The 72089-nt window shown below is 39.5% G+C and overlaps 3 protein-coding genes and 1 long non-coding RNA gene across 6 annotated transcripts in view; 3 read left to right on the forward strand and 1 right to left on the reverse strand.

Moving 5' to 3' along the window:
• Window positions 1-2473: 2473 nt before the first annotated feature.
• LOC121941684 lies at window positions 2474-16143 on the forward strand. Of its 2 annotated transcripts, none has more exons than XR_006105769.1 (3): window positions 2474-2539; window positions 9650-9816; window positions 15959-16143. It is a non-coding gene; the product is annotated as an uncharacterized LOC121941684 (long non-coding RNA). The 2 variants fall into 2 exon arrangements; XR_006105770.1 differs by having other exon boundaries at window positions 9650-9752.
• Window positions 16144-18475: 2332 nt separating this feature from the next.
• Window positions 18476-39942, forward strand: smad1 (SMAD family member 1). Its single transcript, XM_042485454.1, has 7 exons — window positions 18476-18648; window positions 28989-29555; window positions 33575-33847; window positions 33945-34061; window positions 36553-36774; window positions 37017-37273; window positions 38351-39942. Exons 2-7 carry the CDS (start codon window positions 29156-29158, stop codon window positions 38492-38494), a joined length of 1413 nt encoding a protein of 470 aa, XP_042341388.1. The 5' UTR covers window positions 18476-18648; window positions 28989-29155; the 3' UTR covers window positions 38495-39942.
• Window positions 39943-41925: 1983 nt separating this feature from the next.
• On the forward strand, window positions 41926-54461 carry mmaa (metabolism of cobalamin associated A). 2 transcript variants are annotated; one of them, XM_042485471.1, is made up of 7 exons: window positions 41926-42004; window positions 42942-43359; window positions 44927-45049; window positions 46269-46439; window positions 47460-47545; window positions 48579-48728; window positions 53341-54461. In XM_042485471.1, exons 1-7 carry the CDS (start codon window positions 41990-41992, stop codon window positions 53638-53640), a joined length of 1263 nt encoding a protein of 420 aa, XP_042341405.1. In that variant the 5' UTR covers window positions 41926-41989; the 3' UTR covers window positions 53641-54461. The 2 variants fall into 2 exon arrangements, with proteins under 2 accessions (XP_042341405.1, XP_042341406.1); XM_042485472.1 differs by having other exon boundaries at window positions 41949-42011.
• Window positions 54462-70153: 15692 nt separating this feature from the next.
• LOC121941658 (zinc finger protein 827-like) overlaps window positions 70154-72089 on the reverse strand; it is a 25505-nt gene continuing 23569 nt past the window's right edge. The window contains exon 8 of the mRNA XM_042484486.1: window positions 70154-72089. This exon is cut by the window's right edge and continues 2237 nt beyond it. The gene's annotated coding sequence lies outside the window, so the exon portion shown is untranslated.

Consider the following 72089-nt stretch of genomic DNA (forward strand, 5'->3'; position numbering starts at 1 on the left):
GGGGGCGAGAGAGAAAAAGGACGACGCCGGGGTGGAAATTTTCCCTTTTCTTGTGCTTGTTATTTTCTGGTTCTCTGTTTACACGACACACAAGATTTCGCATGGAGGAGTAGCTACAGGAACAGTGGCGCTAGAGCCGTGCAGATTGGCCTCCACAAAATAAAAGAAAACAATAAACATGTCAGAGGAATTTGGACATCTGCAGTGACACAAGCTCTCACACCGAGGCCATGGCAATTTCACGAATCAAAGCGCTGCTGCCTCGGCTTTCCTTATATAAAGCAAAATCAACATTTATCCTGAGAAAGTGAGCAATGATGCTGACAAGTGCATAGAGCCAATGACAATACAATAGCGGAGATGCTAGAAACAACCGTGCCACCCACGTTGCTGAAAGACCGTGCTTTCAAACACCACCACTGAACTGTAAAACCACTAAAACCCCTGTCCTGCCCATACTGTCCTTTTCACTTTAGCTTGAAATAAGCCAGTCTTTTCTCCCCGTGCTCCATCAGAGGAGGCTTTTCCACGGCTAATTCTTGTATTATGTTCCTATTGGAGCCACATCTCCTGTGACACAGAGTCACTATAAGGAGGAACACAGTGCAGTGTTTCCATGAATGAATTAAAATTATAAATGCTGACCAATCCCACTCAGGGGGAATGAGCCAAAGCTTGAATCCTTGGCGTAAAATTATAAATCTTGTTAGGGAACCATTTTCTCTTGCTTGCCTTTGCCTACAAAATCTGCGTTAGAGTAGAGGGAGTGTGACAGCTCACTGCCTGCAGCAATCCTCCAAGATTTCTTTTATACACTATTGAATTTGACTAAAATGAGCTGAACTAAATAAAGCTGAGCTTACTGGTTCTGTTGCCAAATCGTTCCCCGTGTTCATGAATCTGTGCCAAAAAGAAATGAAGTAGGTTCATTTGTTTCAGTGTAGAAATGAAAATAGAATCACATCAGAGCAGCTTAACTAACCCACTATACCCAATTTTGCCACGGGGATAATTAAAGCTTCCTGTTATCTTAAAGGCAGCACTGTCCTCTCAGTCACTTTTAAATCACATTATGCGGAGTAAATACATGTGAGTCACTCTCTTCTGTGTGACCCCGGGAGGGAAAAAAGAGCCCATGTGCGCCCGCGCTTTCTTGTAATTCTCATTCATACTAATACACTCCCGATGAATGTTCTGCCATGCGGTGGGTAGTGAAGGAAAACCTGATGTGGAAATCACCGAAAGACCTCAAACATCTTAAAAAGTTAACTCCCAGACACCCTTGTTCGAGCCACACACACACACTTTCTTTCAAATGGACTGAGCTCTCCTGTATCAGTGACCTTAATTCATGTTTCAAATCCACATGATGACTTTGAACTTTGTTTGAACAGTTATAAAAGAAAAAAAAATCGCTCTCTTTTCCTCTCCTTTCTTCTGTCTGCTCCTATTCTCTCCACAAGGTATAACAACTGGAACAGCCACATCATAACATGAAAGTGGAGCCTTGACCTGACCGGATTTCACTGTGCCTAAATCATTCTTAATATGAGAGCCGGGCAGCCTTGTTCGGGGGATTATCCTTGATAGAACAGGAAAGATTTCCAGCTAATCTATATAGGAATGCCCACTCTGAAGAAGGTGAAGGGAAGTGGCTGGGACCAAAGGTTTCTCTTGGAAGCCAACGCACTTCATTATTCTTTTGTGCGGCAATTATGGCCCAACCACTGAGAAAAGCAATATATTTCTTTTTTTTTTTTCACAATATGTGTGTCCTATAGGGCACAGAGAGTTCTGTTAGTGTGGAAATAAGTAAATGTGATCAGTCTATTTGTCAGCAATATTTATTCATTGTTTGTTATTTATTTATTTAACAAAAATGCAAAAATATATATATGATAAATAAATAAATCAGGTTCCAGCTTATTAAATGTGAGACTTTGTTGCTGTAAACAGAATATTTTTGGCAATTTTTGGCCCAAAAGATGATTTTAAAAATGTCCAGAAAACTGTAAACTGTAATATTTTCAGTTATAGGGGGGGTTGTTTGTTTTTGTTTGTCTGTTGTTGTTTTTTTTTTGTTGATGTTTATTTTTTCTCATATTTGTTTTTTTTACTACTTGTTAAGTTGATCATTGCCCTCCCATGTTTTTAAAAGAAATCAAGCCAATTTGCTTAGCTTTCAAAGGGTTATTAATAAACAAACATATATCTTATAACAATTAGGGCAATTATCCCTTGGCTCAGAGCACAAAACCTGATGCACGCTGTTTCACACATCCTTCAAGCTGGAAACCATAGCAAAACAGTGCACACCATTTTGAGATTGAACGTGCCCCTGATCTGTTTTCCTCTTGTTTGCCCCCCCCCCCCCCGTTTCCAGCCACACCCTCGTTGTTAGCCAATCGCAGTGTTTCCCTCCTTTCACCGGGTCCACCTACCCCGGCTGTGTCTTTTGTGTCTGTTTACCTGTGTGTTCCTCTTTGTTTGCTCCCAGAGGTCTTCCCTGTGTTCCTCCTGTTTTCCTGGTTGGTTTCAGGTAAGTTTTGATCTACATTTCCATGAGAAACGGGTCTAAGGAAGTGACTCTACTCCTCACCATTTTTATAACCACAGGAAACATTTGTTTAATAGATTTATGCTCTCAAACATTAATACATGAAATTCACCTAAAAAATCCATGCAAGGCTTACCCAAAGTAAACTAGCTGCAGTTCTTGTTCCCTTTTCAGTAAATGTTCATGCATGGATTTATTTGAAGGATAAAACTCTTGAGTTTTTTGGTTTTTTTTTTTTGTTGTTTTTTTTTACAAACAGTCCAAATTTGCTTCAAACTCAGTCCATAGTGCCTTTGTCATTGAGTTATATCAACGTATATAACTTAAACACACTAAAACAAATGTTTTTTCATGTTCACTTAAATATTTTCTTGATGCTGCAGATAAACTGGGAGGTATTAGCTGAAAACAAAAACAATGAAGTAGATAATATCATAAAAAACTTTTTTAACATGTTTTCTAAGGTTAAAAAAAAGCTAAAAAGAAGTACTGAATATGTGAATATTAGGGAAAATTAAATCAACACAGACATAACTGCCAATTTAGGAGCAAATTGTATATATAAACACTTTTGCAAAACCTCAGTAGATAAGGAAGGTACGTTTTTTCCCATTTTTGTTTCCCCTTGAAACAACCTATCATCATTTCAAAACGTTTTACAGTCGGTACAAATAAAGGGTTACAATCTTAAATGACAATGAATACTGCAGACGTTTTACACATTGTAATCATCAAAAGTCATTTAACAGGACCCGCGGATTGACTGTTGGATCAAGTATTTATCTCTCCCAATAAAACATGATATTCATTTTGTAAATCACACGGTCCCATTTAGAGCAAAGCAGACCATAAAGCAGGGTATGCTTTAGGGCGTGGCTCCGTTGTGATTGACAAGTCGCTCCCATGGTGGTAACCGTAGGATTTCTGTCAAATCCACCCCTCACTCCTACACATTTCCACTCTCTTGTCCAAATATGGTCACATCTAGCTCCAAAAAACCAAGATGGTGACAGCTAAAATTCTGAGCTCAGTGCCTCTAACAGCAGTTTTTTTCTACACCTTAATGTGCCTCCTTCCCCTAAACCTAACCATCCGTGCCAACATATATGCTTCTGGACATCTCTGCATGAGTTTCCATGTGCTGTTGCCTAAAAATAAGCATGTGCAGCATCATCCTGCCATGTGCATTTGTTGATATCACAGTAGGAGCACCCTGGAACATCTATATCAGATGCAGAAGGATACCTAGCTCATAATATGTAGATACCAAAGTCCACTGTCAAAGTGGCAACATGTGACAAGTTGGAATAAGAACGTGTTGGGCTACTGTATCTGCTGAAAGTGTAAATAACAAATGTTGCTAACCTGCTTACCATAACAACTTAATGGGGAGATAATATTTCAGTTTTTATAGCTCATTCTGCTGCCACCATGTGGCCAAAAATCTATTATTGCAGCTTTAAATCAGTAAAAGGAAAGGACAAATGTGGTAACTGGTAATTATGTTCACAATGAAGGGTGGTCAGTAAATTAACTCAGATGTGACAACTTTTGAGTTATAGGCAGGGGTTGGAGGGCAGTATATATTTGAGAGAGAGCATGTGAGCATTTATGTAGGTGTGTGGGGAAAGTTCTGGCAAGAAGAGGGATGGGCACAGTTTTAATTAGTGCTGAAGTGGAAGCTGGAACAGTGGAATCGTTGTGGAAAAGGCCACAACAGCTGCAGGGCTGTTTGCCGGCTATTTAACATAGCTCTCACTCCCACTGTGCAACCTGCCAGCTATCCCTGTTTCCCTCTCTGTCTCCTCCACTCCTGTGCTAGTTCAGGTGTCTGGGGCAGCTAAGGAAGCACTGGGTGGCACCCACCCAGACTCGCCGAGCTGGCAGCGGCCACTCTGTTGAGGAATGTATGAGAGGGTTTCTGGCAAGCTCGCCGCTTGGCAGGTTGTCCCGCTGGGGAATCACTCAGTGAGAGCAGACTGCAGCCAATTCCCTGTCAGTGGCCGGTGAGCTCACAAGGGCAGTAGTCGGGGAACATAGACATAGACACAGAGACGGACTGTAGTCATGCTGTGTAATACCTTCCCATTCACTCTGCCGAGCGGCCACCCCACCCTGCCTGTAGGGAAACACTCTAAATTTTCAGAGTGGAGCTGAGAAATAAAAACAGTGTATTCCGTGAAAAAACTTCAATGAGTGGAAACCTTTTTATTATTGTAGTGGTATAATTACATGTCCATGTGCTCGATCTGATGTCTGAACTCCTCTGACAGTGGAGAACAGGAAGTACAAGATGTATATGTGTTTACAATATTGAGACTCAAACACATTTCATGTTCTGTTGTCTCATCGATGTAAAGGAACAGTGTGTTGCTCAAGAAGCTTCCCCCATTTCCCGCTCTATTTCTAAGCCCACACGAGCCAGGCCAAACCGAGCCTCAGTTTCCACTTAAGCTAAACTTGAGGAGGAACCGACAACCCCAAAACCTCACCTCAACCTGACCGCACTGCAACCGCTGCTGGCAGCCTGTCCCGTCGCTGAGATGTTATGAACCATTGGTTGAGATATTGTTTTACTTTAGGCTTTACTCTGTCTATTTTGGCACCATGGAAATCAACACTGGCCTCCTCCATGTTCGCTCCGTGAATTACTGGCAAAGCGTTTCAGTTTAAAAAGGTTCTCGAAAAAATTTGGTCTATTTTGACGGAAAAGTTTAAATAATTTGACATGGAATGTTTCATGAAGCCGGACCGAGAGTCTGATTTTCCATCCAAATGTACCACTGTTTAGCTGTGAGTCAGGTGCTGCCAAGAGACTTTCAAAGGCTCCTTTCACACAGCGTCTTTGGGGGATGATAACAGTCTGCAGTGCAACACTGACATCTTATGGAAAACTATAAGATGTGCAAACAAAACACAGTAGTCAGAAATGACAAAAATGTACTGATTGAGATATCAGTACTATGGATTGGAATGTGAATAGGCTGCAAATGTGCTTGATTGAATTCTAAAACATAGGAAAAATGCAATTAGCAACTTATGAATAAATTACCCCAAAAAAAGTGGTTTTAAAAGTGGTTACCAATGCTTCTGCAAAAACCAGCCTAAATTCAGAAACACACAAAGGTAAAGGCGAGCGGGTATGTAACATTAGCAGCAGGCTATAAATGAAAAAAAAAAGAGGTTTTATAAATAACACATTATTTTTGCTGTAGAACAGACTGCCAGTCTAACAAAAATGTGTTGTTGCTGGCTGAAATCAACAGAATTTTGAGGGAAAACACTCCAACTGTTGGAATTACAAACATTACTAAAACCAAAATGTGCACTCAACTGAAATTTCATTAGGCAATATCATAGTAAGGATAAACAACATGGGGATATTTTATCATCTGAAAGGCACAGAGTTAAAGATATTTTAAAAAAAAAAAAGATTTGGAGGAGATAGAGGAATTTAATTTTAGTAAGAAGACCATTTTAAATATTCTAAAGATTTTTTTGTTCTTTCATAGTGTCTGCTACAGAAGCACAATTTGAAATCAGCATATAATTCTTGTCAATTTGCTTTAGTTTTTGGTGCAAACAATAAACATACAATAAATACTGCTACATGTGCTACTACTACTGCTGCTACTAATGATAAGTTAATAACAACAACAATAACAATAATAATAATAATAATAACATTAATAAGGCAATGCAATGCAACACTCAAAAACCTAAATGTAGAACAGAAAAATTTACAATAGAAATATGGTAAATATACTTTAAACAATAACATACCATGACAAATATGAACAGTGTAGCTGAAAACAAAAGTTGTCTCATTTTGCGTGTTATAATTATTTTACATTTCATGTAATAAATACAATAAATAAATAAAATCCATGAATAATTGCATTAATAACTGAGGACATTTTTATCTCTTAAGATTATGTCACAAAGTTAATGAAAATCATAAAAAACATAAGATTTCCTGCATCATGGTGAATTTTTATACACTAATTTGGACAATTTCTGCATAACTTTTTAATTAAATTGTCTTTAATTTTGTCAAAATAAAGGTCTACTTCTGCTTTCATGCATTAATTAGGAACAACAAATGCACATATTCTAAATATTGACGGAGACATGTCCCCTTCTGTCCCTCCTGAAGTCTACTCCTATGCACTGACCACATTGTACCACTAGATGGCACTCAGTATGTACTTAAAGATGAACTGCTCTTGTGTACCAGTGAGAAGGTCTGTCTGTACACATAATATTTGCTTCATGTATACTAAATGGTTAAACAGCCATGCAAATTAAAGCTTTATTATTATACTTTTTATTCTCTATTTATTTTTTATTATGACACTGCCATTTATGACAAGATGATAAGTTTCTTCTACACAAAAAGACATTCCCTTTAATTTTCTAGAATATCATAAAATAACAATAATAATGGGGCTCTAGATAGGTGGTGTCGGACATAATGGATTTAAACGTGGCTTTTTTTCTTAATTTTTTCATAATTGTATATTTAAAGTTTAAAGTTACCATTTCCTTTTTTTTTTTTAAACTTGCCCTCTTTTTTGGGGGTGAGGGGATGTTTTTTTTTTTTGTTTGTTTTTTTGTGTGTGTGTGTTGCTAATTTTCAGGTAATTTTCTTGTATTTGGTCATTTCTTCCCAAACTGTTCATCGCCTTCTTCCCATTTTTTTGAAAGTAATCAAGCCTATTTGCCCAGTTTTCAAAGGATTAACTTGATGAGCTTACTTTTGGTACGCCTTTTTAGCATTTGGGGTCCTGCACACCTGACAAAAGAAGGAAAAATCGAATCGTCAGAACTCATAAAGTTCGGGTCAAAGGAGGGTGGACCAGCTAACTGGGCTGAGCACGAGTGTCCGGAAGGACTGTTGTAAATGGTCACGATCGATGGGCTCCACCTCAAGGGCCAGGTCTTTAAACTGAGGGTGTCGGGGGGGGGGTTGGGAGAGGAGACGGGTGGTGCACTTATCTGGAGAGCAACACATGACACCACGCTCACATGAGTGAAGCATTGGTCATTTTAGGAATAAGGTGAATGGGAGTTTAGCTGGAGGATTATCTAATAAGGGCGGGCAGTTAACTGAGCTTTTTCTGTAAATGTCTGATCCTGTTCAAGTCCCTATAAAACATATTAACCCCCTCATGTCCCTGGTACACACACACACACACACACACACACACACACACACACACACACACACACACATCTGTTCTGGTCACATGACAGCTGTAACCACAGAGATCAATTAAAGATTGGTGACATCATTGCAGTGTCTGGGTACTGTTTCTGTCCCCGAGTGCATGCGAGGAGGGAATTCCCAGGTTGGCTTTACTTCATTTGCAGCTCTGTGACCTGCTGTTGTTATGGGTTTGCTCAGAAAATGGTTTGAAACCATATTAAATTGTAAGTGATTTGCAGACACATCTATAAGCCATGGAGAGAAAGAATAATAATAAATCGAGGCCACATTTTATTATATCATGCACATAAGATTGTGTGGCCTCGAGATATATTTCATGTGGATGGATAGTGGTTAAAGACGTTATATGGTTTGCATTGCATTTGGTGACATTCTATGTGAAATAATCATATTCATGCATTAACCTTGGATCTTTACCTTTTTTTACTTGCCCCACTTGCTTTTTTTTTTTTTTAAAACAAAAACATAACACATTCAAAGTCTAGTCAAACATAATTCCAGGAAGCAGAAAAAATAGGAAATATATGTAATGGTAAACAAAACATAACACATCAATGCATTTTGGAGCTACGTTATGTCATCAGCTACGGAAAATAAATTTGCCTTTATGTTACATTACATGAAAGGTTATCCCTGGAAGATAACTATAACAATTTCATTTCACATAACAGAATTCCATGACTTTTTAAAACTTTCAATGATTTTTACCAACTCAATAACTTTTCCTGACTTGGAAAATGTGAAATTGCATGCCTTTTCTAGGTTTTCTATGAATGTGAGGACCCTGAATAATGTGTAGCTTATACAGAAAATAAAAACATGTTTGAACATTTTGTCAAACTACAATGTGCTTCACATGTCCATGGCCATGGTGTCTTCCTTTAAATCTTGCCAAACCGCAATGGCATTGGTTAATCTTGAGTCTGCCTAGATATGCTACTGATGGATTCAAAATCTTATTTTAGAAAATGTAATGGTGTGTGAACAGATTTGTTTGCTTTTACCTGCATGTGCTCACAGTCTTTCTCCCACTAAACACAGATGGTTGCATACAAAAAAGACAGCATTTTAAGGAGATTTCATAGGTTTCATATATAAAACAGACTCCTGTACATTTTACTAAAGCAACAATAAATATGTTTATTTTTAATGAGCACAACAAAATTTAGTAATAATTGCTTAGGCTGACCATTATTACCCCCCCCCCCCCCCCCCCCCCTAGCTTTCACCTTTTTCATTTTCATTTTAATTTATTTCAAGACTTGGAAAGCACATTGAAGTTGAACCCTCATTTCAATAATACTAACATACATACAACATTCAATTTAAAACAAGTAGCAATACAGAGGAAGTTTTTCACAATATAAAAAACAAATAACTTTTTTTGCTTCCTTTGGAGACACAAATTTCTGTACAATATTTCATGGCAATCCATCTAACAGTTGTTGAGATACTTCAGTCTGGACCAAACTGGTAGACAGGCTGCAATCCCAAGAGCAATGCGGCTGTCTTAAGTTACGATCTACTGGAAAGAATCAAAGGACACGTCATCTAGGGTGTGCAGGTAACCTTAAACATGTAACACGATATAAAATATCAAAACCTCTTTCCAGAAACAACAATTCATCAGTCCAACATAGACAATTAAATAATGTGTCCCACATTTGATAAATATCTGGAAAATTGGCAAATAATATTAGTTTAACTGAAACAGAATCTCACTATCCATTCACAGCTCTTCTCTTTGCTCCATGACATTTGACCTCCGATGTCCTTGTGGTTTATTCACCAGCGTAATCATTTTCACTGCAAACAATCAGTCATCAGCTTTGTTTGAGGAGCGGTCTATTTTTGCCCTGCAGATCTGTCTTTTGGAGGCCAAACCAGGAAGAGGTGATGTCATGATGGCTATCGCTTACAATGTTTCGGCCAGCTGCAGATGCACAGACCCCCTTCTCTCCTGAGGTATGACCTCAGCCTGGGTGTACGGAGGGAACATCTGCTTGATGATCTGGTTAGCAGGATGCAGGTTTGATCTGACGCAAGACATTACACCGTAGAGAGGTTTTTGTATGATGTCGGGAAAATATTTATGATCAGTCCTCATCTACTGTTACTGTGACTGGTGTCTTTAAATAGGTCACATCAAGAAGAGTAGTTAAATGCTTTGGTGTCTCCTTGTATAATATAGTGTACTAATTTATGTACCTTGATTGATTAGGAAATGTTGGAAACTATTTACATAAGAAAGGTTACATTATTGTTCAAGACGACTTGAAAATACCTTTGGCAAGAAGATGTAGGTGTCCAGTCCACTGTAAAACCTGTTATCCAATTTTATATATATATATATATATATATATATATATATATATATATATATATATATATATATATATATATATATATATATATATATATATATATATATATATACACTATGCAGGTATATATATATATATATCTCACCTCGTTTTTTGCGTGGAATACACATAAAATATGACGTGGTAGTGGAAGTTCTCCAGGCCTCTAGGGGGAGCACTAAGCAGAACAGCTCGATTTTTGACCTGAGTGAGAGAGACACTTGTGTTAAAGAGATGTCATATGGTGCATGCCCCACTACATATGACTACACATGACCAGATATTTGCTTTCATCCGCTGTGTATTCTAAGCGACTGATCATTCCTGTGAGAGCTGCTAATTGGCGCATCAAGAGAAAAAAGCTTTTTTTCAAGGTATAAAATACCCGAATCTACAGGCTCATGAGGCATGTGCACTAGAGACTTACAGCAGCCAAGAGTGCCCGAGCGGGTAACTTCCACTGGCAGAGCAACTGACCTCTAGCATGTTCCTTCTAATGGAAATATTATGGCTAAACTGACATAAGGTCTTGTAAAAAATGTGACAACTTGCTTAGCAGGTATCAGCAAGTCTTTGCTCAGCAGCTGAGGTCAGAAAGATCTTCAAAGGTATAACATGACAAGCACAAATTCATTAATCAAAGGTACACACCCAGGCCTGAAAGCTAATACTTTGCAGGTTTAAAGCAGTGAATGTACCTCTGAGCAATTTAGAGTCCTAACATTTGCTTGACTTATATTTCTTTGCAAAATGAAAGGAAGTTCATACAGGTAACACCATCAAGTGCAATGTGTCTTATTAGGATAAAAAGACATTTCCTTTGTGAAGCAAAACTTGTGAGATTGCACCTGTATAGTGAGGGACAGCTGGCCAACATACAGGTGCACCGCCATGTGTTCACAAGTGGCGGCAGTTGGTTGAAGTTCATCATGTCACCACCCTCTTGTAGAAAACGTGCCACGACTGCTTTGACTGACAGCTGTGCTATCTAGAGTTAACTGTCCCATCTAACAAGTGACTGTGACAGCTGCTGTCAGACGCTTCCCCTCCCCAAGACTCCAACACTTCTAACCCGGGGCAGACCACCCTCCACACTGAGCCCGGGGGATCTCTCTGCTGGGGGTGAAATGGGTATGTATGTGAGGGTGGGGGTTTGCAGACAAAGTCTTCCGTGGATGGCTCATCTTACGCAGTGGGTTTAGATAGGATATTAAGCATTGTCTAGTGAGAGTCTCAATGATCAAACCTAGAAAAGAGAGCAGAGAGAACAATCAATTGTGTGTCTTTTTGTTAGAGACTGTGAAAAGGTGTCAGATAAGGTCTGCCCATCATGCATGGGACTTATCAGTGATCCTCACTGCATGTAAGCGGTCATATTGTGACCAGAAAATAACCTGGTAGGACTTTGATGGATGTTTTGCCGATTTTTAACCAGCTTTGTCTCAGGACTATGTGTGTAGTATGTGTAGATGGACTGTGGTAAACCTCCCTCAATTAACCAGTGCCTAGTTATCCTTTCAGAGTTGCATATTTTTCACCTTTAAATGTTTTCAGAAACATGTTGTAGCTTAATGTTTAACTGTAATACGAGATTGCTAGCTGCCATTGTTTCACACGAATCGGTCCACATTATGTCACCTACTAGTGGGAGCGTCTTATAGGGCGCAATGCATTCTGGTACTTGTATTTTCTACCTCTTTCTCAGTTTTCTATGGTCATATAGCACCAGTTTCAAAAGTATTTTTAACTTTCTACTACAGAGACAGCCTAGTTTTATGTGAGGACTCTCCTTATATTGGGGAAGCGCTTCTTTAAGGTAGTGCCCCCCTCTGATTGGTGCATCGTCTGTCTCTGTGCGATGAAGGTAGAAGAGGTAAACCGAGAGCCCCTGGAGACAGCATTCAAATATTACCACCCCAGACATTATTTCTAGAAGGACTTGCAAAAAGCCGCGCCAAATGAGCCACCCTTTTGAAATGCGAGCTGGCCTGATGCACTGCTGCCATGCCATGCATTGCTGCAAAAAATCTGATGGGCCTGCCAAGAGCCCCCCTCGGATGGCAAAATGAATTGCATGTGTGAAGGGGTGTCATCTAAACACTTGTGTCAGTCATCGTTAAGCATTTCAACCCCTGTGCTAATTCATGGAAGTCTATGGAGTTAATGTTGTAATCAATCCTAACCCGTGAGTCCGCTCTTCCTCCGTCTGGTTAGAGACAGGCAGCGCTCCAGAGTTTCTAAATGGCTCCCGCTCTTCATGAACCCTGACCTAATAGAGCCTACTACTAAGTGCTTTAAATGTTAATGTCCTCTCTACAAGTTTTATGGGCAACATGTCAGCCTCGTAGTTTTTGTGCTGTTTTGGGTCGAGGGAGCAGGGAGGTATTTGACTATTTCAAGAGCCGAAGCTTTTCTTTTCTTTCTCTTCTTTCCTTTTTCTCACTTCAAACATGATTGTGATTTCTGCATTGAGCACTAGAACAGGATTTACTGCCAAAAAAATAAGGGGGCAGGTTGAGAAATGAAATTTGAGCATGAAATTATATCACAGAACTTTGGGAAAAGTATGTGCAACAACTAAATCAAACTACAGGTGTGAAAATAAGCTTAAGTCCTCTACGGTTGCCACATTTTCTTCACAATTTAATGACTGACAATCACCAGTTTAGTCAAATTGTGCTGCAGTTTCAGTCGTCACTGTCATGTAGTGAATATTTAGGATCTTTTTGCAGGTTTTAACCCCCCCAAAATTACCTAATGTGGCGGTGTGAAGGTCCAGCTTAGTCAATGGTAGCACTTGGGTTGCTGCAGCAGGACCATACTGCCCTTTGAGAGTTAGGTTCATTTAAAGACACGCTTATCTCTGCCACATTCAAAACCGCTAACATCTGGCTTTTTAATACGGTGGGAATGCATAAAATTGGCATTCACACCTGCGTCATGTGACCCTGCAGTAGACATGGGTATTTATCGCTTCTGGCTCCGATCGGCATTGATGGGAACTAATTACCCACTTATTATTCTCCTGAGCAGCGCTGAAACATTGATCCAAGTCTGCACCAAGTTTGAAAGAAAGACCGAACAAGTAAGAGATATATAAACAGAAGTAACCTAGCCACTGTAAAATTTCCATAGACCTCTGTCCCTGCTGTTGTCTATTGTTTACCTGCCTGTCTGTCACATCAAGTGGACACACCAAACTGCCCGCACACACACACAGAAAGGCAGACTCATCTGCTGCTGCGCCCTGTACACAGGTCTGCTACTGGCAATGGGAAAGCAGTCTGTAGCCTATTTTTTAGCTGGTTTACCTGTGTTTGAAAAACCTACATGCACACACTAATTTAGATGAAAAGGGGGTATAAGTCATTAGTGCTACAACCTGGAGAGGTGGCAATGATGCGACCCCTATGTTGGCCTTTTCTCTTCTCCATCAGTGGTTGGTGTGCTGCTGTTTGAGGACGGCTCAGCAATAGGGACAGTCGTCTCATTGCCTCCACATTCAGCTCTTACCACTACAGTGCAGGGCAGGTCTAAGGATAGGAAATAACAAGACCTTCTCTTTAATAATAACAATAATAAAGTTTATTTATACAGCACTTATCAAAACCAGCGTTACAAAGTGCTGCACACTCTATGTCTGTTCAGATGTATGAAACGCATTGTTTTCCTGATTTCCTGATAGCAATATCCAGTCATCAGTGTAAATAATAAGTGATATATTAAGCCATTGCTATGTCATCTGTCATTGCCATTATTGCAGAAAGGGTGAAGATCTCTCTGTAAGATTGTTTGAATAGCATATTCCCCCTCATACAACAATAATAAGTACATAAGTAAAGTACATAAGCAATGGTAATTGATTTTTGGTTTTAGTGCTCACTGCATTAGTGGATTTGTGTGATGTGAAATATAATTTACTTCACGTTAGCCACTTTTAAAATGCAAATATTTGCATTGTGGCTGCTTTATGCAATATAAAGACAGAAAGGCTGACACTTTTGAGCCAAGTAATTAAATTTCCCAACCAATCTTTTGAGAGTCTTTAAGATTTTATTGGTGCCTCTTGCAGTAATTCCCAAACTATGTAAAAAAGCTATATCTGGTGGATTCTTTATAGACTGGTTCCAGCAGTTATAGGCCAACAAGTACATAAAGTAAGTGTTAATTATTTCCCAACAACATTTTACTCCTGATTGTGGGGAGATGGCTTTAAAACTGTATCTAGACCTAGATTTAGATAAAATGTACAGACAATATAATTCAATGGATAAATCATTAAATAAACTGTTTAAATAAATAAATAAAAAGTGAAAAGTGTTGTTGTCCTGGCATTTCAGCCTTGGGGTTGGACACAAATGAAGTAGGGGTTGGGGGTCCACTCAATTTCCATCAATTTGGTGATTTTCTTTCTTTTTTTTTGCAACAATTTGTGCCTTTTTTTGCATCACCTTAAGGTAGAAAAATCTTTAATTTTGTCAAAATAAAATTCATCTATGTTCATGTTTCTATTGGAGGGGACAAATGCACGTTCTAAATATTGAGGGGTTGTGCCCCCTGCATACCCCCTGAAATCTACACCTATGCTGGCAAGGACTGGGTATTGCAGTTTTTTCTATACATTAGTATAAGTAGCACCCTAGACTTCAATGTAAAAATACTGCATTAGGCCTGCCAGATTAACTTATAATTGTAAGTATTTTTACAGTTGTATTTTTTCTTTTACTTGATGTTGTAGCTGGTGGAAATGGAGATAATTTCAATATTCTTTGTATATAAATGGGTAGCTTAAGATATAGCAAAGCATTTTGCCCAGTATTTTATGAATACAAAATAATCTGCTACATAACGATGATAATTGTAGCTGTACTGTCAGAAAAATGTAGTGGTGTTTAATGCAGTAAAGTATAGCATAAAGTGGAGGTATCCCAAGGATACCTCCAAAAAATAATCTTCACACACACGCACATCCATAAAGAAAACTTGAAATATGGGAAAATAGAAAAAAAGTCAAATTATAAAAATTAAATATACAGAAAAAAAACACACCCCAAAACTTAAAGTTATTTAAAAATAACTAAATAATAATACAAAAGTCTTTTATTTACTGTTTATCAAAATGGCTGGCAATTAATTTTCTGTGAGTTGGCTGTTTTATTAATCAACTACTTGTTGCCACTGTATATGTATAAACTGTTTGGTAATTTGATTTATAAAAAAACACAATATTTTATAAACTTTTCTCGTGTTGTTTTTAATGCAAAATCTTTATATATGACATATCTTAAACTGTCAGAAAAATGTAGTAAAGTAAAAAGTAGATTTCCCTTTGAAATGTTGTAGAGTAAAAGTATAAAAAGAAAATACTCAAGTAAAGTAAAAGTACCTCAAATTTATACTTAAGTGCAGTGGGCCTACTTTGGTAAATGTAGGCTATATTTCAAAACTGCTTTATCACTTAGCCTATAGAAAATGTCGGGCTATAATCCAGTGTTAGGATCAGACTGGGTGCTGTACTGTATTCCACTGTAATATCAGTAAAATATCTTCATGGGAATAATGCCAGTTAATTGCACTGTTATAATGAGATTAAATGTCATAAAGCCTGATAGAGTCTGTATAAACTCAGTAGCCTCTTCCTTATCAGCATCAGGCCTGTAAATGTCTGTAAATGTGCACTGGTCTTCTGTGTGTGTTGTGGGTGAGGGAATCCTTCCTCTTGAAAAGTTTAGGGAGCCTTCTTTCTATTCCTACTAATACTCATCATCATCATCCCCATCTCCACCCCTCCTCGCTCTGTTTTCCCAGATTTATTCACGTGCAGCTCGCTCCCGCCTCACTCAGACATTCTGTCGCCAGCGCCGTGACGTCACCTACGCCAGGAGCCTCCTCCGCTCTGAACGTTTCCCTCCGCCTGTCTTCAAGATAATCTAGTCCCTCCTCTCCACCGCGGCCCTGAACTTGAGCAATGAAACTGGCAGAGAAACAGAAAACTCTTTGTAAGTGTTTTGTATCACATTACTGGAGGTTTCAACTGTCTGTCCATTATTTGAGCCGGTGTTTTATATCATAAAAGCATGCCTGGGTTAATTAAAATTGTAACATTTTTTGTAATATTCACTAAAATGCGTATTAATATGTTTTGTTTTTTTTTTTAGAAGACACTGTCAAGAGTTACAACTTTCAGTGTTTTTAGTTAAAAAAATTTCCCTATGAAATAATTTTTGTGAGTGCTTCACTGAGCAAATCTGCTTCATTTCGTTCAAAAACATGGGATAAAGGCAATAATAAACTTAACAAGAAATGACCCAAAAGTAAGTAACAAATGGGAAAAAAATACTTGAAAATTAGCACAAAAAGGGAAAGTAATATATAAAAACAGAAAAGTAAAATAACCTGGGAAAGAAATAATAAAAATAAAAAATATAGATTACATAGGGCTATTCTGTAACATATTTTGAATATATAATTCTCATACTCCCTTTTTTGTAATTTTCTATTATTTCTCACGGTCTCTCTTTCCATCCTTGTATTTAAACATTCATTTTCATGCCACCTTTTACCAATTTCTTGCAGCTTGTTCATTGCCTTTTCCCATATTTTTGAAGAGAATGAAACCTTTATGCACAGGATTTAAGACGTGTGAAGGGCGTCTGAATGCAGCAAAAGACAAAATGATGTCCAACCAGGTTTCAAAGGATTAACCTTTGTTTTGATCAGATAAATATAATCTGATCACAAGTTATTCTATTTTTTTTATAAATATGACACATTGTTTCTGATGCATGTTTACGCATGGACTGATTTAGCTCACTTCTGAGGAAATGACACTTAATGTCCTCTGCTGCTGCTGGCCTAGCTGAAGGCTATTTTCATGCATTATCATGCAATATTAATGAGATGGTTTGAAGAACTGTTGGAAGTTTCACTCTTGACATTGCAAAATTATCCCTCTACATATCCACCAGTGGAAAAGCACGCACCAGGGCTGGTCTGGTTGGATGTGTGTATGTGCATTATTATCTTGAGGCGAGAAGTTGAGATGATGGCATGTGTAAGCTTGCTCTTGTGCTTACCCCACTCTTGGACACTTTTGCTCTCCTGACAACATAAATAGTGCTTATCATATCACAATCAAGCAAGGGGGGAACTGAAAAGCAGTCTTAACATGGTGCAGTTCAAGAGTTCACCACTGATAAACAACAGAGTTGCCTGTCTATCAGATGAAACTGCTGCGGGAGATTACTGGCTGACTTTTGAGAAGAAGAGCTGATTCACTTAGAAAAAAACTGATAGAAAAAAGAATGAATCAGTGTGCAGGGATAGTCACAGCCAGGAGTTACAGAGCAGCTTGTGCTTGGAACTGATAGTCCATTTTCATCCTTTAACACTTGAACTGACATCAGTTTTCTTGTTCTGCATTTAGATCCCTTTCACGAGCATTTAAACCTCTGAAGCCTGAGAAAATTGGTTTGATTTCTTTCAAAGACATGGGGAAAACATAACGACAAACTTGGAAAGAAATGTCCCGCAAACTGTCAAAAATAAGTAAAAATTAAAAAGAAAATGACCTGACTGTTAGCGTAGATGAAATGTTAGATATCATCAAAATGTGAGAAAAATGCCCTGAAAACTATATTTTCTTTTAGTTATATATTTTTATAATTATTTTACAGAATATATATATATATATATATATATATATATATATATATATATACACATATACATATATATATATATATATTATATATATATACACACACATACATATATAATTTGTTAGTATTTGTTTTTAGGTCATTTTCTTTACTTTTTTGTTTTATTTTTGCTTATATTTAGGTAATTTTCAACTTTTTACTAATTTCTTACTAATTTTGGGCCATTTCTTGTGAATTTGATCATTTGCCTCACATGTTTTTAAAAGCAATGAAGCCAATTTGCTCACATTTCAAAGGCTTAAGTCCTCATTTAAGGACATTTTGGTAGGCAGTGTGGGAGGAGTGAAAAATCAAAACCCCAAAAAGTCCTTACAGTAAACTCCCCCACTGTGCAATTATTGGGAATGCATGCAGAAAAAAGTAAAAACAAACAGCTCTCCCACATTTTGCAGGGATGTTCTTGGAGCCTCTATCTGCTTCCTTTCTCTCTATACTGCATCAAACATGCAACATTTCAACACCTTTGCAGCAACAAATTCAGACGTTTTAAAAGTAACTCCTCTGAAGTGAAAATCTCTTCGTATTTAGGCGAGAAATCGGCATTGTTTCAATGTTACATAATCCATTTCCACACAGTGAATGAAGATGTTAGATGTGTGAAAAGTAGGTCTTGTTATTGTCGGGGCTGCATCCCCGCGGCGTGATACTGGCGCTCAGCGGAGGGTGAGGCGGCTCCGCGACTCACTGACGCCAGGCCGAGCAGACCCAAGACAGGCAGGGAGAGCACCCAGGAGGAGACCCACTGAGGGAGAGAGAGAGCTGCAGAGAAAGAAAAAGGTACTGTAAACTTTTTGTTTCTCTTTTTCAACGTGCTAAATGAAAAGTTTCTTTATCTGTAGTTTCCACTGTTATCGCGTGCATGGCTCTATTTGTGAGGAAGTAGATCCCAGCGGTTATCAACTCAGTAGTGTGTCAGTTGGCAGCTTCAAACTTTTTTTTTCCTTTCTTCCTTTTACTCACAGTTTCAGATTGGTGCTGCAAATTTAGCCACATTTTCATGTAGATGTAAGCTAACTGTTAGTGAAAAACATACTTGTTTCGATTAAAAACACCAGTAATCCTGTAATAATGTAGAATAGCTTGCTGTGTATTACACAAAAAGTAAGTTAAGAGGGAATTTTGCTTCATAAATGCTGCTTTTGGACACTACAAACACTACAAGTTGTGATTAAATCACTCCCAAAATGGTTTCAGTAGAAGCACAAGTAAATGTAAAGGCATGCTGCTGTAGTCAGTCATCATTTACTACTGACTCAAGATGAAACTGCAATTATGAAACACAGTTATGGGGCTCTGTGGGATATGAAGCTACAATATATGTCATACACAAGAAATTGCATGCATGAAATGTGAAGAATTTGTGAGAAGTCTTCAGAATGCCCAAACCCAAAGATATCCAGTTTGCAATGATATGAAACAGAGTTAAGCAGCAAATCTAGGCCTGGGTGATGTGAAAATTAAACATCACAGTATTTTTCACCAAAAACTTACAGTATAGCGACAACATTTTAGGAATGACTAGTGGTCCTTTCACAACATATTTACACAATGAGATTTCTGATTTCTGATTGTATATGATGTTTGTAAAAACATCTTCTTTTTTAAGTTAAAAACTGCAGTAATTTTGTAATAGTATGGGAGACTTTGCTGTATGTTACAGAAAATTTAAGTCCCGTGGGAATATTGCTAATTAAGTGCTGCTTTTGGACATGAAAACAACATGAATTGATGTTAAATCGCTCTGAAGATGGTATCAATAGAAGAACTACTAAATGTTTAGGCTTTCAGCCATCATTCAGTACTGAATCAAGATGAAACTGCAGTTACTGAACACACGGTTTGAATGGGGCTTTTGGTTTATCAAGCTACAGGATGTGTCATACACTGGAAACTGCATGCTTTAAATGTCATTGAATGTCATAAAATTATGAAAAATGCCAATCACAATTTCTTAAAACCTAAGGAAACCTAAAGATATTCAGTACAATTATATGAAGTAGAGATAAGCAACAAATCCAATGCTGGTTGATATGAAGGAAATCACGTCACAATACCTTTGACCAAATACTTAACTGTCAATATTGTGACTGTGAGCCTGACCATTGTCGCTTTTACAAAATATGTACACAATGAGATTTCTGATAAATAATCTTGAGTAATGTGGATTTAATGAATAAGTGGGTAAAGGCAAATAATAGAACAGGTTAGTAATGAAAATCACATCACTTTACTGCAATGCAGCCCTTAAAGCCAGGAAAACACAACAGGTAATACCTAGTCAAAGTGAATATACTGTAAAATTAAATAATAATTTGATATATTTTCAGCATATGCAGGATGATGATACATAAACCAAGACACTTGGGAGAAATGAATTTATAGACTAGCTAAGTTTGTTGTTATAGCACAAAAATAAAACTCTTGTAAAGGAGCATCCTCCACTATCAGGGCAAGATGCCAAATAAAACAAACTAAAATCCCATCCATGACCCATTGATGGATTACCTAGAAGCCTTGTAGGGTGGTTAATTTTTTTTATTTCAGGATATCTTCCTCCGGCAAGCTTGCTAAAAATGTTTGTTAATTTTACCTAGCAAGTATTGTTAATGATTGCTAGCTAGTTAGCTAATAACAGCAAGCTGTTATGTATAACAAAACCTTTAATATAGAACTTAACATAAAAACATAAATTACTATTTTCTGGTGACAAAAAAGGTTTACTCTAAACCAGTTCTTGTAGAGTAAAACTCAAGAATGGAGCAATTTAGAATAAATGTCACAATTTACCAAAGTATAGCTGTTTAATACATGTATGTGTTGAGTATGAATGAGTATGAGTAGATTTAGTGCCATATATTGGTTAGGAGGGGAATTAAGGGGTGGGGTCTTTATACTCCCAGGGGCACCTTGCCTTATATTGCCCAGCCCTAAGCAAATCCACACATTTTCAGAGGCAAAAAACTTTTATTTAAACTTTTTCCTTGACAAATGGCTTAAATGATTAAAAATATCACTTAGAGTGGTATGGTGGTGAGATAATGGTAAAGGGCTTTTAGGTTTATTATCCTACAGGATGTGGACTGATTTGCGGTCATTTTGCTTCCTAAGCTTGTTGACTGTTTATACCTTGATGTCACAAAACCAATGTGTAGTGAAGGAGGAAGTGAAGTTCGCACATCACCCTTTTTCATCTTGCCATTGTTAAAAATAAGTTTTCATCATTTGACTGTGTTTTGGCTGATGCAGACTTGCAACTGGTGCACTAGTGTTCAGCACAGGACATGTGTGTGGCTTTTAGTCATGCCAGTGTGTTTATGAATATGTGCAAGTGTGTATGTGAGAAAGAGGGAGGGAGGGAGGGAGGGAGAGAGAGAGAGAGAGAGAGACCTACAGCAGCTAAGGCTAGATCTCCTGACATTATTGAAGATGACATATCAGATTACCCAAAGGACAGGAATTTGTCCTTGTCCGTGATTTACTTCCAGTTGTTTTATCGGTCCTGCATTCTCAGGGTATGCAGCTTGAAATTTGGTTTGAAAATTAAACAAATGGTGTTTTTATAGGATTGAAATAACAGTGTTAGTTTCACAGCAGCAGGGTGAAGCCTATTTCATAAATCGCAATGCAGATATCTATCTATCTATCTATCTATCTATCTATCTATCTATCTATCATAGCAAAGTAAAAAAAAAAAAAACTACTCAACAACAAGGTGTAAATATAGGTTAGCAGCATTCCTGTATCCAATGAGTCAGTCACAACAGTAGTGAACAAAAGTCAAAACCCTCCCGTGTGTCTGTACGGTCCAGAACAACATAGCCTGCCATGTGTCGGGGTGAGGTGTCCACCCTAACACAACACTAACCCAACACTGAGTGCCAGGCATGGTTGAGATAGCTGCTTGAAACCCCATGTGTTTGCTAGTTATGTCTGCAGTCGTGTGTGGGACTGGTGGTGTGTCTGGGACATAAAGAATCTGATCCCAGTTCAGCCGTTTAAAGTCAGGACAATACTGACCTCAATTTGGGTGTCAGTAGGTTTTCTAGTGTTTTCTGTGTCATGCTGGAAGAAGTGTGACCAGCTGGATTTCTTTTACTTGCACGCCAGTGTGATCTTTACTAGGTCAGAGCTGTGTAATAGTGCTGCTGGTGTTTGTGAAGAAAAGTGACCCCAGCGAGTTTAAGGAGCTTCCCAGGTCAATGCCATGTCTAGTCACTAAGGGCAGCACCTCATGTGTGACTGTGGTTATTTCAAGCTTTGCTCTTCAACTGTTTTAGAAGACATGAGTGGTTGTGGTAAATATCAGCATTTTCTGGCTACGAGGGCTGGCTATTGAGTCTCAATACATCTGTGGAGCCGATTGAAATAGTAGTTTAGAGCGTGACAGACGGGGTGCTACATCAGTGAATATTAGGTTATTGCAGTTATATTACTATTGGGGGTGTAACGGTAAGTTTTAACAACGATATGATGCATGTCATAATACATGGTTGGCGTAACAATACAGGAATGATATCAGCTCATTTAGAGTGATACGATATGATATTCAATGATTAGAAATGGATATAGTAACTGCCATAAAAAGGAAAAGAAAATGGATACTCGATGGTAGAGGTCGGGATTCGGCAGGTTTTTGTTTTGTTTTTGCAAGGATTTCAGAGATAAATCAGCATATTAAGTTAACACAACAGTTAAACGGTGCTATTGTATTTGATCTAATATCTGCATGTTTTGCAAACAGCAAGCGTTTTATCAAGAATGTCTTCGTTTTTACAAAAGCCAAAATGTCTTCAAACTTTGGGCCACAAACATGGACTAAAAATATCTTGCTCTCTGTTGACCTGGTCCATGACCTGCTGAAAATAGTAAAATTATATTGGCTGTTTTAATATGTTTACCTGATTGCGGGGACTGTGTGATGATGTTGTAAAAAAAAAATAAAAAGCAGGGTGGCAAACGACTAATTTTTAACCCCATTATAGCAATCCATAGACAGAAGGAAACTGACAGGGATGTGGGCTGAATTTAAAACTAAACATTTTAGTAAGGCTATAACTAAAAATTCATTCATTCTTCATCAGATCTTTGGGCGTGCCATTTGTCTCTTTGGGTGGCACAGGCATGCCCCCTGTAGTTACGCAAATTATTCGCACAAGTGCTCCTAAATACATTTTAATATTCGGACACATCTATTTTTAGTCACAAATGAAGTGAAACACTTGAACTTGTCAAGCCCCGACATAACAGCGTTTGACTTGCCAAATAAAAGGTGTAAATTCTTAGAATTGAAACAATCAATTTCTCTGGTCCAAAGGCTGATATCACTGTAAATATTAGCCAATAATTTACAAAAAAAATGCAGTACAGAAATCCCAAACATATAATGCCATTACAAGTTTGTCCACTAGGGAGCGGGTTTATTTTAACTCTAGCACATCCCACTTAGTAAAAACTAATTCTTTAATAACAAAATGGGCTTTAAACTGGCAGCAAAGGTCAGGTTAGATGAATTATTTAGTGTGCATGTTTGCTGAGGAGATCCTGGATAAAATCTAAATTTAGATCATCTCACTTCGACATAGTACTTGTACAGCAGCTGCTTTTGTTTAGACCTTTTAACATTAGAGAAGTTTGATTTTGTAAATGGATAAAATAGTTTTGTTTACCTGGAATACAACAAACAATTATTTTCATTGGCGATCACTTTGCTGATAATTTGTTGGATTGAATGATTTTTAAATTGAGAAAGTATCAGAAAATATAGAGAAATGTGCTCATCACAGTACCTTAAAAATTGTACATTTTGTCTGACAGTCCCCCAAGATTTTAAATTTGCAAAAAATTAAGTCAGAGATATAGCTCACAGATCTGGATGCAAGTGATATTGAAGTTTGCGACAGCTGCTACTGTGGGGCTGCTTCCATACATCTTTGCTCCACTGCAATGATTCATATTTGTGAAAAAGCATTGCATCCCTGTAGTGTTACGCTTTACTCCGTAATGACCCTTGAAGGCACTTTATCGAGAAGTGTCCTTGAAGAGACCAGATATACGAGTGTTTCCATCTCTCTCTCTCTCCAAAACAATCACTCTGTCTTAAGTCTCCGGCTTTGCCGTCACTCTCACTTTCTTCCTCTCTTTCTCTTTCTGCATCATTCCCCTCCTCCTCCTCCTCTCTCTCTCTTTATCTACCACCCTCTCTTCTTCCTGCACTCCTCTGTTTATAGCCAGTGACTCCATTGAGCGGGGGCTAATGGAGGCCCCATCCAGGACCCTGCTGATAAATAATGTAGCTTCTTTATAATGCCCCGTCCCAGGGGAGGGTCCAGAGAGCATCATTACTGCCTCCTCATCCTACACAGCCCAGGCCTAAATTGATTAACAGACACTGGAGCGGTGCAAAATGATCCATGGGGCAAGTGTAGTGGCTAACAGCTCGCACCAGGTGGGTCAAAGCCTCCGCCTGTCAGTGTCGCATGATCCCATTCTGTGCTCCCATTAGCCTCAGTCTCTGTCCAGTGGGCTAACTGATGGCCATAACAAGCTACCGCTAACACAATAGCGAGAGAGCATTGCCTGGACTCGGCTGTAGGGAATGTCAGAGTGGTTTTTATGGGGCTGTTGTGTAAATGATGGTGTGTGTTTCTGCTTTTATGGGGAGGAGAGTGGCGGCCAAGGCCACTGCAGGCATCTGTGTGACTCTCCATTGACTGTGTGAGAGACGGGTGTGTTGAGGCTCAAAGGCTGATGACCACATACGGATATTTTATTCAAAGAGTATATTTTAATGGGTCAATATACGGAAAATGTATCTACAGTGAATAAGCAGTTAACCATTTTAGTAATCACCCCCCCCAACTTCTCTTTGCTTTGTATTTTTGTAATTTTGTGTTTTGTGCTGTTTATCAGATAAAACAAACAATACGCCACATTGGCTCTGGGTGTCACCTTGGGCAATCGATAATTTAGAAAAAAATATTTAATAAGCTGATGATGAAAAATAATCCACAGTTGCAGAATTGCAAATCTCAGAAGGTTATCCACCACACTGGCAGTTAAATCTTTGGGCCAAAATAGTCACGTATTAAACTGTACTGCGAGTCCCTGACGCATATCCCACACACACACACACACACCTGTGTGTTGAGGTGACAATATGAAGGCCTTTTATTTTACATTAAGATTAGATTCAAGCTTATTTAATGTAATTTAGAATTGGTTTTGACTGGCTGGCTTCAAAACTGTCTGCATGTAAACACCAAGTCTATTTAAAGTGAATTTTTCAGAGTCTTTTGGAAAGTTTGTGTACAAAAAGCCTGTTTATGTCATGTGAATGTCCTAGTCTATACATAGGTATAGGAACAGGGAGGCACAATGGCGCCTTTATATTTTGACTGTCTCATAGACAACTCTAAACATGCATTGTCCAAAGAACCAGCACAAAGCCATATCAGACCCTTTAAATAAGTATGCGGTCAGGCCAGCAGTTAGATATTTCTAACTGTCAGCGTTAAAAAATATCCAAGAGATATGGTCTCCAGCTGCAGCTGAATGGCAGCAGGGGATTGTGAATCCTTCTACAGATGTTACAATACAGAACTTAGTGAAATCCTCCATCTGAAATGGATTAAAGGTCGTCTTTCTGCAGCTCGTCCTGAACTTGTGCTGATAGTGCTGGCTGTTACTGAGAGGCCATCAAAGCAGCTTTGTGGCTGGAAGTGGATCAAAAAGACTCCCTGAATGTCTGGCTGGTGATACAAAGATGATATTGCAGTCGTTACCTTTTGAACGTTATGCTGTATTGTTGTGCTTTAAGTAAAGATGTGCTGAGTCAGTTTTTCATTTGACTCAGATAAGGTCAAGATGTAGCACAATACATCAGCTTTTAGTGATTTCCAAACTTCACTCCATTGTCATTTTAAGTTGTTAGAAGTGAATGTATTGTTTAGTTTGAGACAACATGACAGAAAAATTGAGATATCAAATCCCCATACCGTATATTTTTTAGCACCAACTGAACTGTGGCTGTCAGATATCAAAAGCAGGCATTAAATGTTTGATTAGATGTGTAATTCTGTTTTAAAAATTAATAATAGATTAGTCAGAAAACAGAAAATCTATATTTCTTTGATAATCTATAAAGTCCCTATAAAAAAACAAAAAGTCAAAAATTTGAAGGATTCAACTCTTTGAATGGACGTCAAACTATTCAAATATTTTAAATTGGCAATTGGAAGTTGTGATGGATATTTTTCATTCTTCTGAGATGTTTTATAGACAATTTGTAAAATAATCCCTAATCCTAATCACTCATTATTTGATAAGATATATCCTCACTTAAAATTGAATGTTCCCAGTTATTTTGTTCAGGCAAATTTCTTGTACAGCTGCCTATGGTTTGACATTTAACATTTGTAGAAAAACATGTTTGTATTCAGAAGAAGGTATAAAATAGTTGATAATGGTACTGAAGTTAGGTATTGTATCAGTCTGAATAACTAAATAATTTAAAAGATATCCAGCCCTGATAGCAAGAATAATTTGAGGTTTTTGTAGTTCTAGGCAACATTACTGCAATTTAGCCACCTCAATGACCAAACAGGCGGGAACAGAGGCCACACCCATGACATTTCTGACCCATCCTCCTCCGCTCTGAACGGTTCCACTGCAAAGGAAACTGGTGAGAGAGAGATAGAAAGGATGATAAAAGTCAGGGGTGGCCAGATTTTTCTCTCCCACTCTGCACCTGTGAAAAAACCTGCAGCTCTCAGCAAGAGGAAGTGATGTCGCTGCTGAGCGAGCGATGACAGATATGAAGACATAACTACACAGGCTGTTTCCTGTCTCTGTATTGATGGAGAGTTTTTCTCTCAAGATGCCAGTAGCAGTGGTGGAATGCAACTATAGTACATTTTCTCAAGTACTGTACTTAAGTACAGATTTTAGGTAGTTGTAGAGTATTTTCTTTTCATGCCACTTTATACTTTTACTCCACTACATTTCAGAGGGAAATATTTTACCTATTACTTCACTACATTTATTTATAATTTTGAGAGTTTGGAGGATGTTTTTTTTTTTTTTTTTTAAATTTTATACATTTTAATGGGTTTTTTTTGGGGGTGTTTTTTTTGTTTTTTAAATAATTTTCTGCATCAGGTACTTGTACTTTTGATACTTCTAGTACATTTTTCCTGATAATACTTATGTGACATTTACAAAGCAGGACTTTAACTTGAAACAAAATATTTACATAAGGTGGTATTAGTACTTATACTCAAGTAGAGGATCTGAATAATTCACCTCCGCTGGCCAGTAGTTTGTGATATAATAGTGAGGTGTTGAGGCACAAGTGATATCAGTTTTGAGAAGTATTTCTCTTTGATTTCTCTCACAAAAACACATTCTTACAGGCGGTTAAGCTAAGTATAGGTACAACTTGCTGCTTTCCTGTCAGTGTGGTTAGCAGTAGTATGAGTCCAGGACCCCCACAACACCCTACACGCAAACACACACATGTTGTAAACAGCACCTGTTCTCATCAAACTCCCCTCCCCATTTGTCAGTATGATGTAGTCTACACATGCAGTAGCTGACAAAGATAGAAATTGCTATTCATCCTATAATCTGAAGGGCCAAGAATAACTACAGAGCAGTCTTAATGATGTATTTGTTCCTGCTCGTAGGAAATCCAATATACTGCAGGCTTTACTGTCAGAGAGTGATGCATCCTCACCCATGAGTCAGTGCGGATAAAAGGTGGTGGATTTCTAACAAGCCGTTTATTTGATTCCAGGATTGCATCTGAACATTTGTGCAAAGCCAAACCTCAACCATAACTATGTTTTTCTCTTCCCTAATTGCATTTAGAAAAAACTTAAAAGAAAGTGGAACTGGGAGAGCTCAATGCGCTCTTGTTTGCCTTTTAAAAGCTAGAATGCGTGTACGTCCTGGCTACTGAATTGCTCCTGTGGGACCTTAGTGAATGGGCACATTTATCCTGGGGTCCACATGCACTTCCTTTTTATTGTCCTGCACATTGCCAGATTCCTGCCCCAAACTAGTGTTTGTTGGTTGGTGGTGTTGAAACTTTATAGAGCATTTGCCTCAGCAAGCGGCTCATTGAAAGTCTCCTTCCTCTGAATTCTGAAAGACCTTTTCAAATTTCACACATATGCAGAGTTGTCAGGAAAACACTTTTTTTGCTCTTGCTGCCACTGAGATTTGTTTGTGCCAGAGAGTAATGGAGAGGATTTTCAAAATTGTTGACTTTCTGTCATATTATATACATATACATTTGCCCATCCTTACCATGTGATAGGAGAAAGGAGAGTTGAGCGACAAGTAGGATTGCAGCGGTATGAGATTTTCACGTTATGATAACCATCCTTGAAATGTTGCGGCATTTCAGAATTATTATAATTATTATTAGTAGTATTAGTATTAGTATTATTATTATTATCAGTCAGAATGACCCTTTAACGAATGAAAACGGAACAGTTAGTTTTGGAGGTACCTGGTAGCTCAATGGAAAGATAACTATAATTAAGACTTAACTAAAGTAATTTAATACAGCACTCTACAGATTGGTGAGTGCCAATCACAAATATATTTTTGTGTTAAAAAAAACAAAAACAAGTGCTGTCAAAAATTTATTGTAAATTTCTTCACTGTGTCATCCCTAACCTGCAAGCTAAATTCCTGTAGGTTGTGTAGACTGCATACTGTAAGTGAATTAATTTACTGTAAATGACATTAGTCAGTGGTGGTAATGTGACAAGCCATACAGACAGGAAGTTATCTGGAGAATGCCTGCTTGGGGCGGACATTAACAGGAGGGTGTCCGTTTGACTCCTCTGCCAGTTTCCCAGCAGCCATGACTGACATGGCCAAAACAGCTATAATGGTGACATCATCGCCTCATCAAGGGCTTTTGTAGCAAACTCCTGATGAGACGTCAGTGCTGCCAGTGGAGCAAAAGGGGAGAGCTTGATGTGTACCACAGTTGCTACAACTTTGTGAGAGAAAGGATACAGCGAGCAGGACTGATCTGCAAAAAAGTGTTTTAAAAGGAAGACGTTTTTAACATAGATGCTGACCTACCTCCCATTTTCTTTTAGTGACTGCCAGGAGGACCAGATCTTACATCTCAGAAGCTGAGGATTATCTAAAACTCCAAAAAGGCCAACACGTTTCACCCTTTCTCCTCTGAGACTGGACTGCCTCCCACTTCTGCTCACACTTCTTTTGGACAGAAAGGAGAAGGGAGGAGGGCGGCTTGTCCAACATGAACGTCACCTCGCTCTTCTCCTTCACCAGCCCAGCGGTCAAACGGCTGCTGGGTTGGAAGCAGGGAGACGAGGAAGAGAAATGGGCGGAAAAGGCAGTGGATGCACTGGTTAAGAAACTGAAAAAGAAGAAGGGGGCCATGGAGGAGCTGGAGAGGGCTCTTAGCTGCCCAGGTCAACCCAGTAACTGTGTGACAATCCCCCGCTCCCTGGATGGACGGCTGCAGGTGTCCCATAGAAAGGGCCTGCCGCATGTCATTTATTGTCGGGTGTGGCGTTGGCCCGACCTGCAGTCCCACCATGAGCTGAAGGCCTTGGAGTGCTGCGAGTACCCCTTCGGCTCCAAACAGAAGGATGTGTGTATCAACCCCTACCACTACAAGCGAGTGGACAGTCCAGGTGAGTACTGGGATGCACTGATCCTTTCAGGCCAATATTGACCGTATAAAGGGATATTTTGGTTATTTGAAACCAGTTTTGTATCAAAACAATGTTGGTACATTAAATGTGATTTCAAAATCCCCGTTTTGATGTTTTTCCTAATAGAAGGAAAACCATGCCAAAAAAAAAGAAGACTAGACTGTTTTAATTTAATTCCAGGAACTGTTCTGAGAAGTTTCTGAGTATGTAAGGTATTAGTCCCACCCTGAAGTTCCTGTCTTTTCCCTTCCAGTTATTACTTCTGCAGATGTTTACTTATTATACTCTCTTTTTCCTCTTATCTGATTTCTGAGAAGTTTATTTATCTGTTCAAAACTACAAGAATAACCACCACACACTTTTTTATAAGACTGATGTGCACATTATTGGGAGAAGATGATATATCTAGGTCTCAGAGATTTTGTTTGAACCCACATTACTTCACACAAGGCATCAAATTAAGATGATCAAATTAAAATTGAATAAAAATGTAATCCAATTGATTTCATAACGGAACAGAATAAAAAACATTGCTATTTGCAATCAAATAGCGATCATTCAAGTAAAATCACATTTTTAAAAACTGAGTAAAATCAGGGTAAGCTTTCTGGTAAAACCACATTTAACTAAGTTAAAAGAGATTTTAAAAAGTTACCAGAGCCTCGGAGCCTTCACTGTAAAGATTGTGTAAAAAACAAGACAAATTAAACATTACATGGCCTCTTACTAAACAGAAAATGAAGGTCAGCTGACAAGATAGAAACAGCTGTGTGCAGGGTGTAAGTGTGTAAAGGGCCAAGAGTTTGTGTCCGTGCGTGCGTGCGTGTGTGTGCGTGCGTGTGTGTGTGTGTGTGCGTGCGTGTGTGTGTGTGTGTTCGTGTTCGTGTTCGTTCGTGTGTGTGAAGCAGGAAATTCCATCTGGGAGAGAATGAGGGCTTTGTTTTGGGCATGCTCTGTGCTGCTGGCCTTTATTTAACATTTATGCACACATGTACACACACACAGGCACACAATCTCGCGCTTGCGCGCGTGTTACAAAGACTCGGATACTCACACACACACACACGCACATGACTGCACGCACAGTTTCTCTGAGGATGGCTGGAACAGGAAGCCAGTCACCCACACACAATGGGAGGAAAGAGTTGTTGCCTGCCTTGCACACTTTTTGTTTTAGCAGCGGGTGGAAGACGGAGGGCTAAGGTGATTAAACCCCGCAGCACCTGTCTGTCCACACCACGCTCTCCCCTTCTCCCCTAACACCACCCGCCTACACATACATCCTGTCAATCTCCCGTCACTATTCAACCAAACACCTGCTCCACATATAACCTTTGAAATAAACTGCTACTTTGATGCATTGGCCTGCTGCAGCACACAGGGGCTACCTGCAGGAACACGGACAGCAGCGTGGGCCTCGTCTAAAATTTAAGCACTAGCTTTATTTATCTGTGCAGGTATTTATAGACACAAGTGGACCTTATCTCTGTGGTTTGTATGTACTGCACCTGAATAGCCTTCACATCAGCCAGGATATTTACCCCAAGTGATGAATTCCTCAAGAATGGATCGCCTAAAAATGTCTTTTTAGAGCAGAAACCTGAGACTGGGCCAAATTCTGCTGGCTAAGACCAACAGGCTGGAAGCTGACATTTAAAAAAATGCAGGGACATCTGCGCTCAGAACGTAAAAACATGGAGAGTGCCAGAACAATATTTCTTTATTATGTTGGAATCAAATCACTCAGTTCTTGTTGAATTTGTATGGATAGGTTTTCACATGTGTGACTGTGCACGATGTCTACAATGCTGAAACAATTAAACAACCATCAATAATGAGACCAAATTAATCCCAGTGGTCAGTTATCACCCAGCTCTCATAAATGACGGAAAAATAAGATTCTTTTACACAGGGATCGTGCTATAGGGCTACTACATGATCCCTTTTTTATGCCAGGGTTAGGGAACCAATAACATTGGCATTATGCCCCTTCAGTGTGGGATTTTAGATAGCATGCCAACATCATGGACCCAAAAGAGGTGTTATGGGCGCGACATGCTCCAAAACAGCGTCAAGCATGACATATAACATACACTTTGTCAGCGTTCTCTAAACAATAACAATAGTGTAACATGCCAGTAACAATTATTTACTGTCTCTGTTACACGACAGCTGATCTCATCCTCGACGCTGAGGGTAAGAAGCTCCCAAATCGCTCTGTTTTCCCAGTTTGAAGACATTTACGGCCACAGTCGCTTTAAGTTAGCTGCCAACTGCCTTAAATCTCCTGTGTTGGCTCCAACGCGTAGCATGCCGTCACAATAGTTGGTCAAGCCAATGGTAGCCTGTTTTTCCATAGGATTTTAGATTACTGCAGAAAATAAGCTCTCTGGTGAACATGATATTTACATGTTTTATTTAGAAAGATAATCTTCACAAAATAATGCTACCTTTGTGATTTTTGAAGCATAAATGCAATCACCAGAAGACAAAAAACAAATGTTGGGCTATAAAGGAATTACACACTTAACATTGCCACTACAATAAGGATGTAAATCCATATCTGCCATTATGACGTTCTGTAGTCTCATTTAGCCACTTGTTAGCAACTGTATTTTTTAAAACATGTAAAGGCTTTCAGATTTATGAGTGGGATATTTTCTGACGTATTTGAAGTCATAGAACAAAACATGAAAATATCTTAAGGTCGTGGTAACCACAGATCTTATTTCAGCCCTTTAACCAAAACTTAATCTAAAAACCCATTGACTTTGAGTTGAGGGAACAGGGAGTGCTTAAATGCTAAGTCATATCATGGTTTTAGGACCCATTCCTACACTTCTCTGCCTTTTTTTTTACAGCATTGCCTACAATGACCTCATACCCCAAAGATGTTAAAAGGGAGAGTGACCATGTTGTAAACAGTATGGCAGTTGACAAATTTAGATCATCTCAAATCTCAAAAGATTGTCACTTATCTATCCAAACAGAAAAAAAGATGGCTATGAGTTTGTTGAAGTCATGATAATACTACTTCCTGGATGCAAATTTTTGTTGCCTTGTATAGTAATGGAGTGACTCTCCCCACTCTGACTTACTCTTCCGCTGTTTGGCTTACTCTGATATTCTCCCGCTAACCCTAAAATCAGTCTCACATAGTTTACCTAAACCTTACCAATCCAACCGAAAAAGGCAACAAATACTAGCCTGACAGAGGAAGAGCAGAGCAGGTCCTTCCTTCACTATCATAGGAAACACAAATAGGCTTCCTGAACAAACCATGTTCAGAAAGGTTAATAAGAGCTTTAACTCTTTAAAATCTGAGCAAATTGGCTTGATTCCTTCCAAAAACATTGGGAGAAGACAGTGAGCAAAAAGAAGAAAGAAGAAAAGACCCCAAAATTAGCAAGAAATTAGTACAAAAAAATACAAGAAAATTATCTGATAATTATTAAAGAAAAAGAAAGAAAAACTGAAAAAAATACACTTTATGATAATTATAAATATAGTTTTCCCTGGCTTTTTTAAATTTTTCTCTAGACATTTTTCCTTAGCTTTTTTCTGTCACTTTTTAAAAATAATTTTCTAAATCCAAGAATTTCTTGCGATGTAAAATGTTTTTGACAGAAATTGCACCAGTTTGGTCAGGTTTTCAAAAGGATAAATAACAGTTTAAGAACTGCGGATGCATCGAGGCACTTCTTATCAAGGTCAGGGTAAACTTAATTATCCCCGAGGGGCAATTTGTTGCACAGCCAGCAGTAAAATAAATACAAACAACAATGCACAATAACACACAACTCAAATACGTCCAAACAAAGACTCACATTATTCTGTTGAGGTGTACAGTAGTAGCAGGGACAAATTAATTTTTAAGTCCGTTTGTCCTACACCTGGGCAGAGCGTATCCAGGTGGGGCAGCTTGTACTCGCTGAACAGGGAGTGACTGCAGTCAACATGGACTATTTTAACCATTTTATGTCTTTCTGCCTCTTCAGTTTTGCCCCCTGTGTTGGTACCGAGGAACAGCGAGTTCAACGCCAAACATACAATGTTGCCTCGCTTCCGCAACCCTCTGCAACAGAATGAGCCGCACATGCCGCAGAATGCCACCTTCCCAGAATCCTTTGCTCAGGCCAACACAATGCCCCCCAATTTCCCCCATTCGCCGGGAAACAGCTACCCAAACTCGCCAGGAAGCGGCAGCAGCAGCGCCACCTTCCCTCATTCACCATCCAGCTCTGACCCCGGCAGTCCATTCCAGATGCCAGGTGAGATACAACAGTGGACTTTTCTGGCACTTTTCTTCCTTTTCCTGAACAACAGCTCATTTTTCTGCTCTTTGTTTTTGCCTCCCTCCTGATGCAGAGACTCCCCCTCCTGCCTACATGCCCCCAGAGGAGCAGATGACTCAGGATTGCCCACAGCCAATGGATACCAACCTCCTGGCTCCACCCTTGCCTCTAGAGACTAACAACCGGCCAGGTAACCATGGCAGTTACCTCTCACACGCACACACGCACAATAATCCGTCCTTGTGTTCACGGTGATATCATCCACATAAAGCTGTTCGCACCTGCACGCCTCGATCTGCAGGTGCAAAGATTTCTGAGAAGTCCGGTTGTTTTTGAGGTTTTGTCCTCTTGTGGTCAACCTCCAAATACGAAAAAAGAAAGACAAATTTCAGCCAAGTTGGTGTGCCATATCCTGTCAGATAAAACCTGAGGAGTGTGTGGAAAGGATCTGCTAGTTTACAGTGAGGCTCTGTCTGTGGGTGCGAGCCCATGGGAAGCTCAAAGCCTCAGCAAATTAAGCCAGGCCTCAGAGCACTTTTATGAGGTCTATAAAAGTTGGGGCTTATGTCATCTCTGCTGGTGGTAATGACTTGAAACTCGTTAACGATAAGATTCACTAATTACCTCTAACTTTCGGATCTGAAAAGTGGTGCAATAATTGCTGCTATCTTGACTTTGTGGTTTTAACTTTATTGTGCTAGAGACATGTCTGAACGTATTCGTGATTACGTAAAAGACCGAGCAACGGTCCAGAGCCATCTGATTTTAATTCCATGTTTTCTGTAGTGCTGGTCTTAGTTTCTGTCAGTAATGATAAGATATAGAAATGTAACTAAAAGTCAGATGAAGTAAAGTCAAAGAGAAAGGTTACTTGGATAAATAGTTCCTAAATGAATCTGCTCGAAACAAAATCTGCATAATTTTGAGTAACCAGGTGAAGAATTGCAAAAAGAGACATTACTGTTGTATTTTCAAATATATTTTTGGGGGGCTTTGAGAACCACAAGCCACATACAATCAAGGTAAAGTATACTGGAGAGAAAGAAGACATCTCTATGGCTGAAAACACTAAAACAGTCCAGACTGATAAATAGTACTACAGGTAAGAGGGGTCAAAGTGTCATTTTCCCCTCTCAGAATGTTTTTTAAAAGACACAAAGTAAGATATTCAGTATTTCCAATGAAAAAGGTACAAAAATCAAGTGATTTTGCCTTTTCTGATTTCATATTTTAGCTGATCTTTTGGCTTGTTTACAACGTGTCTAACTGTCTTACTTGTTTCTGTTTTTGCCCTGTCACACTAGGTTGCGGCAATGACGCCACGTTTCAGATCTCAGCAATTACATACTAGTGCAGTCACGATATTGGAATTCTTAACTTGGATACAGTACTTAAAACAACCAGCACTTGACCAAAGTTGAAATAAATCAAAACTTTTTTTCTTAAATGGTGAACCCATTGGAACCTGAAGTGACAGCACTTTTCTTCACTTTTCTCACATCACAAGTATTTAAAGCTTTGAAGCCTGAGAAAACTGGTGCAATTTCATGGGAAAAGGCAATGAGCAACTTGGTTACAAGTGTTCTACTATTTGCAAGAAATTGGTATATTTAAAAAAAAGTTAGGGATATGTCTTAGGAAAAAATATGTATAAATTATCATCATAATTGCATATGTAAAATTATGTCACAGAATTATTATGTTTACTTTTTCCAAGTCTGTTTTTATAAACTTTCTTTTTCATTGTTTTGTAAAATACTTTTTGCTTAATTGTCCTTTTGTCACATGTAGACCACTGCTACTGTGCGTTTCACTATTTTATGCTAATGTTGGGGTCATTTCTTCTTTGTTGGTTCGTTGCTCAGGTTTCAAAGGGTTAAAATTGAATACCATTTTTTTTTTCTGCACAAACACACAATGCAAGTTGTTGCTGATAGATTATTCTCACCTCATACTGGAGGAATACCTAATACCTTTCCACATCTGACCAACAAAATATTTGTACTTTTTTATGATCATTTGCTCAAGGCCCAAAAAAATTCTGCCCACACACACGGTGACAGCAGCAGCGGGAAGAGCTGTTGAAATGTTCGGTAGAAGTGGGAGTTTTTTCGTTCTTTTCCACAAGCTGCATCCTGTACAGGGGAATGGGCTTCCATTGTAGGCGAGCTCTGGGAAGGGGACAGACAAAACACACCTGCTAGCCAGTGCCACGCTACAGAGGAAGTTTGGGAGAAGTATGTGCTTAGACAAACATGATTTATTCGTCTCTCTCAGAGTGGGTGAGGCCAGCTGGCAGCGGCCCAGAGCGCATGGCCAGGCACCTTCTATTGGCTGTTTTTCTGCTCAATAAAGGCTGGCACACAGACCTCAGACGGTCGGCATACTTCAGGATGCGTCTGCATTGATTTTAGTCAGCCTAAATGCACACAAATGTAGCCACTGGGTCCTATATATTTGTTCAGATCATTGTTAAGGGCTATGGGGGACAGTTTGGAAGAAATGATTGTGTGGATGATTAAGATTTACAGCTGAGCTGCTGCTGGCATCAGTGGCTCCTGGCAGCTTGTCTGCATAGGACTCCGCTCAGAGGAGTCTTAAATGTGCATCAAATGTGTCTGCGTCTGTCTGCGCGTGTACTCAGCTCACTCCTGTGACCTGTTAATGTGTTTCCTGCGCAGATGTGCAGCCCGTGGCCTATGAGGAACCCAAGCACTGGTGCTCTATTGTTTACTACGAGCTCAACAATCGTGTCGGAGAGGCGTTCCAGGCGTCCTCCACCAGCGTGCTCGTCGATGGCTTCACAGATCCCTCCAACAATCGCAACCGATTCTGCCTCGGCCTGCTCTCCAACGTCAACCGCAACTCCACCATCGAGAACACCCGGCGGCACATCGGCAAAGGTGCAGTAAGGAAAGCCTGTCAATGACTGCGATGCACCGACTGTCAGCAGACAAGACCAAATCAATTCATGTTGTCAATACATGTTAGAGCAATAACAACAAATTGAGTAAACATTTTAGTGTATTGATTTTAAGATGACCACACTGATGTTTTGGGGCCTTTGTTTTTTGCTGATCAAAATGACACAGCAGCTCTGCTTCTCCTGGTGACCGACACTTTATTCTCTGCCGTCTCCTCTCAGGTGTCCATCTGTATTACGTTGGTGGGGAGGTGTACGCAGAGTGTCTGAGTGATAGCAGTATCTTCGTCCAGAGTCGTAACTGTAACTACCACCACGGCTTCCATCCCACAACTGTGTGTAAGATTCCCAGCGGCTGCAGCCTGAAGATCTTCAACAACCAGGAGTTTGCTGAGCTGCTGGCCCAGTCCGTCAACCACGGCTTCGAGGCCGTTTATGAGCTCACCAAGATGTGCACCATCCGCATGAGCTTTGTTAAGGTAAACTGATCCGAAAAAAGGACAATAATACAGTAGTGTGGTAGTACTTTTGGAATGTGAAATGTTGATATCCATTTCATATATTCAGTGTAAACTGTTTTACAATTTAGTCACTGTTTCCACTCTGTAAAACCATTTCCATTGTTTTTTTGTTTCTTTTTAAAGAAATCTAGGATTTTTTTAGATATTCATTTAATCAAAAATTGGATTTGAAAAAGCAGCAGCACAAAAATCTGAGTTGTAAATAACATCTGGAATGCAGGCCTTTTGTACTGAAAGTGTTATTTTGTGGTGTGCAGTTTAAGAAGCAGTTAATTTGGATTTTCTCCTCACTTTCTCTACATTCTATTACTTCTACACTTAAACTGTGCCATTGTGAGTTAAACCTCTTCTCTTCAAAGTGCAATGAACTGTGTATTTAGACAGAAAGACCTTTTGGAAGCTAGGGGACATAAAATCAGGGTAAAAATTGTTTAAAGAGAAGCTTTCAGTTTTCTCAAATATTTAATTGTCAGTGAAAATAAAAAGCAAAACAAAAATGAATCCATTAGATTTCTGAATAACCTTTCTTTCTTTCAAAAACATGGGAAGAAGGCAATGACCGACTTAACAAGAAATGACCCCAAGTTTTTAATATTTTTTTAAAAAGAAAAGTAGCAATAAAGGAAAAGTAAAAAAATAAAAACAAAAAAGGAAATGACCTGGAAGAAGTGTTTTTAAAAAATCACATATCACACATACATCCTGTAACATAATATCTTATATATAACGATAATAATCATAAATATAGTTTTATGGACACTTTCCCCCATTTAAAAAAAATTACTTATAGAATTTTCTTCTCTCTTTATCTCTCCAACTCTATTTAATAACTATTTTTTAATGTTTTCTTTTTACGTTTTACCAATTTCCAATTACCAGTTTTTACAAAGGGTTAACTTGGATTCAGGCAGAACTCCCCATCAACACTAGCCAGTCCAGATACAATTTAAATTAGTTTAAAATTAGGAACAAATACAAAATGAACCTGTAACATCTTGTGGCATGATTCATAAGTATGTGTTTTGTGCGTTTCAGGGCTGGGGAGCAGAGTACCATCGCCAGGACGTGACCAGCACACCCTGCTGGATTGAGATTCACCTGCACGGTCCCCTGCAGTGGTTGGATAAGGTGCTAACCCAGATGGGCTCCCCCCACAATCCTATATCCTCCGTCTCCTAGGCTTCACTGTCCTCAGCCCTGTGGCTGTCCATACCCCAGCATTTTGGTCTAAGTAGCAGGAACAGGGTCACACATCGGCTTGTGGTTCAGCCAAACTGCCTTTTCCGATATCTGATAGACGTTTTGTCTGAAACACAAGCCGATCTGGGACCAGTAGGATTGGGCGGGTTGTTAAATGGGTCGGTTTGTTCTCTACTTGAAGGATGTCTGAATTGGGCACATTTACAGTCTGGGAGAGGAGTAAGCAAAGCGAGCGTGATGCAACTGGAAGATACTTGATCTTTGTGACCAACTGTAATAATTAGACCATCACACTCATCATGACGCAAGTATCCTCCCTGATCTTGCTCCAACAGCGTCTCTTTTTCATTGTTCTATTATTCTGACTCATTACTAGTTTTCATCTAAATATTCCCGTTGAAATCAAAATATACATGCGTTGTTACAATAATTATGGGACATTCCAGGTCACTAAAATTGCAGTCGGTTGCCGTCTGCTGCCTGACTGCAATGAGGTTGGCATGAAATGTACTTACGACATGTAAAAAAGTGAGCAGGGACTTGGAGGGTGACCAGTGCGACTGAAATTTTTAAATCATCTCCAGAATCAAGTATCCCTTTTCCTCAAAGTATTCTTTTTTAGATTAATAAATTAAAGCAGGACATAGTGGTTATAAAATAAAAGTCCATATCACAGATCATGAAAAATAATAAGAGGGCAAAATTAGGGGGAGTTGAGAGTTTAGAGTGGGGTTTAGATTGGGGCATGGCACTAAAAGGGCATTTCAGACTATTCAGAAAAAAATGTTTAAATGTTGCTCATCTTGTGTTACACTCGTGTTTCAAATGAATTTTAAGAAAAAAAATAGTGTTTAGATATATTCACTATTAGAATATGTGCTGTGCAGTCTGGTTTTGCAAAGCATAGTTTGGTTAGTGTAGTATTACACATATAAGACTGGTAGCTGAACACAAGACGCAGAGGCAAATACCAAGTGCGGTTTAGTTGCTGTGAACTCTGCAGCAAAATCAAATGTGTCAAATACAGAGTCACATTGAGGACAAATATTTCAGTGCTTCATTCTCTTATTACAGCGACTGAGCAAAACTTGTTAAATGACTGTTATGGGAAAATGTTGAGCATTCAAATTTTAATTGTTGACTTGTGTCCCAATATGATTTTTTTTTAAATAAAATGCAGATTTTGCCATTTAATTCTTTTTTTGCTTTGAGCAATCCTCTTTGCTATTAAACTGTATTACTCTTGACATTCTTTTTGTATTTTTTGAACATGTTTTCCGTTTTGTCTGCACTTTCACACATTGCCTCTTTGTTTTGTTTTTGTTTTTTTCTCCTTTGTGTTTTTGCTCAGTAAAACTCCCAGAAAAGCAGTTTTATTCCATGAATATCAAGCCTCTACTGGAAGATTCAATAAATTTGTTTCATTACTTCCAGTGTATCTGTCTCTTTTATGAACACTGTGTCAGCGCTTGTGCTTGTGTGTGTTTATGTGCCTCTCTGTTTAATTACAGGCCACCCATGCTAAGAAAATATGCATCATGGTATTGTCAGGCACTTTCAAAAACATCAACCACTCTGAGTGTGTGTGTGTGTGTGTGTATGGACATAGACCTTCAATTAGGAAAGCACAACAATTACAAGTGCATCTGAAAGTCAATTGCACTAATGTTAAGCGTAACTACATTTTCCCGTAAATTGCCGGAAAATGCATGAAATGATGTGTTCTCCTGTGTTTTATGAGGCACATTGTGACACTACTGGAACAGTTACAACAATCTTCCAGGAAGCTCCCCTGGAAATCACCGACATAGCTGTGCGTGCGTGCGTGTGTGTGTGTGTGTGTGTGTGTGTGTGTATGCATGCAGGAGTTCCATTTGACTGTACATGACGTGGGTGGTATGGTTGCACAGTGGTTAGTGCTGCTGCCTCCCAAGAGTTTGCATGTTTCTCCCAAATTCCACAGACAGGCACGTCAGGTGGACGACAGACTTTGAATGCCTATGACTTAGAAATGTTGGTGAGTGTTCGTCTGTGATGTGTTTCAGCCCTGTGATTTGCAAATTCATCATTCGTCTCCTTTTCTTTTACTCCGAGTGAAAACCAAATGTTATCAGGGCTTGGAGACACAGTAACAGAGGTCTCTGTGTCAGTTAATATGTCAGGAAACATTCAGATTTGTAAAACATTGTAATAGAAGGCGATTTTGTACTTTTTTAAAAATCATTATTACTTTTGATTTATTTTCAGTATTACACTATAAATTCTTACTCAATTTTTTATTGTTTTAATAAAGCAAGGGTCACTGTTGTCTCACTATTTTAATGTCAGCAATGTACTTTGTGAGACCAAGAGCCCATCAAATAAAAAGAATTACACCCGTCCGAGTAGCTTTGACCAGGACAGACCTTTTCTTGAAAATTGTAATAAATGATTATTATATAATAATAAATACATTCAAGAAGTATAAATGTAGTTCAAAAGTTAAATAATTGTCCAACCTGTTCTTTAAAAAAGAGAAAAAAAATCCCTTTGTCCAATAACCAAGGCTTGACTTCCAGCGCCAGACCCCCAAAATGCAACTTGTGTACAATGTGTAAAATAAGTTAAAATTCTCGGTAATCACATAAATCTGTTTTACATTTATCCCATAAGTGTAAAGATCTAAGATAAGATTTTTCTAATTAAAACTACAGAACTACAGCTTTTCATCTATAGATAGATAGATAGATAGATAGAGAGAGAGAGAGAGAGAGATGGATGGACAGAGAGATATAAGTGCTCAACAAATTTTAATACTTAATGATTAAACCTTTAACATGAGTATGTCAATCTTTCTTTACATTTCAGTGTTTTAGCCCTTGAGATGATGAAAAAAAAAACACATGCTTGTGATCGAGAATTCATAAAGCAAGACAAATGCAATCTGTATATTTTATTATCAGCACTGTTAAAACAAATTGTTGAAAATACTGTCCACAGGGACACAAAGTCCATTTTCATTCAAGTACAGTGCAAAGTTATCAGTTAACACTGCATTGGCTGTATTACTTACAAACAAGTTATGATAAACCACCTGAGCGTCAAAACAAATCGCTACGTACAATACAATGCAATGTTTGATGATTTCAAGGGAGAAAAAACAATGTTATGAGTGTAGATCACTGGTATAAAAATTCTCAGTCTGACGGGAAATTAACCTCTGCTGCTACCTGCTGGCTAAAGTCATCTACTGTCATCATTGGATTTCAGTTTTACTCAACAATTTTCTTAAATTATTTCAAAATGTGTCACATATTTGAATTCCGCTTTGGACACATGTTGTATATGTATTTATTAATAAAGTTTATAAAATGTTCTAAATCTTTAATGAATCGACGGAACCGCTTATCCGGGGGAGGCGCCCTACGTCACCGGAAGCAGGAAGAGTATGAATGAAAACCGTTGATGCTTGATTTAACCTGAAGCAACTGTTACATGTCCACGAAGCAGGTACGAGGTCAGCTTGGTTTCTAATGTCAAAATGTTTGTGTAAAGTGTTTTATTAGCTAGTTATGTGTGTGGCAACTGTATTTTCACTGTCAGGAAGGGCAAACGTCGCGTTAAACGTAACGTTAGCCTAACGTCTGATGGAAGATAACCGCTAAAACAACAAGTTTTGTCGCTGCGTGGAGCAAAACAACAACAACAACAACAACACGACATCAAATACGTGAAAATAAAGTACAAAGTGTCTAACAATAAGGTTAGAAAACACGCCATTTTAATCGGGAAAACTGTAGCTAATGTTAATAACTCCAAAAATCCCGACGCCGAAGTTAGCCTCCGATTCAGCAGGTAATGGGAGAGTTAATGGAAACGTAATTTGCAAAGTTTGATGACCGACTCTCGGCTTTTTGCCCCTCTGACTGTCGTGAAATGATGTTAGACGTTTTAAATAAAGCATCTACGTTGTCTGAAACACGCGTTCAACTTTGTGAAACCTTTACTGTATTTGTGAAAATGCAAAACAGGGACACTGTACTGTGACAAAATGCTGTGAAATCTGCCTTTTTGCATCATCACAGATAGAATGAAGGTTTCACAGATCTGGAATTGTGTTTTAGATAATCTTCAACATCTCTGGGATAATCTAGTTGAGATTTGAACGGTCTTAAGTATAGTGGTTTTGTAGAGAGGCATGGTTCAACATGGTCTCCATGTGAAAATTGTAGTGAAATCAACTTTTTTTTTTTTTTGCTTTAGCCTATTTGACTTTTGTAAATATAGTAGTTTTTGATCTGGACCAGATTCCATGTGGTCTACATGTGAAAAATTCAAGGAGACTTTACTATGTTTCACAAATAGAATAAAGTTTTCACTAATTCTGAAAGTGGGCTATGTAGAGGATCACCAATTAATAATTGCTTTTCCCTCTTATTTCTCCTAGATACCCCACATTTGTTACCATAAAATGCGATGGTTCAGCTTCTCCATCCTCCGCCACATCTCCTCCCTCCCCTCCTCAGTAACCAGGACATGCTGCTTCCACCAAAGGGTCTTCACGGGTCCCCACACCTGTTCCCAGCTCACCCTCTCAGGCCACAGCTGCCATCACAGGAGGGGAGTAAGCACAGCCCTCAGGCAGCACATCCAGGACCTGAGTGGGCCTGAGCAGAGACTGTTGGACAAACTGTATGAAGGGCTGATCGGAGGACAACGGGCATCTCTGGCTGAGTCCATCACTTTGGTGGAGACCCAGCATCCCAGGAAGAAAGAGCTGGCCCAGGTGCTGCTGCAGAGGGTGCTGGCCTATAGGAGGGAGCAAGAGAGTCGTAATGAGGGGAAGCCGGTGGCCTTCAGAGTAGGTGTGTGGTCTTAGCTAGAGTGGCTAGAAGTTTTTTTTTATATAGCTGGGCATGTAGACAACATCAAGGGAACTGTGCTATACTAAACACTTCCTTGCCACTTAATTATGTACATCTGTACTCTTGAAAGCAGTCCAATACAACAAACATGCCACAAATTCTACATTTAGGCAAGTTTTTATGGACAAGGTTTTATATGGCATTCAGAAATAAGGCAATTCAGAGTGCTTTTCAGGGTCACAGACAAACATTAAATATAATACTTTAAGCAAACATTAAAATTGCATTCAAAGGTTAATGAATTGATACATTTGGGGAAAAGACAAAAAACACTGAAGGACAATCAAACAAGCAAAAGCATGTGAGTACATTTTTAGAAGATTACACTGTTTAGTTTTTGTTGGCACTGTCAGAGAGGTGTTAATTCAGCTATATGTTCATTATTAAGGATGTAGATTTGGTGGTATTGTATAGGACTGCATTATATTGAAGTGTTGCTAATAGTCTTCTCTCCGCGTGTTTGTATACTGGGTCAGTAAAACACTGAACACACCTTGGTATAATGCTATAATGCAGTTAAGCACTACTACTAAAAATTACAACTGCAGTAAGAAATTAAATTAATACCTCTTGAAGAGTGTCAAATCAAACTAGTTCATTTTTTGTGATTTGCTAAAACACAACTTTATTGAGGAATGTGCACCTGTGAGCACAATATAAGCTAAAATGATGAACTTCTTTTGAAAAAGTTTAGACACAAGGCCATAGCAATGCAGGCTGGGAGGAGTTGCTGGCTTAAACAAGTTTATCCTCACTGTAAATCTCCATTTCAAAGTTTTCTTATTAACATACATTGTTCCCCATATTCCTCAAGAAAGAAATCACGTTGATTATTCCCGAAACTGTAGATTTGTTGTATGCCGTAAGTTAAAGTATTTCAACTTCTGGAGCAAATTCAAGATGCATTTGCAATTGGGAACAAAATATTGTGCCTTAGTTTCTAAACTAATTTAGAATTTACCCCAAATCTAAAGGTGAAGTGATTTACACTGCTGAATGTTAAGGAGGTTTCTACAAAATGTGCAACAGAATTTTAAACCGATTAATTGGTAGTTCCATACACCTTTGCAGGTATATTTTTTATATTCGTATTCATTAGTATTCATCATTGATGCTTCCAGGACCTTTTCTTAGATTGAGCCATGTGGAGCGGTGGTCATCCTGCATGATGTACAGTAGCAGTGAAAGTTGCAACACATTTTCTCAAGTAACCCACTGACAGTGCTGTAGCTGTTAAAGTCAGTCTCCTTTTCTGTGTTTTAAAAATGCCATGCAGTCAGAGAGAGCAGTGCATCTGCATCTTGTTATGCCAATGATAGATAAGTGTTTATTTTTCTTCAAAGAGCAGCTACATCGGCTTAGTCACCAGTGTTAATTTCACACCTGTGGGGGTGAGATTTACATGGCTTATCTTGTATTTAAGTCTGTTTTTAAAGTTACATGAAGTCACAGAAATCAGTTCTTGGTGTCATTTGTGGCTGATTCGATCCCTTTGTTGATTTCTCAGGTCTGTCGGGTCCTCCAGGAGCAGGGAAGTCTTCCTTCATTGAAGTGGTGGGGAAGATGTTGACAGGACGTGGACATAAAGTTTCAGTTCTCGCTGTTGACCCGTCATCATGCACGACAGGAGGTAAACACAGATCATTATCAGACACTGCTGATGAATAGTTGTTATTGGGTGTTTACAGTGCCAGGGTTCAGTATTAACCATGGCCACAAAACATTACTCTGTGGCCACTAAATACCCCCTGTAGGTGGCCCCCTGTGCCCCCCCAAGTTTTATCAGGTGTCTCTTGAGGATGAGACTGGTTATCACTGCATGAGATAACCAGTCTAATACCTCATCCCCACTGCAATAAGCCACATGTTTTCATTTAAATAGCAGTTGCTGAATGGTTACAGTAATCGAATTAATAACAGGGAGTCATTTTATTTTTACCAAAACGAAGAATCTGTCATTTTCAAAAATTCATTCCTCCACTAGTTTTCACTTTCTTGCAACCACATTTCTATGATGGTGTAGTATAGTTCTATCACATCTAGAAGTTATTTCATCCTGCATGAAAACAGTTGCTACAGAAATTGCTTAATATAGGCACAGAGCCAAAAACCCCCACTTTTTATGATACTTAAACTATAGATTTCCACAGGAAGGATTATTCCAATGTCTTTGAAACTTGTTTATGGGGAAGAAGTACTAATCATTGTATATATATAAATAATTCAAAGATGTAATATTACTCCTTTATCATGAATTATTTTTTTGAATTATGAATATAATATATTTTTAATTATAAAGTGGAGTTATTGCTGTGCTGAAATGGTAGAAACATTGCTGAAGAGATAAAAAGCCTGCCTACTTTGTGTCATTCCTAAATACATTTTACAATTCGTGCACATCTATTTTAAGTAGGAAATGCGAGTGAAACACTTGCACTGTTGAGCCACATGTTTGACGCGCTAAATTCAAGGCGCAAATTCTTAGTATCGATATAGTTGATTTATGCCTTGAAAAAAGATTTTAGATCGATACAATTTACGTTAGAGGGGCGACTTGTCATTTATATATCAATGTAATATGATCGCAGGAATATTAATTGATGCATGTGGAAGGCTGTTGAGTTCCTTTTTTAGTGACGATTTTACCTAAGTTTACATTTGGGAGACCAATAATGTTTTGGCTCCCAAATTTAGGGGTTTTGTGGTATTTGGGGTCTGTGCTTAAAAATATTGTTGTCTGTCCCTGAATGAAAAATAGATTTAGGTGAGAAATTGTAATGTGATACTGATAGTAAAAAAAGAAAAGAGTTAAATTCATGCTACACACTGACTCATCCCTCTTGTTGCAGGGTCTCTGATGGGTGATAAGACTCGTATGACTGAACTCTCCAGGGACATGAATGCTTTCATCAGACCATCTCCGGCCTCAGGAACACTTGGTGGAGTCACCAGAACAACTAATGAGGCCATTGTTCTCTGTGAGGGCGCGGGATATGACATTGTCCTTGTAGAGACCGTAGGTAAGACACTGTGATTCCACCTGTATCTCAAAGTGATTTTTCTCTCAGGCTATAAGATGTCTTTTTACCTACATGAGAGATTTCTTTCCTATCCTAGTTTAACCCTAGTGTTACTGAGTTATGTGATTTTTAGGTTATAATCTACACCTTTTTAAATACAAAAATCTAATATTTTCTTCCATTAAATTTCTTCTCCCTTATCCCTCCATAATATTAAACCATGTGTCATTTCAGTTCATTGTCTTAGCAGAGTATCACATTTTCCTGATGTTCATCACTAGGGCTGCGTATTGATACCAAATGTTTTGATGGCGGTGTGAGAATAACATTATCCTGTTTTTGTCTTTGGCAAAAATGTCTCAAACCCCACATTTTCATCAATGTTCAGTTTACTTCCAAGACCTATGTGAAATTAAATATAGTATAAAATTAGCTAAAAAATGTATTATAACAGTGTTTTGAGGTTTGGGACTCATCCCTGTTTATCAGAATCCTCCTTTACATCTTAGAGGCTAGAATGTATTCAGAGCGATTAATGAAATTTTGTGGAAGCACATGAATATTCAGAAGCATTTTTGAACTTCTGAAGAAGGCATGGCAGATCCTTTTTTGGGGGGGGGGGGGGCATTTTTGCCTTCATTAAACAGGACAAAAGATCAGTAGTGTGAAAGGGGGAGAGAGAGAGGAGATGACATGCAGCAAAGGGCCATGAGCTGGAATTGAACCCGCGGCTGCTGCAGCAAGGACATTGCCCTCATTTATGGGGCGCCTGCTTTATCCACTGAACCACCAACGCCCCATGACAGATCTTTTTTGATACATTGAACCTGTTCATTCACTATACTCTAAAATTAAATGAACTTGCGATGTAACTGAAAGAACATTCAAATTGGTGGCTCTTCATTATGGATTAGCTTTAAGATTTTTAGTAAATCATTGATTTACGTTTGTATGATTTGCTTTGATTTGTCTGATCCAACATCGTATTCAGTGACACACAGATCTGTCTTTTTTTTCCAGGCGTGGGCCAGTCAGAGTTTGCAGTGGCTGACATGGTTGACATGTTTGTGCTGCTGATTCCACCAGCAGGGGGCGATGAACTCCAGGTCAGTGGAAAAAATGAGCAGCAACAAGCCTACCAAAGTCAGATGATGTTTCAGCTGTGAGGAGCTGGAAGAAAGAGAATATAAGATGTGCCAGGTTGAAGAATGCTTAAATCTAATCTGGCAGGTTATACAGTTCTTATCGTGGTATTTAAACAGTTTACTAAACTTTCTTCTTTACTGATTTACTGCTTTTTTCTGAATACATACTCTAGATAAGTTTTGTTTACTTTTGCCCACACAATATTTGAGTTTAAAGTTTTTATGGAGAAGAGCCACCGTCATTATTCTAACACCACAGAAATCTGTGACAGGTTAAAGGGATGACATAATTTTAACATTTTGGATTACCTTTCTACATAAATACTCACAAAATATTTACAGATGTACATTATTAAGGAGGAATGTAGTTTTGTTTCCACCTTTGTAGGTAAAGATGAGCATGCTGACAAAAACTGTAAGCTAATGTATTTATTAATTAGCTAGATTTATGGCTTAATCAGCCAAACTCATTAGCATTATTGTTATGGTGATTATTTTTGGACAGCTCAAGTGGCATTTATATCAATTATGGTAATTATATCTTAAATGAAACACATTGTTAAAGAAACATGAAAGTTATTCAAACTAACACATGCAGTAAACATATGTTATTCAGCTAAAACAAGAAAAGCAGTGTCGCAACAGTATCAGAATAACACCTCTGCCTCGAACTACCTCGAGTCACCAGCTGTGTACAAAGACCTGAACTGAAACTACTTCTCAACAGGTGAATGGCACTTTTTAGAATAACCGTCACAAGTAATCTCCCACTCTTCTCCTTGTTTTGAATCAGAAGCTGACAGCAGTGAAGGATGGATCGAAAGCAACAATATCAGAATAACAAATAAGTGAACTGGCAGCCACCCACTGCTCCATCCATCCATCACTCTGTGCACAGATCCCTCAGCAGATTAGGTGTCTAGACATCAGATTTATTTACAGGGTTTTGAGAAGTTAATGACCTTCCTTGTTTAATGCCAAAATCTCTGTCCAGGGTATCAAGAGGGGCATCATTGAGAGGGCCGACTTGGTGGTGGTGACGAAGTCGGATGGAGACCTGGTGGTGCCAGCCAGGAGGATACAGACTGAATACACCAGCGCACTCAAGCTGCTCAGGAGACAGTCCAAGTCCTGGAACCCTAAGGTGTGTGTGCGTCTCTTAAGGGAGTGTGTGTAGGTAGTGTAGTGAGGGAGGGAGCCAACAACAGAATGATTAGGCGTTTAAAAAAAACAAAAAAGCATAATTGACAAACGTTTAGCATTTGACCCACTGGGCTGCTGCTGCAGAAGTATTACTGCTCTGTGGACCCAACAAGCCATCCCACTGAGAGGTCAGCTGACCCAGGAAGAGGAAGGAGGATGATGAGGATGGTGATTGTGATGATGATGATGATGATGATGATGATGATGATGTCATGACATCATGGTTTCAGTACTGCAGTGTCTCACCTCTCCCCGCATGTCCCAGCTCACCCGCCTGCCTAGCCTTGTCCCTTTGTTTTCCCAGCCCAATGCAGCATCTGCCCACTGGGCAAGCTGCCAGGAAACACCCCCACCTCCCACTCCCCTCTCCTCACCCCCATCCCCTTCTCCTGCTGCTCTGAATACTCGGCTGCTGTGTCATGCATTTCACTGATTAGAAGCCTGCGCGCTCAACATAAAAGCTGATAGTCTGCTCTTCGTAGTCTCCTCTCCGTATTTATCTTTACTTTTGCTGTCTTGCCCTCTTTGTGTCTGTCTGCTTGGCTGAAAGTAGCACTATCTATGATTTAGTCTCTCGCCGTCTCTCCTCTTTGTCGGTCTGCCTCGTATTGTCCACCTAACCCTGCATGAATACGTAAAGCGTGAATGGCATGCCATGAATGCAACTATGATTTCTATGTTCTTGATACTGTGGGAAAAAAATCTTGGGACCTAATGATAAACCACAATTAGGGCTGCAACTAACAGTTCTTTTCGCAATCGATAAATTGTTTCTTCTGTGAAATGTCGTAAAATGTAAAACTACACAACAATAGCAAAGTTTGAAGAGTCCAGGAATCCATCTTCAGATGCCTTGTTGCCTGAAAAAAAAGTTCAAAATCCAAAGACTATTCATCCGAATACAATTTAAAACACAGAAAAGCAGAATATCCTCATGTTAAAGAAGACTTAAAATATTGTCTATCAAAATAGTTCATTCAGCTCTACTTAAAGTTTAAATTCTTGACAAATTGAAAATGTCAATTGCTTAATGGAAACTTAATCTTTTTCCTGTTTGATAATATTACAGAAATCTCTTTGCTCACTCATTTATTCTTCAACAATTTTTACTTGCCTTTAAATACTTACTCAGATCCTTTTATTTATTGCAGTTTTTGTAACTTCAAAGCACTTAGTAACCCTATTTTGAAAAAGCGCTGTATAAATAAACTTTTACTAACTTACTCTACTTACTCCTAATCTTAGTTTGAGTTGGGAGGCTACAAATTTTGAATGGAGACTCTACGTGAAGTTAGAAAGATATTTGAGAGGCGCTTATTTATGGTGATTGTAAGATCAGGTGTTTTTCTGAGCTTGATTCGTCTCTTGCACGTTCTTCAGTGCTAAAAAAGTGCAATGCTGAATAGCTGGAGTAGCCCTTTATAGGGTCAATTGACCCAAGTTACGAAAAAATATTTTCTCAGTTACCCCTCTTACAGTTTTTGTAAAAGGTAAATTAACCAGGAGAAGGTATTTCCAGTGAAAGCTATACACAGTGGATCCAGAGAAATGGGAACATTTGTTTTTGGGAAGTAATTTTTAAATCAGAATTTAATTGCTGTAAGCAAAACAAACACAAGTATATTCAACTCCATTGTACAGGCGTTTCTGGACAGAAGTGGTATCTTAAAACATGGAAAAATACAACCTAACCTATCAGCATGACTTGACATCTATAGAGGTATTTTGTTGGTTTTTTTTTTAGCCATTTAAAGAACTTAATGAGCAAATGTGCAGTACGTTTAGTCTCACAAAGTTTGATTTCCTGTTTTTGCATCAGAGTCAAATCAAGTCCTTGTAAAATGATTAACTTAATGATGCAATTAGAGGATTCATAATTGGCTGTTGATCACAGGCCTCCAGAATTTATCAGGCTGTCACATTCAACTTTGTCGATTACCAGTTGATGTCAAATTATCTCCAAATGATACATGTAATTTGATTACACTTTAGCCTTCTGGAGATTGTTTAGTATCTGTGGGGTTTGTTTGACATCAGCACTGAGGTCTGCTCTTGTCCCTCCTCCTATAAACTCCCTATTCTCTTTTTTATTCACACAGATGTTTAATAAAGTGATAAAAAACAGAAGGTTAACTTTTGTAAAAGCAGTTTTATGGGCGCTTGAACTCCTGTGAATACGAATGTTACCCTGAATTTCATCATGTGCTCTTGAATCTGCAGCAAGCTCTGAAGAGAGACATGCAGTCACTTGAACTAAACACATATGTGACATTTATCCCCAGATTGCTGCTTTTGTGAACAAGGTGTTTTAAGGAGACAAATCCTCGCACAGTTAGTAAAGTGACAGACATGACAGCTTCCTACATACAGGAGGTGCTTCACAAAAATATCTTAAACCCATAAAATGGATAAAGCAGAAACTCCGCTGCAATTTACTATATGCAAAATGCTCATTTGTATTATTAAAAACAAAAATAATGCATCTTTAAATTATGAGTTTGTAAAAAGAAACCAACACTTTCCTGATTTGCTATATAGAAGGAACAGTCTTTCTTTCAGTAGGAAATTTTATGTTTTTTTTATTTTTTTGTTTTACATGCAGTGTATTACTGAAACTAAGATGTCTTTTTAATCGTTCACATGCTCATAAACAATACACATGGTTGGTTACGCTGGGTTGGGCTGTCTAGGGCTGTTTTGAGCTGGTTCAAATCTTACTTTGTAGGAAGGAATGTTTTTGTATCCATTGGAGATTACTCATCAGATAAATATGATTTGCCTTTCAATGTTACTCACTTCTTTTCTCCTTGTATATGCTGCCCCTAGGAAATATCATCAGGGAACATAATCTTAATTTTCATAGCTATGCATATGATGCGCAGAAATACATTTCATTAGACCCTGACGAGGATCACGCCCTTTGCTCCCCAACCACTGGAATAGCTGCTGTGAAAAAACATGGATGTAATAACTTTTTAAAGCTCAATGATAGCAAAACTGAAATACTCCTAGTTGGCCCCAAAGCTAAAAGAGATCTCTTGTCTAGCAAACTTGCATATCAGGGTCCTAAATCAGAAGTAACATGCCTCGTACTGTTCTTGAGTCAGATTTAGGTTTCGCACAAAACATATAAAAGGTGACCATAACAGCTGTCTTTCATTTACGAAATATTGCAAAGGTACGGCGGTTCCCATACCACCAAGATGCTGAAAAACGTATCCATGCTATTATTTCAAACTGATTAGACTATTGTAATGCCTGTCCTCCCAAAACAGTGAATAGAGAAAACAAAAGTAGACTTTTGACCAAAACAAGGAAAATTGAGCACATTACCCTGGTTTTAGCTTCACTCCACTGGCTCCCAGTATCTTTTAGAAAAGATTTCAACCATATTTTAAGTTTCTTTTTTAAAAAAATGCTGTATACTTTCTTTTTTTATGAGAATTCCCATCAGCACCAACATATGCATTGGCTTTTCTTCCTGTGGTGCACACACGCTGCAAAATTATACTCAGTTAAACACACAATAGCCACATAAAGACAACTAACAAAACAGCTTATTTCACTGCATTAACAATCAAGTTATGAACAGACACAAAATGATCGTCCTTTTAACAAGCATTACGCTAGACGCAATGTTAAATCAATCACTGTTTCTTAAGACTGAATTTAAACTTTGATTTTTCTTCTTCATACAAATAAATAGTAATTATTAATAACATAAATACTTTTAGAACCATGAAATAGTGAAGTGAAAATGTTGTTTTTCTTGCATTCTTCTACAAAAAAATATTATTTATTGATTATGTATATGTTAAACAACAGCAAAACTTTTAAAATGTGTTTACAAACTCACAAAACTAATGCAGCGTAGTCCAAGTTTCATTTATTCAGTCGTATGCTCAGTACTTCCAAAACACATACTTTTTCACTAAAACATTACCATTTAAAACTGAACGGAAAGTAAAACTTACTGTATCTATTCCCTCTTCAAAGCCAGACTCCAATACTAAGGTTCTAGGGAAAATATATGTGTTTGGAAAGAAGTATTGAGCAATCAATAAATCAATATGTTCACCATTTTCGGTGTAGGCATGCGAGAAAAACATTTTCTTCACAAATTCAAGGTAACACAGCATGACTAATGGATTTACAAATGATCATTTTGTGGATGAAGTATTCTTTTAATATGAAGAAAATGTACACTGTGCATTTCATAGAGTATTCCAGAGTTTTGCTGCTCTCACAGAAAAGGCTGATTGTCCACTTTTGCAGCGTCTGAGTGGGACAGTACAGTCGCCTCTGGCAGCTGCCTTTTGTTTTCCTGGAGGTAATTTCCATGAGTTTGACAAAGTGGCTTAATGGAGGCTCAGATTATTAAATATAAAACAAAAGTCCATGCACCACTTCAAACTTTTCATACAGGATAAAGTATGGAGGGCAGTTTGCTGTGTGTGCGGTGACACTTTCAGATCGGTCTGGTTGTTGGTAAAGGGACCCTTGAAATTCATACATACATTTCACAACCCCCCACCCCCCGAATCCCTCTTCAGGTGGTGCGTGCCTCCTCACACACCAGTGAGGGCATCCCAGAGGTCTGGGCCAAAATGGAGTCATATCGGGACGCCATGTTAGCCAGCGGTGAACTGCAGGGCCGGCGGAGGGCCCAGCAGAAGGTTTGGATGTGGAGTTTGATCCAGGAGAACGTCCTCTGCCATTTCCAGAATCACCCCAGTGTCAGAGAGACTCTCCCTCACCTTGAGGAGAGGGTCACCACAGGAGCCATCTCCCCAGGCCTGGCCGCTGACCTGCTCCTCAAAGCCTTCTCATCATCATCATCATCATCATTGTAATCAGTGGGACTGCACTTTTTGAGAAGGACGGCTGATCAGGCCACTTAATGCCTAGAAAAGCCAGGACAGAGTGAGAATATGTGACCTTGACTCTGTGGTTTGAGCAAAAAGAAGCAGTCTTGCTCTTTTAAGACTTAATTTGAAATTTAAAATACCTGAAGAAAGAAGTCACTCCTCCACTGAAACTTTCTGCATGCTTTAATCCAAGACAGGAGTGGGAAAAGAGTGCTGACAGCTAACACTTCTCACCGTCAGCATCAAGACACTTCCACATTTGGACAGTGGACGGCAAAATGAAACATTTAAGCTGCCGTGAGATGTTGTGGCAACAGTCTGGTTTTCTAAATCAGATACTGGAGTTGTCTTCTTGGACAAAAACACTACAGAGGTCTGCAAAGGCCATGCTGTTACACTTGAAGTTTGCACAATACCCATCACTTTTACCAACGGTTATTAAATGGTGAAACAGTGACTTGTTCTTGCCATAAATATTGATGTGACAAGTACTGTAGTGGGAGTACAATCTGCAGTAAGCTTTTTTTTTTTGCCCACCCTGATCATACAATGGTCAATAATACACGCTATTTAAAACCCAGAAAGGAAAGTTTTAATGAAAGAATCAAGCTCAGAGAAATGGGATTTGTTATGGTCAGGTGTTTCTTTTGTAGAACTGCCACGGACACAAATGTCCCTTTGAAACCACTGGACTTAAAAGATGTTTTTATTCACTATTTGTGTTCCTGAGTTGAATATTGTATTAAAAGAATGATGTGAATCTTACTTGGATAAGTGAATAATATTAAATCTGTCAGTACAGTTTGGCTAAGCTTTTCTCTCTCCTTCTGTTTGCTCATGATATGAAAAAGGGGGGAGTGATTAATGTTACCTCTACGAATATTAGTCCTGAGATTTGTCGAAGATGTAATGAAATATTTTTCCCTGCACTCTGGAGCCAGAAATGTCAGTGCTACATATCCCCAGAATGAGTCGGCTGCTTCTAATTCAGGCAAAACACACTTTAATATTTTCAGAATTACTTTCATAATGCACTGCACTCCTGGACGCCACCAGAGAATTAAAGACAAAGAGAAGTCACACACTCATAACTCCAGTGCAGCTGCTTTATTAATTTAAACAGACATGCTGCTTTATTCAGGGTGAAGCAGTAGACTCCAGTGTCAGTGCCATATGCTTGTATTATATATATGTAAAGGTTATTTCCCATTCAAGACATCAGTTGTGATAATATCCTGTTTAAAATATCAATGAAAACGTAGGCTGCAGCTAATTCTTGTTTTTACTGTTAGTCTGGAAATTATTATTGCTTTTTTCATTCATCTATTAATAACTTAGTCCAGGATTACCCAACCTGCTTTGCCCGACAGCCACCTCTGAAAAATGACAGGAGGCCAGGTGCCCGGTCATAAACAAATAATATTTATATGTGTATATAATAAATAGGGCAGTCATCATCAACACGTGAATCGTGATGCGATTAAGGTTTATAATTAACAAGTTAATTTTTTTAAACCGTGTTAATCGCCGGCCAACATTCCTGTCTATAAGAGGCTGTATGGGGTTTGATGATACTGTATCCCATAAAACTAAAAGACCTGAGAAATCCAGCAGTACCAACCACGCAATGCTAACTTCTCAGGAAGGTGGCTGAATAACTCTCTAAATTTAGGATACATTTTGGCGATGGAAAAATGGCGTGGTCATTTCACAGGGGTCCCCTGACCTCAAGATATCTAATTTAAAAGGGGTTCTGCAGGAACCCATGAGTCTCCCTTTAACAGACATGCCCACTTGATGTCAGTCCCTTGCAGTTTTTCTCCAGTAAGAATTGCTTTATCTTGTCAATATGGTCTTCAAAAAATGTGATTTTTGCAATCAAGAAAATTAACACTTTGACAGTTTTCATCCCTTTGAGGTTTGCTGTCCTCAATCATTTTGATAAGAGGCAAATCCAGAAGCAGCAGCCCTGCACAGGTAAGATGTACGCAGGAGCGTTTCTAGGATTTGAGGATATTTGGGGGCCTAGCTGAGACCTCCATTGGGGGGTCTGAGGGATCCTCCCCTTTCACGTTTTTTGTTCTGTTTTGTCATTTGTTTGTTTTTTTAAATAAACAACCTATATTTTTATGTTTTTATGCACACTGGCAACTTCAAAGTACAAAAAGGCCAGATAGTATCACTGACTTGTGACAGAAAAATGTGAGAAAAAAACCCTCACAATTCCTCGAGCCCAAGGTGACGAAAAATGCTTGATTTTTATTCCAGCAAAACAGTCTAATAATCAAAAGTAGTTATACTATAATCATATAAAACTGGAAAAGCAGGAAATCCTTGCATATAAGAAGCCAAAAGATACAATTTTTGATGGCATTTTTGTATGGCAAATGACATGATAAACCAATTATTAAAATTATGATAGAGCTTTTTCAGGAGTTAGAACTTCATAATCAAGTTTGAAAGAAACATATCCGACGTGTTGATGCAGTCTTTTGGTGTTGAACTTCATAAACAAAAATAGTAATAATAATAAAAACACTACATTTAGTAATTTTAAATAATAAAATACTGTACAGTGAATGAAAAATTAATTGTAAAATACATCTAATAAGTAAGTCAAAATTTGTATAATTCAGGATATGTAAAATGATTGAATTTGGTTAAAAGATGGTTTGATTTAGTGTTCAGGGGTTTTTATTTGCAGACACAGTTGGCCAAATTGTGCTCACTTCTACATACGGTCTCAACATGTCAGAAATATAAACTTTTTGGTTGGTTACTCATACCGAGCTTTCTCCATCTAACAGCTGAATAGCTCAGTACTTGGAAAATTTGACATTTTTAGGGCTGAGGAGGGAGATATTTTTCCAAAAAGTGTTGGCACAATAAAATCCAGCCAAGCAATCAAGATGCCACCCTGAACTTTTTGAACTTTAAATACAAAGCTGCAAATTTAACTTAGAGCAAATCAAAAAGATCCATCAGACCTTCAACCTTGTTTTAAAAGTATCTAGAAGCCAACAGATGCATAATAAAAATTGGGGTAATTTGTTCTCATTTTTTAGTTGTAGTTTAAGTCTGGCTGCTGTATTTTGAACCAACTGAAGATGGTTTGGCACTTTCTTAAATTAAATGCAGATCACAAAGACTTTAGAGAGAGGAATGACTGCATTTTGCATTAACATCACATAGTGTTGATGATAATGCGTCTTTACCCCCCTGTGGGTGTGGGTTTCTACTTTCTTCAGCCACTAGAGGTCTCCCAAATTCCACTCAGCTGTGGATTCATTATCCTAATGACTGGGCCCTGAGTGCCAACCACCCTCCTCTCCATAATGCCCCCACCTCCTGCCCTCCATCCATTCTTCATTGAGGTTGCCTAGGGTTCCAGGTCACTCAGAGGTGAGGACATCAGCAGCTGCCACTCTCTTGGAGCACAGGCTGTACTGTAGTCCTCGCCCTCAGTGCCAAACCCTCCTCAGCTATTCTCAATCCTCACTGAAAAGCAGAAAGGAGCGACACTTAGTACAGTACAGAACAGGAGAGTTGAGTGTGTGACTGCCTGGCTTTCAACCTCAACCCTCTCTTTGAACGTAGCCTATATTTCAAGATGAAAAAAAAGATGAATTCAGTACTAATCCATGCTTGTCCTTGCTGGTCTGCTTTGGAAATACTGAGCCTGAGCCCCCCAACCGCTGGCCGCGCTCCCAGGTCGCTGCTCGTTTGCTCCCGCCTGCGTACAAGAGGAAGAATGCCCCTTGAATGCAGATGGATTCATTAGGTCTGAGTAACACCCTTCTCCTCCATCATGCTGACACAAACACATACACACTGTAACTGCTCTGGCTTTGCAAAAGGGAACAGTGAGTTCTGCAGCTCTGGACGCACTCCACACACACACACACATGCATATACATACACGCACACAGTTGTCTCCAGTGTAAACAACACCATGCGGTTTCACTAAGGAAGATTAACTCAAATGCTGCCGGATCGTGTTCGGCCATTTTAGCCTAAACACAAGACCCATCCACATGTGTTTAGCATTTCGCTGGATCTCTTGAATGTAAGCAGAGGACAGAGACTGGCTCTTTGATGAGGTTTTTTCATGTTTAATGGAGGGGCTTACATTGACAGCCTTTCTTTGTGTCAGCAGTCTGAAGTCAGAATGCTTTCCTGGCTCAGGACAAAACAAAAACGGTACCCTCATACTGTTGTAATTGCAGTCCAAAAACTCAGCTTTTCCCCCCACGACAAAAACCTCAGAGTCTGGAATGAGTAACGAACAATCACACTGCTACAAATGTCAGTAAACAAAGCAAGCATATTGTAGCACCGAAATGTTTTTCTTCTTGTTGGTTGTGTCAGAGTTATAGTTTGGTTGTTTTCGGGTCAGATCAGAGCGTGAGGGAAGCCTGACACTGAGGGAAATGTCAGACTGGCCCTCCTACCAGGCTGATTTGGGAGCTGTGTGTGCAGTGTGACAAGCGGTCATGGGCTGCTGCTCCACAAAGCCTCACCCGGTCCCTGCTATGTTTGCTCTGCTCCTCACACACACAAGCACATACCACCACACTCACCCACCCTCCCCTCGTTTTTGAACACCCGTCTTGCTCACCTCCTACACATCTTGTACATACATACAAGCCATCCATCCCCTGTCACACACACACATGCACCCACACACGCTGCCTGTCTTGTTGCCCACCCGGCCGCTCAGACTCGGCTGGCTGCTCTGCTGTCTCTCTGTAGTGACAGATGAGTGTGTGAGAAGCATTTCCTCCAGGCTCAGGGCTCACTTTCAAGACGGCTGCAAAACGATACAAGGAGCCACACGCTAATGGGGTTGGAGAGCTGCAGCGAAGCCCTGAGTGTGTGTGTGTGTGTGCTTGTAGATGTAACACCCCACTCATTATGCTGCTCTGATGGGTCACTGTGCAGCCTTTTTATAAGAAGACCCTTATGGCGACATGTCTTATTATATCAACTGCTGAGATGGATGTTAATACCAGGCTGCGCTGTGCATGCTGCGTGCTCTCTAGCCTGTAGAGTGATGAGACGTGGTTGGTATTCGAAGTGCGTCTCATTGCATGGGCTAATTCTATTTAACCTGGTGAAGTCTGCTAGATGGTACGGTCAGAATGCCCCAGGGAGACCAGTATGTACCTCTGCTTTATTACCCACCTGAGGAGGCTCGCTCTCCCACACATGCACACTCCACTGTTTGCTATGTGTAATTTACTGTGCAGCCTGTGGGCCAGGCCTTCATCTGCAGGAAGGCGCGAATAGAGCCTTGGCGCCAGTAATTGGACTTTAGAACTGATTGGGGAACTTGATTGACCCCCGGTAATGGATTTGAGTGAATAATTATTTGTAGTTATGGTTGGAAGATGATATCAGGGAGAGAGAGACCAATCCCACCAGTGTGACTCACCCCTGCCGCCAGAGCAGAACGCTGCCAGCACTCAATTAATGAAATCCAGCTGCTCAGACTCCCCACGTGTAGTGGCTGATCAAAAAAACACACAGGGGTCTGGTCAGAAAAAGGGTTATCTTCATCCAACCTTTCCCTTTCGCACAACTGGCAGCCCGTGGCCCATCACAATAGTGATTATAAAATCTTCTCCACTCCAGGTACAAGACATTAAGGTTGATAATGTCTCCATTATTTTTTAACTGCCTGTGGCAGTGCTCGGCGCAGCCCATGGCAGCCATGTTAATGAGACCTCTCAAGATGGCAGGCAGCGCCTCCTCAGGACACAAAATGCAATCACTCTTAATCCAGCACTTTAATTGCTGGCCAAGCCTGCCTAAGTGAATTCAGCTGTTCCATCTCTGCAGGCGAGTGGCTGCACCTCGAGAACGATCCAACATCATACTCGCAAAGATAAACTGAGCTTCAAAACAAATGGGAAGTGATGTGCGCTGGTCTGTCTTGTTAAAGCTAAGGCTTATTTTTCTGGTTTGAGGGTGTCGGACAGACACACAGAGCTCAGAAGGCACAAGTCAGATTTTCTCTTCTCTTCCCTCACTGCCCCAACGCATAATTTTTAGCTCTCTTCAGAGGCTCGAGGAGGTAATATGCAGGGAGAACAGCAGCCACCTTCCTTACCTCTCTTTTATCTTCCTCTCTTTGCTCCTTGATTGACCCACTTGCTCCCACATCATTATCCTCACACCTCTCCTCACTACAGTACATTTCTCTTTCCTCTCTTCTTCTCACTCTCCTGCCTTCATCTTTCCACCAGTCCTCCTGTCATATGTCCTTGTCTCCCCCTTCCTCCTCCTCCCCCCTCTCCCTCCGTGTGACCCCTCATTGCCCTCTTGCCAGTCTCTATTATTTCTGGCTGCCCAGTGGCCTGGTCAGGCTGGTGCTCCGGGGCTCCAGGCAGCCAGTGTTATGACAGGTAACACTGGGCCGCACACTCTCTCTGGTAACATGCGGAGGTCAGCCTGTCATACCTGTCCACAGCTCCACTGTGCACACACACACACGCACATGTGCGCACACACACAAATGCCATGAATCACTGTGTATGGATAACTGCCAGACAGCCCTGGCCATAACCTTAGATTCAGCAAAAGTGAGCGATGAGGCGCAGTGGAGTAGAAATACACCTTTCCCCATTCGGCTCCTTTGTGCTTGCAAAACAATGTCTTTTTTTTCTCCAAAGGTCTTTACATGAAGTGTTGCTTTTACAGCCTTGGCATCCAGTAAGAACGCTGTGTAGTTGTTCCTGTTCAGTACAGAGTAGGAAGATTTAACTGGATAGTGGCTGTTAACTACCGCTAGACTCCACTCTCTGCTGGCATGGCCTGCTCCCCGTGTTAATGACCACTCACAGTTGCTGCCCTGAGGGGGCTGCAGGACAGAGTCAGCCAACATCAGACCCTCACAGCACCTCCAAGACCATCTGCTCAAACAACGGAAAATATGTTCTGTGTGTTATTTGTCTTTTGCGTCCATTGTTTTTGGCTCATAAGAAGCGGCGCCAAGTTACAATTTGTTTCATTCATAACAATTTTTAATCGGATGGGACTGCTTCTGTGGAGGGTCCAAGCGTGTTCCCTGAATGCATTTCCTGCTCATGATGTCTCATTTCTGTCCAGCTGCCCTCTATCAACTCGTGAATAGCCAAGTTTTGTAAGGTTCAGGGCCAGTAATGAGAACAGTCATCCTCTACCTGACCCAACAAGCTCTATCCACCCCGGACAAGATGGTAGCGCCCTGGTAGTCGATCAGCGGTTGTTGTTACCGTGGCATGTTCCTGGCTCCCCGTCTGATCCAGGGCAGCGCCCCACACTACCAGGCCTGTGAGGGCCAAGGGGCCGGCATGGGTCTGTCACGCCAGGTTGACATTTCGGGGAGCTTTGCCAGGACACCACAGCACATTTCGTCCTCCTGGACAAGTGGTGTGGGAGCAAACGTGTCAACTCGGGCAGATGGGCAGGCGTCAGTGCCAACCGCACTGGACCGTACCGGACCGCTGGCCTGGCAACTGTCGGCCAGCCAGCCAGACGTAGCGCTTCCTGGCACATAGTTGAGGGGCAGGTGTCTCCCTCTAGCAGCGAGCTCTGGGAACATGTCTATCTGCTCACAGTTTGTGTGACTGTGTGTGTGAGACAGTGATAGAAAGATCAAACCATATAAGTTATTGCAACTCAAAATAAGTAAGCAGAAGAAATAAATTTAACTGACTTTGATAGCAGAGATTCAGGTCTGCCAATACTAAAATACAATCATTAAAACAAACCCAAACTGAAACCAGACCTCTTTATCTGTAAGTCCAAGCAACTCTTAAGTTTGATTTTATGGAAGTTAAGGGCTGCAAATGCTACGATTAAATCCATTAAAAATAAAAATATAAAAAAAGCCTAAAATATAACAAAAGTTAGATATATCCAGACTGTTGTGTCTTCTTTTTTAATGCTGTAGACTGAAACATATCGCTGCACACCTGAATTGTGATGGATGAGTCGGAGGGCAACACAACTTTTACAATTTCATCATACTTAAATAAATCACCATAGACATTTTCAAATTTGGCAACATAAACACTCTTAAAGGCTCCCTTTGTGTTTCCTGTTGGAATGTTTTGCAGTGTTTGTGAATGACGTCAGTTGACAGGAAGTAAACACGGACCCAAGCTGCTGCCTTACAGTGCAAATCCATTGAAATTTTCTATAGCAAAATGCATATAACAAACTTTTTTCCTTCACTTAATGTTGATATATATTTTTACAACGTTCGAGCCTTCATCAGCTATATGAACATGTGACCATTTTTTATGCTGTATTTACAATAAGAGCGACACAGCAACAGGCGTCATTTTCAATGATATAGGATATGTGTAACACGCTATAAACAAAAACTAAGCTGGCCTTAGCTTTTTTCAGCGCTCCGATCCCTTGGTGAAGATCCAGCCAATCATATGTTTTTGTTCTAGCTGTGGTGCTGCATTATTAGGCTCAGTCCACTGATGATATGCAAGCTTTCTGTGTGTTGTGGTGTACACAGCGATACAATGTGGCAGTGAAATGTTAAAATGGGTCTCAGACATTAGGCTGGTTTCAATTAACCCCCAAATTGCACAAATTGAAATTGCAAATATAAACTACGTCTTAAGGAAACATGTTGATTTTGAAAAAACTCCTAAATATTGCATGAGGTGGTATTGCAGGCGTTTCAAAAAAGCCATACTTTGCAAATCTGCAATGAAAAGACCTTTTTAAGTCATGTGATGCTACAGTTATGCACTTGTTGGGAGGAACCGGCTCCTTAGGGCATGATGCAGCAGGTGCTACAAGATGTGTTATTGCATCACATAACTCTTCAAAGTTGAGCGGATCATCTGGAAGTTTTGAATTCACAATTCCTCTGTCAAATCAAGGACTACTACCTCCCTCTCTATAAGGGCCTTGCCTTTCCATTATGGCTCGCATAACACGCCTATGTCGCCTTCGATTGGAAATAATGACGGCTAATGCGGTGGCTGCAATACAAGTAGCCCACTAGAATAATGTAATTGATTGTTTTTTTCAGTCCACTAAATTTTGCTGCAATAAAATTGAAGTGAGTTGCGTGGACTGAAAACGTATTTTATTAGATAAAAAGGTGCTGACAAAGTCCTCCATTAGGAACCTAATTTGCAGTTGAAAAAAGGTGATTAATCACAAAATATTTATTCACAATACTCACCATTTCTCAACACGTTTGAAATCGCAATGATATTGTATCTCAATCACCTCTGGTGATTCCCACGCCAATAACTACGTTAACAGGTGCTTCAGCAACACTCAGCAGCGATTCTGCAATGATGAAATTGGTAATGCTGTTGCGTTTGGGACTTGTAGTGTGAACAAAGCATTATAGATCCTGGGAATATTAATCATTTAAAGGAACACAAAAATTTTGTTTTTTATGCGTCTGTACAATACAACTCTGTCCAAAGGTAGAAGTACATTATAAATTATAAATCAAAATCTTACAATTTCAAGATACATAAATAGAGCATTACAACAACATCCATACCATCCCAGACAACAATAGTTATACCAGTGAGTGAGATTTTTTCAACTTTCATTCAAACAGCTCTGGAAAAACAAGCACAGATTTGGCTGAATGTGGTTTTGTGATTTAACCTAGACAGACTTTACAAAAGGGGACATTCAGGATGTGACCCTGAAAAAAGCCATTTCCATCTCATTTTTTAAAGAAACAAGCTCAAAGAAACAAGTTCAAATTTCAAAGTCAAGTTTTAGGCTGCACATTGCAATTTGAAAAGGAAAAATGTAGTTCACATTTGATTTTGTTATAATTGTTACCGTGTTGTGCTTTGGAGTGAACAGAAATTTGTCAGTGGAATTTTTTTTTCAGTTCAGGGGGAAACCAGAAAAAAAAAACAAGAAAGAAAAGGCTTCAGGCTAAAGCTTTTGTCAGATTAAGCATGCTTAGGGATGATTTGTGAGTGTATGTACTTAAACTGTATGTTTGGATGTGTACGTACATCTGGTACCATTTCATTTTCTGTGTTAGCGTACACCTGTGCTGCTGCAGGAGCGAGCCTGTGTTCTACTGCACATCTCAGCCAGGCCTGCTTGGAGGGAGACCCATTAATCTTAGCTAAATCAAATAAATCAAGTGCACTTTAGAAAAGAGCTGTCAGTGTAATTGTTGTGATAGCCATTCCCCGGCTTCTCCAGGGGGAGCTCTATTGAAAATTGTGCCAGGGAATGCACACTTACCACCGTCCAAAAAATGCAAGGGAGCTCTGAGAAAAGATATAGCCGAGGCTGCCCTCCGAATGAAGACATCTGAAGCCGCTCAGTAACACGATGAGCGCTTCTGAGGGTGATGAGATTGAAGTTTGCAGCCACGTTTGTGCCGCCGAGTCCATCATAGTGGGATACTTGGACAAGGCCGTTTCAGTGCAGTGGGCCTGTCTTTGTGTTTGATCTTCCCTAATGTTAAATGTGGCCAAAACAGCACCTAATGCGCTGCTCTGCAGTTGGCGGTGCTGTTAAATGGTTTTGCCACCGCGGTGATAAAACATCAAACCTAATCTTCAGCTCCATCCTGTGCATCTGCGCAGAAAGAGCACAATTTGGTATTTACATTTAAAAGAATGCTAAACCCTTTCAAGGAAAACCATATTGGTGGGTTGCGGGAATGAGACAGAGGAGATAATGGGGATGGAAAGAGCAGCATGTGAAAAGGCTGCCCTGCCCTCAGCGTCCCTCTCAACCAATGAGGGTTAAATGACTATCTGGGCACCTTGGCAACCATTTCTGTGCTTCTTCTCCATCTTCCTTTAATTCAGCTGTGAACAGGCTGCATTCATCAGTCAAACATGCCTTTGCTTTTCTCTCAAAAATAACCAACCCGCTGTTAGAGTCTTGAAACATATTTGTCCTCACTTGAACAATTATTTTGTTTCAGGCTTTAGATTTGTATTTCCACCAGTCCTTTTATCGTGTACTTTATTACAAATACCCTCTCAATCTAAATATTTTTCCTATATGTTTCTCAAGGTTCCAGCAGATGGTGCCAAACAGTGCATGTGTTTGTGTACAAAAGTGGGTGTTTGTCTGCGTGTGTGTTGATCTCTTTAAGTGTGCGTCTTTGTTAGAGAGCATTCTTGAGAAATGAAGAGAGCCCCTGTCACTCACCTTCACATCAGGCATCACAATAACCAGTAGAGAGGAGCAGGACAAAAGGGTTTTTAGATAAAAGACTATTCTGTATTTATTCAAGGTTTCAGCAGAATACATTATAATCACAAGCACAACACTCATTTTTTTGCAGATGGAGGGGTCAGAGTAGTAGTCGACCCATTTTGTTCCTATTTATAATGAAGTTAAAAATATTTAAACTTCAATTGTTGTAGTGGAGAAAATAATACGCACAAAACCTTTTTTCATTGGGGGCACAAAATACAACTGTTCAACAATTTCTCACCACACTCACGAGTAACAAAGTAAAAGTAACAAAAAAAGGTAAGAAAAAAAGATGAATAGACATGGATGGATGCGATCTCTGTTAATTTGTTTGACCCACTCTCGTCTCAAATGAGAATGGATGGAGGGATTCCCGATGTCTTGATTGGAAGATGGATGAGTGTGCAGCAATGGCTTTAATTGATTGAAGACAGGAATTCAGTTAGGGATAATTGAATCATGGAAATCATTAAAAGCTCAAGTGCAGGAGATAATTAGGAGTGCTAGCCAGGTTGTAATCAACCCTCAGTACAAATCATCTTTAGGATACGGACTAAAAGGAGCTTGTTATCCTGCAAGATTTAAGGTTTCGTGACATTTGATGTAAAACATCAAACCGTTCTTTTCACATAAAGGCACACTTTGAAGCTGCTTCTTTTTGGATCATATTTATTAATAAATGACTGCTCTGTTTTAATATTTCCGTTTACTTTTTTTTACTAATTGGTCTCCAGGCCAGATTTTCCGGCTAAGGATTCCCAGGGTCAGCTGAGGGTCAGCGTTCTCCTTCATTACTCCATCCAGGGAAATGAGGAGCCTGATTAGTTTGGGCTTGACCTTGGGCTATTCTGTTAAGCTCGCTATAACTAAATCTCTGCACTATAGATCTCAGCAAACTCGGATCATTGAAATTGTTGCATCTCGCAGAAAAAAGCGATGAAAGAAACAAGAGCATATAGATGTTTAAAAATTAACATCTGGTGTGTCATGTTTCATTTGGAGACATTTTACTGCTGAGAATCGGTGGGCGATATCTTTAGGTTCAGTGTCACAAAAGATGTGAATAAAGTGCAGCACTAACTGTTACCCATAGAAACCAAGTAACCTATGGCTGGTGACTGTCATAGAATGCCATGGTAACTGCAGTGCTTAACAACAGAAGAGTTGGCTGGTTTGTGTCCTATCTATTTCAAAGACATGATCGTACTTAAGTAGAGCTGCTCTCCCTCTGCCCATTTATCCCCCACTCCCACCTTCTTCTATAATGTGTTTGTCATCCAGTTGGAGTGGCCAAGCAGTAGCTTTATATTTGAGGCAGCACCCAGCAGGGGGGTATGATCTGTACTCCCCGCTGATTCAGGCTGCCCTAAGTCTGGATACACTAGGCCCAGGGACTTGTGGGTAATCCCCCCCCTCTCTTCCCCCCCCAAACACCCCCCGCAGTGCTTCCTGAATCAGATTGCTGCTGACCCCTGCCGAGTGATGTCTCAACCCAGAGAACGGGGAACGAGCGCAGCAGGGGTTTGGGCAGCCAGTGATGCTATGCCCGTGGGCTGGGCACCAAACATGCATGTAAATACATGTTCCACTATGCGTGTCAAAGAGTGGCGAGTGAGTGACGCACCACACAAGTCTGCAGATCATCTCTCTGCTGCTCCCTCAGGTGCACCTCAGGTGTGGATTTCCTTTTTGCACAGACTTGAACCTGACATCTTTGTTTTTGCACTTTGCATAAAACTGCATGATTTTACAGCAGCCTGCATGGACTTGCACAACTTCCACACCCTATTAAGGACTGAATAAACATGGAATATTTCATATTCACCAAGTCATTTGAGTGCCTAATTTTTTTTTCCAAAGATGAATAGATTTACAAATCAACCAGCAGCCTCAGCGGAGCCTTATTCTGCGCAGTTTTTGCCCTGGCTTCAACCCATGCCAAATCGATTCCAGAGGTCATTTTCTTCCTTCATTTTCTCTTCCCCGTGTGCCAATGGTCCTGCTCTGCAGCCCGCACTGAAGGTTGTCTATGGCAGGACTTTGTGTGTTTATTTTCTCTGTCGGAGCAAAAAAAAAAGGAGATCTGTCTCCACTTAGCAAAGCCTCGGCTCCTTCACAGGGCAAAAACCTCGATGGTGGATGAGGGGCGGGAAGAGGGGGAGTCTTAGGAAGTATTGATGCTGAGTGAAGCATGCATGTTGTTAACTGTAAAAGAAGGAAAGGGCAGGAAGAGATGAAGAGGTAAACAGGAGAGGAGGAGGAGAGTGCTGAGTGAGGGACTGAAGGAGAGATTCTCTGTGATAAAAAAAGATGTATATGGAGCTGTAAAGGGGGGAAAAGTGTGAGGTAGATGTAGTGAGAAAAATATAGAGAAAGAGAGAGAGAGAGGCCAGGCAGCTGGGAGCTCCCACAGACACGCACTTCTGTCTAAGCAGCTTTCCTCTCAGGGCAGGGTCACGGCGGGTCACGGCGGGATTACACTTTTGGCAAACAAGAGGGAGCTCCTCTCTCACAAAGCCGTGCACGACTCCCCCATGACTCTCAGCAGCTGTAATAAAGCCAAGGCAGCCTGAACCTTCAAACAAAAAGCTAACACGCTATCGATCGACAGCGGCCAACTTTCGCGAGGTGGTGTCGAAAGGTCGACATTGTGCAGACAGCTCAGGCCGGGGTGAAGGGCTATTATTGGGATGAGGGAAAACTCCAGCGTTTAGTCTTATCACGGAAATTCCTCACTTAGTTGACAATTTCGCCAAACTGTCAGTGCAGGAATGGAGTTATTGTTATTCGGCAAATGAAGAAAAACAGCCCCCGTGTACAGTGAGATATTCCAATCACAAAATCCAAATGAGGTTTTCTATCCTTTCAATCAATAGCCATCCCCTGCAGTGCCTGCATGTCTCTTCACTTCCTAATCAACACTTCCACTCATAGGGAGGTCAGCTGAGCAGGCGCACAGTGCCCCGAGCGCTGCTTTGAACTTAATTAAGCAGCTTTAAACACAGCTGAAAAGATTCATTATTACACAGGCAAGATGAGCAGCTAGATGAGAACGTGGCCCTTCAACAGAAGAGATTCGGCTTCGGATGGCTGTTGAACCCACATAGGTCAACACTGAGGTGATGCGGGTCCCGCAAGGACTGCCAGATCCTTAAGATTTGATAAAGGTTTCTTTAAATCTCTTTATTTTAGTTAAAACCTCACTCCAGCTTTGTGGACGAGAGGGCACACACACACAGATGTAAACAGTGATATTATCCATTAAAGCGATGCAAAACCTGCATCGAAAAAGAGAGAAAGAGAGGTAAAGATGGAGGTGTTCATGTGCCTGGAAGGCTGCAGCGTGCCACCGGGGTGCTGTGAGGCAGGGCCTGTTAAAGGAGAGCTCCAGACCAAGGTGTTCTATAGCTCGGGGGCTAACGGTGATAAATGAGTCCCTTAATGTCGGCAAACACTTTATCTCTGCTTCATCTGTTTTCATTAGGCAGGGCCAACCTTTGGCTGGGCGAGAACGTGCTGTAACTTTCATTACTACAACACAGAAAGGAGAGGGAGAGAGACCTCCCATCGGTCTAATAAAAACACCAGCTAGACACCATGACAGATCCTATTCCTTATTATTATGATGGCACGCCAGCGTTATAAATGAGAGAATGCTATGTCCCTCAAAGATGATCAGTGCCGTCCCTTAACTCATGTCTCCGTCTCCTCACTGAATGACATCTGCTCCCTCTGCTCTTACTGCTCTGAAACATGTTTTGGATTTCCCCAACTTTATATTTATTTCGTTACTTTTCATTCTTTCTAGGAGGAATATTGAATGAGGACAAATAATTTTGCTCTCCCTGGTGATACTGGTGGCAGAATTTGAGTTTATACAATCTTTGGACTTTTTGTAAGTAGATTTGAATGTGAGCTAATCATGAAGATGCTTGTTTGGCCTGGGCAATATTCAACACTATTGTTTACTGACTTTCAGTGGAATTGTATCGTGATATGATGTTTTTAGTTTTGCTAACATTTGCCATAATCCTCCCTTTCAAACCTGAAAATTGTACATTTGGATTGATTCCTCTCAAAAACACGGGAGGAAGGCAATGTAAAACAAATTAACCCCAAAATAAGTAAAAAAAAAAAAAAGTACAATAAAATTTGTAAAAACAAAACAAAACAAAAAACAAAACAAAAAAACAATGAATAAATAAATAATACTAACAATAAATGCCCTGGAAAAGTCCTTTAAAATTATAATTCTATAACACGATTTGAAATAGGTCATTTTAATAATTAACTATGAATATAATTTCCCCTAGCTTTCGTCTTTATTCCCTAATAACTTCCCCCCTAACTTTCAAAAAGATATTTTCTAACTCTTCTAATTTCTTGCAATTTCTGGAACATTTCTTACCAAGCTGCTTATTGCGTTTTTCCCTATGTTTTTGAAAGAAATCACACCATTTTGCTCAGGGTTTAAAGGTTTAAATACTCGCAAAAGGTGTCTGAAAGCAGCACAAGAAAAGGGATGTCCATCCAGGTCTCAAAGGATTAATATAGTCAATTTCAGTCAATAACTGTCAACCATATCTAAACCCTAATCCTAGTGAAGGTTTTGTACTATGGAGTGATGCAGGAATGAGTCAGACAAAACCTGGAAATGAGTTAGCATTTTGTACTTCAGTTCCCTCATCCCCAAGTGAATATTTTTTTCTTTTTTTCTTTTTTTTTTTAAAGCTCTTTTGTTAACACGAGTATGAGAAACGTTTTGTTCTACGTCACAAAATACATCAGTTAAAAACCCCACCCATGAGTTTTATTTACACTTAAAAAATCATGTAAGTGGTGTTCGTTTCTCAAGATTATCTTGCTGGACAAAACGTGAAAGTAGCATAAACATTTGTTAGCCACAAAGCAAATTTTCTGCAATATTCCCAGACACTATAGCTTCTAAACTTCAATTGTTGTTGTTGTTATCTTCTATATTCATCTATGTAGATCCCCTTTCAACATACAAATAGACTTTGCAGTTGATAAATAGAAATAAATCAAATTTTTAAGACCCCCTCTTTCTAACTGTGATAAATGATCTGTTATATGTAGCACAAATATTAGAAACTCCAAGTAAACGGTTGCTTTGTGTTTATGAGCATTTCACTGAAGAAACAGCCACCCAGGGAGATGAAGAAAACAGTTTTGTTGTGTGTTTAGCAAAGTGCAAGAGTGACACCGTTTGAGGTGGTGGATAAATGTTCATCAAAAGAATGAAAAAGACAAACAGCCGGCGTAATATTTGATGTAAGCTTTACTTTCAAATCCTGTTACATTTAGACCTGGCAAGTTGAACATAAAATAATGCCAAACAAAGAAAACAAATACAAAACCAAAAAAGTACAAATGATCTATTTACCAGTTATCGTCACAACCCTGTACAGCCTTAACAATGGAGTAATAAAAAAAAGCTTTGTACAGCACATACCAAGCTTTACTGAGTGCCAAAAGATAGCTGAGCCTTTTTCTAATCATAAAATACAGCCAAACTTAAAGCTAACTGATTGTAGACAGTGCAGTGTGATGCTAACTAAACGCAACCGAGGGAGTTAGTTTTAAACACAATTAAGTGCTGAGGACAATGTCATGCATACTCTGAAGTGCTGAAAAGGTAGTCGAGCTTAAAAAAAAGGTCACTGTGCTGCTTACAATTGGGCAAAAATAAACAGAATAAGTGCTTAAGAATATTGGTTTTAAAAGGATAGAGCCCTGTTGCCTTTTTAAACATTACACTCAAACTGAGGGAGGGGGGTGGCATAAAGAAGAAGTGCAGCCATTCATGATTATGCTGTAATAAAAGGCAGACATTTTAAAAAGGTGTCAGGAGTGGACACATTCTTTTTATCTTTTTTCTTCCTTTTGGACCCTGACAATTAGTTTGACTCATTCTCAGAAGTCTCAGGTGGTTTCCTTCCACCAAGTGGCACTAGAGTATAAAAGATAACGTAGATAGTACAAGGAGAGAGTGTGTGTGTGTATGTGTGCGTGTGTGTCTGTCTGTCTGTGTGTGTGTGTGTGTGTGTGTGTGTGTGTGTGTGTATTGGAGGGATGCTCCTTTCACTCCAGAGACAGCATGCCAGACATTGATAGAGCAAAAAGGAACAAACAAACAGCAGTGTAAAGGGGGACAATCGAGGCATCGCTCCAGAGCAGGATGTGACGGATTCAATCCTAACATCACATCCTGCGGCGAATTACATTTTGGTCTCGACAATTCATTTTCCAAATTTTTCTGACATGATTTAAGTAGAAACATTTTTTTTTTTAAAAAGCAACAATGATTCATTATAAGAAAATGCATGAGTAAAATAAACAAAAGGAGAACATAAGGAAAATATAAAACAATCCCTTTACAATAAGGGATTTTGGCTTGAAGACCACTTACTTAACACAAGCGCCATTATTAATGGGTAAAGCTTTTTTTTTCTTCAAAATAAAATGCTATGCCGCCCTATCTCGCAATCATACTTTTTTTGAGCATTTTACGGATAAATACATATTCTCTTAATCAAAAAGTGCAGCACTGTGCAAAACTGGCTATCACAATTTAGCCTGGGACCCTTAGTTCCCAGGGAGAGCTTGACCTCTACTGTCTAATTCATGCAATTTGTATTCATTGATGTTCTCTGATTTCACAGAGGCAGACCCTTTTGCACTGCTAGAAATGCCTACATGTGAAACTAAGGGGTGCTGATTGAGTCATTTCCAGCAACTACTGTCCACTTTACATTATCGTAACTTGGTGGAGCTAAGTTTGCACTTAAAAAAAAAGGAAAATAAAGGTTTAAGTGCTTTTGGCTTGAAGTATAACTACATTAAGTGCAATTAAAACTCAAAGGGGAAGGAGGGGGACAAAAAGCAGTACCATGTCTGCCGGCCTAACAGAAGCCAGTGCCATTGAACACAATGCTGTACAAGTGAATGGCTTTGCTTCATCATTGCACCTTCAGGAGCTTTTTCCTCACGATGGGATCTCTATGAATGTTAGTAGAAAATGTTTTATTATGATGTAAAAGGCTCAGTAAAAAAGTAATAATAATAAAAACAAATTGAAGAAAATCAAAAACAAAACAAAAAAAGACACAGAAGGCCACCAAACACACTAACTTTCCCGTCTTATCCAGCACAGAAGACGTCCCTGTTCACACTTCTGTATCGCTTCTTTTTCATGT

This window comes from Plectropomus leopardus, chromosome 4 (genome assembly GCF_008729295.1).
Source record: "Plectropomus leopardus isolate mb chromosome 4, YSFRI_Pleo_2.0, whole genome shotgun sequence".
Taxonomy (NCBI): domain Eukaryota; kingdom Metazoa; phylum Chordata; class Actinopteri; order Perciformes; family Serranidae; genus Plectropomus; species Plectropomus leopardus.

What these genes read in the sequence shown, in the direction of transcription:
- mmaa (XM_042485471.1), top strand. An exon ending in GCCGGTGGCCTTCAGAGTAG is followed by an intron (nt 43,360 to 44,926) that starts GTGTGTGGTCTT and finishes TTGATTTCTCAG; the next exon opens with GTCTGTCGGGTCCTCCAGGA. An exon ending in TGTCCTTGTAGAGACCGTAG is followed by an intron (nt 46,440 to 47,459) that starts GTAAGACACTGT and finishes TTTTTTTTCCAG; the next exon opens with GCGTGGGCCAGTCAGAGTTT.
- smad1 (XM_042485454.1), top strand. Translation starts at nt 29,156, where the DNA reads ATGAACGTCACCTCGCTCTTCTCCTTCACCAGCCCAGCGGTCAAACGG. An exon ending in CCGGCGGCACATCGGCAAAG is followed by an intron (nt 36,775 to 37,016) that starts GTGCAGTAAGGA and finishes GTCTCCTCTCAG; the next exon opens with GTGTCCATCTGTATTACGTT. An exon ending in TCCGCATGAGCTTTGTTAAG is followed by an intron (nt 37,274 to 38,350) that starts GTAAACTGATCC and finishes TGTGCGTTTCAG; the next exon opens with GGCTGGGGAGCAGAGTACCA.